At 39.2% G+C, this 72,089-nt stretch overlaps 1 protein-coding gene and 2 pseudogenes across 1 annotated transcript; 2 read left to right on the forward strand and 1 right to left on the reverse strand.

Moving 5' to 3' along the window:
- Positions 1–485: 485 nt before the first annotated feature.
- Positions 486–1,217, reverse strand: LOC101715909 (serine/threonine/tyrosine-interacting protein pseudogene; annotated as a pseudogene).
- A 15,494-nt stretch (positions 1,218–16,711) lies between these two features.
- Positions 16,712–20,761, forward strand: LOC101697099 (DNA mismatch repair protein Msh6-like; annotated as a pseudogene).
- A 3,055-nt stretch (positions 20,762–23,816) lies between these two features.
- Positions 23,817–26,202, forward strand: LOC101697470 (molybdopterin synthase catalytic subunit). The gene is made up of 2 exons (XM_004848167.4): positions 23,817–24,783; positions 25,822–26,202. The coding sequence occupies exons 1-2, from the start codon at positions 24,262–24,264 to the stop codon at positions 25,888–25,890; spliced, it is 591 nt and encodes a 196-aa protein (XP_004848224.2). The 5' UTR covers positions 23,817–24,261; the 3' UTR covers positions 25,891–26,202.
- The last annotated feature ends 45,887 nt before the right edge of the window (positions 26,203–72,089 follow it).

Here is a 72,089-nt window from a genome sequence, read left to right on the forward strand (position 1 = left end):
TAATACCTCTTTATGAGTCCAAAATTCTTAGTTTATAATGAAACTGTAAAGTTAAAAAAAAAAAAAAGTAACCATCAGTGCCATCTATTGTGGAAGTTCATCCTCTTAAAATGTTGCTAGGGGCCGGGGATTTAGTTCAGTGGCACTGCGCCTCCCTTGCAAGCGGAAGGTCCTAAATTCAATCCCCCCCGCAAAAATTGCTTAACAAGTTGCAAAGAAATATGTCTGGAAGCAACATGTAACTGAAAGAAAACTACTTGTGTTTTTACCACTTTACATTATTGTCATCTTTAGTATTTTCTTTCAAATAGAAATTCATACCTTCTATAATTTAGTCTTGAGTCAGCCATTCTGTGAAGTTGTCACTTGCATGTTTCCAGAATCATCCCAGAATGAACAGATAGGGAGCTTTTTAAAAATCTTTTTTGATACTGGAAATCGAACTCAGGATCTTAAGCTTGCCAGGCAGGCACAGTGCCACTGACCTACATCCTTGGCCCCGATAAGGACCTTTCTATTTGGAGTGGCAACATCATCTATATTGTTAATTTTGCTAGGTAGATGGCTTCATATTCCTGAAGTTGATGGACAAATCCAGCATTAGGATTAATACAAAATCTTTCTTGCACATAAGCAAATGCATCTCTGTACTTCATCCCAAAGGTTTCCATAATGTATGCAGTAACAAAGGCAGCATTTCTGGAGATCCCTGCATTTCCATGGACAAGACTTTTCCTCCAGGTTGTAAGCTCCCATCAATAAATTCCTTATCATAGGGAAAAAACGTATTATACTTTCCACTGGATTATCTGCAATATCCAAGACTAAATATCTGCTGAAAATTTGGTTTCATAAAGTTTGTTTCAATATTTTGTCACATGCAAACTATATGAGTTATTCCATGTTCCTGTAGTATAGGTAGCTTGCTTTTTATAGCAGAAGACTATGGGGCTAAGAACAATCCAAGTAGAATTTCCTGCATCTCTTGTCTCATAGGGTAGGTCAAGTTTCTTTAAAAACTTTCCTCACCCTTTTCCTCATCATTGGAATTGGCCAAAGTCATTCTTCTGAGCACGGCCTGGTACTCTCTTCTTTTTTTTGGAAGCTTGTGGAAGTATGCCATATTTTCTTAAAATATTTTGAAGTCAAGCTTCCTAAAGTCCTATATATACTTTTGCTCCAGCTCAATCTTGCCTTTCTTTGACAATGACAGGCATGGTCTCCAGGTCCTCTTCCCTTCCATTCCACCAAATGGCTTCTTCACAGTGATCAAAATCAATAGGTGCCAGGGATTTAGCTCAGTGGTGCCGTCTGCCTCAAGCAAGCAGCGCAGGGACCCGAGTTTGATCCCTGGTACCAAAAAAAAAAAAATCAGTAGGAGTACAATTGTTTCATTCCTTCCTCTATCTTCTAGGACATAAAGTTATTGGGAAGGTGAGTAAAAGACTGTTTTTAGCTGAATGAAGCAGCCAGAATGTTATCCTCACTAATCATGTGTGTTGTGCCAGCTTTGTGGCCTTCTGCTATGTGGTTCATCTCTGCTTCCCCCAAAACATCACTTCCCTCCTCTCTCTTTTCATCTTCATCCAAGTGTTCAGGGATTCCTCTGAATCTGCTGTTATCCCAGCCCAAGGTGCTGCCCTGCAGTGCTGCTCCCAGTAGGTCTTTTGTGCACAATCTCAAGGTCACTATGTTGCTTATGTTCCGAGCATGCTGTCTGGACATCTGCTGCTTAGGTTTTGTTTCTGATGTCCTTCCTGATTGTTTTCTCATTGAATCTCTCAGAACTTCCTTCACTGTTGAAATTCTTCCCAGGCTGTCCTTAATGTCACGCATGGGCACCAATCTCAGCTTTATCTAGGTGTTTTTTCTCCTCTCCCATCTGTTTTCCCTTTACAGTCCTTTTGGCCAGATGAGTTGATCTCTAACTAAACACATTCCTTTCAGTCTTTGTAAATACTCTCCATCTTTAGTCAAATATCCTTCATTCTTATATTTGAAGCTATGGCCCTGAAATAAAAATCCGCACTCAGCATGTGCCCATTCATTTTCTGTGTCATATTTTTACTCCCAACATTTGTGCTCCTAAGTCTTTTGTTTCATGTCCCCAATTTTCCAGCATCTCAAGATGCTTCCATACTCTGTTTGATGGGTTTCCATTTCCTTGGAACTTAGCCAGAGATGTCTTGAGGAGCTTCAGGTAGGTTTTGCAATATGCTAAGTTCATATCCCACGAAAATAACACCTCTCCTTACAGGGCTAGGTTCCGTTCATTCGCGGCCACTATTATATTCTTTACAAAGGAGTCCCTGAGTTCCAGCATGCAACATTTCCTCCAGAGTTTCAACATTTCCTGTATCTTCTTCCTCTGTGGGAAAGGAATATTAGAGAGATGCAGTATAGTAGAAGGGAGGCTTGCTCTGATTCTTATTGCTGGGTACCAAATAAGGACAAGTAACTCGGGTTTATCTTCTTTATCCTTTGAGTGGGGATGCAGTACTGACCTTGCAAGATTGTGATGTTTCACAAGATACGTGCAAAATCACTTTGTACACCAAGAATAATGCAAACATAGGTTTTAAGAATAATTATTGGATATTTAGTTTTCCTCAAACCTACAGAGCACACACAGCGTGCATGAGAAATTGCTCAGCATTTTCCCAAACCTGTATGAACACATATATTCGGCATGTCCATGTGCAGAGCATCAGAGTGGGCATTGTGACAGTCTACACACTGCCTCATTCTTTGGATTTTAACACTATTGTTCCTAAGCATTTTCTGATATCCCAGAGGTCATCTCAGGCATGTGCAAGGATCTGCTTATTTTCTAGAACCCCGGGAAGTTCACAGTTTGGACATGTAGCTCAGGCAGGATGCACCATAAGCTAACTTCATCCATGACCTTGCCACAGCACCCCCTTCTTGGCTCCAACCTTAATGAGGTGATACGGTTTCTATAATTAGGTTTACAGGATGATGATAACAACTAACCATGACATTAGCAACTGTAATTCTCATGTATTGAGTACCGGCTATGTGTGGCATACTCTGCTAGACTCTTTACAAACATCAGTTTTCAACTATTTAAAAAAAATTATTGCCCTTCTAACAGGCTTATCTTTAGACATATTTTCTTAATCAACCCTGCCAGGAGATTTAAATAGTACAGATAATACAATGTATTTTTTTTTTATATCTGAGCTTTACATACAGAAAAAGATAATTTGGAAGGGTTGTTTGAATATTGAACCCAGGGCAGCCCTCATGCTAAGTATGTGTACTGCTACTGAATTGCATGACACCCCCACAAACAACCAACCAATTTTTACCTCTTTGGAGGCAACATTATCATATATATATATATATAGAGAGAGAGAGAGAGAGAGAGAGAGAGAGAGAGAGAGAAATATATATCTTCTTTCAGCCATTTCCCAAGTAATTGCTAAGCTGTTCAATCTCTGATCCTACTGCACAACTGTTGACCCCAGGGAAAGGAACCTCAGCTCAGAGGCAAGAGCGCACACTCTGTTTGAGGAAAGGCTGCCCTTTCTGTACACAGCCCAGTCCCTAGGTCAAACCTGAACAGACCCGGCTTGATGAAGTGCTGTAGCTTCTCCCTGAGCACACTGCAGTCTTTGTGGCTTCCTCTCCCAGGCGTTTGACTAAGATGCTGAACATTCCTTGTGAGAAACCTGAGGAGGATACTAAAAAGACAGCCACAGTTTTCCTATTGCCTGCTGCCAAGTTTCTTGGGGGGCCAGCTGTTGGGGTATAATTTTATAGACTTTTTTAACACACTGAAATCTTTGAGGTTGCAAATGGTTCCTTAGTTTTCTGTAGTGTCCTAGGGCTAGAAAATGTGACAATGAAGAGAGGTAGGTGGAGGGGTGGGTGAAAGAGGGAGAGAGGAGGGAGAGAAGGGTGAAGGGATGGAGGTGGGAGAAGACAGGAAGAAAAGGGAAGGGAAGGACACACAGTGGAAGGGCAGAAAGCCTAGGAATCTGACATCTGCCTCAGTTGCTTTGTGACCTTTGGCAATTTACTTAAATATTCTAGGCAGTTTTCTCATCCAAGGAAAGGAAAGTAAAGAGAAGTAAGTAAAGAGGGATAATAACACTTGTTTTTCAGGATCCACGTGAGATTTGTAGATTTTAATGTCTGACATATAAAAGATGCTCAATTGTGGAAGCATTATGATTATCATATACACATAGTAGAAATAACAGAGATTTGAATAAAATAAATTTGGCAGTCAAGTTTTTGTAACTGAAAGCGCTTATGCAGTTTGTACCAATGCATATGGACAGAGCCAGAGGGCATTCTGGAGCCTCAGTTTCAAAGGCTGAGAGGAGAAGGTCCTGTGGAGTTTTTGAAGGGCCCAATAAGGAGAAAATCTTTCCCCGTTCAATTTCTGAATCCATTGAGAAATGAGACAAAGAGTTGCAGATGGAGGCCAATGTATGGCACTCACTGCTGATCTCCATTACTTTGGAGAGCATAGCTTCCCTCTCTGAGGAAATCCTCCACTCCAGAACTTGAGCAGCTTACCCTTCAGCTTTGGGCAATATCAGAACAAAACAAGGGTCTCCTCTGGAGAAAGATGCTCCTCCTGTGGATAGTTCCAAAGAAAAAGAATAACAAGGGTGTGTATGCCACAATTTCCTTCCACACCTGCCAACCAGGTAAGTCAGTTCACCTTCCTGGAGGGAGAATGAGGGAAGGAGCAGCAGAAGCCAGGTGTATAGGCTACCCATGCCCCTCTACATGAACAAGAGGAATCAAGAGTGGGTTGGGGGCCCACCCTCCAACAGGCTCTAAGTATGAAAGCAGAGCTGCAGGAGTGAGACTGCAGAACTGACCCTGGAATGTGATGAAGGGACATGGTGGTGTGTAGGGAAATCTTTAACAAACAGTTCTCTGGGGAAAAAGTCACTTTCTACACCTTATGCTACAAAGGATGTGTAGCACAATTTATATATAATGACAAAATATATACAATTAAATTCCAGATGGCCAATTAATTCTCACAGAATGCTCTAATTTTTGCTGAACCCTTTTCTCCATACAACCAATGGTTGCAATTCAACTATAGTTTAAAAAATGGAGTAGTTTTCAGCACAAAGATAACAATAGGTGCAAATGTCCTAAGAACATTGATAATAGTGAAATGTAGCAAGATAAATTAAGAAGTTTTGAGTGTTTATGACCTTTGTTTTTAATGTAAATTAACGGTACGTTTATATAACTTAAAATTTACTATGAAATTTTGTCAGTTGGCTCTTACTCCAGCACACCACTGGAGTATCGTACTCTATCCCCCTGGGTGCGGCAGTGGGGAGGAATTTTACAGCAAGAGGCTCGGCATCCAGCAGGGGGCAGTGTGGTTCCAGGTGGTTTCTTATTCAGGGAGCTGAACCTCAGCCTGTGGTTACTAGAACAAGGAAAGGAAAGCAGCCATCTCTGAAGACCGGAGGCCAAAAGTCAGAGCTCCTCCCTGGATGTGAACCAGGGGAAAAGTCAGGAAACCAAAACGGAAGTCCTGAGGTGCTACTGGAGAGGGGGCCAGTGACGCCTCCTGCTCCTCGCACCCATCTGGCTATAGGACAGGCCAGTAAGGTCCACTCAACCCCTTCTCTGGTGGGACAAAGACTCACTCAGGGAAGATGCTGAACTTGGGCTCAGAATTTGTGTGGGACAGAGTTTATCTACCTGATAGGATGCACATAGCCTGTAACTGAGAGGCCCGGGAGAGGGGAACCGACACTAACAGTGAAGCAGAAATTTCAAGTCAACTAAGCAATTCAGAGCCTTGGCGGGCACAAGCAGAATCACAATCATCCAGTTTCTACACTACTCTTTCTTGAACACAGGGTAGAAGTGTTTTAAACAGGAGCAAGTACATAGCACTGTAAACCTCAATAGATAAGTACTTTATATCCATTTTGTATGTTTACAGTCACTTTTAGGAAGGGCCACTTAAGGCTTAAATGCCTCCTTTAGGTATTTACAAATGTTCTGTCTTGATGACTTATTTTTCCCTCCCTAAGGCACTACAGTGAATCGAGTTACCTCAATGGAGCCAAATTGGTACCCAGGACAATCACATTTTCTTATCAATTTAGGCAAAATTGTCCTTAAATTTTTTCTAAATTATCCAAATCATTTATATAAAACAAGTTTTTTTTTTTCTTTAAACTCATCTGTTAAGAGATTCACATTTCTTTCTTGTTTATGAAGGTCTATATTTGTATTAAAACATAAAAGCTCAGAATATCCAATGGATTGTGTTTATTTTCTTTCTGTATCTAGGCATGAAATTATCAGGTGCCCTGGCTATGGGATAAAAGTTGCTTCATAATTAATGTATAGGCCTCAGGTTAATAAAAGATCAACAACTTTTAAGTTGAGACAACTGATGACTAAGTCTTGTATTGTTATCTTTAGCGTTGTTAAACTTAGAGATATGTTAGAAATAAGGGGAAAACAAGTTTTGAGAGATTAATGTCAAGCATGTTAGTTCAAGTTTCTAAATTATCACAGAAATTATATCTAATTAAATAGTAATCTATGTTTCATGTAGAGTAAGAAAAAAGATATCTAAAATAAATTGATAAATGGGGTCACAGTATATATCCTATTTTGTAACTTTAAAAGGCTTTTTATGATGGATAAATTTCAACATGTATATAAGTAGTCAGTAGCATATAATGAACCCTCATACTTGGTCATTCTTGTTTTATATCTAGCCTTAGCTTAGCTGGAAGTGGTAGTGCATGCCTCTTATCTCAGCTGCTTGGAAGACTAAGGCAAAATGATTGTGAGTTCCAGGCTAGCCTGGGCAGTGGAGCAAGACCTTGTCTCAAAACAAAAACAAACAAGCAAAAAAAACATGTATAGCTTTATATCTATTATCAGGAAGCCCTTCATCTCTAAATATAGAAAGTTAAAAATAACATACCATTATCACCTTTTAAAATAATAATTAAAATTTCACAGTATCATTTTTAATAGCTGGTCAGTGTTCACATATCCTTATTATTCTCATGTGTGTGCATATTTAGACTTATAAGGGCAATGTAATATATTGCAATGGTTAACATTTCTCTTAAATCTCTTTGAGTCTATAGATTTTTTTGCCATTTCTTTGTTCACTGTTCATTGTTAAAGATGTACTTTTTAAACTTCATGTATCACACGCATGTCCCCATTAGTCTTCAAGGTTTCATAAAAATCCAATTATACGGATATTTTACATTTAGTTCCACAGTCTCTTGCTGGATAATTAATTGTTCCCAGTATTTTCCTAGTATTCAGTCTGCTGTGATAAACACCCTATTTCATATATTTTTGAAACTTGCTTCTTTCATTAAGAAAAATGAATAGATTCAGAATTGCTGGTTGAATTTTTTTCCACTGGCTTCCTTTTCTTTTAAAGGAGGTATGGATTTACTTTTAAAGTTGATTTAAATATACTCCAAGTTGAGGATATCTATAGTAAACACTGGAACCATTTCTTACTTTATAGAATTCAGTAAAGAGTGCCGCATAACAGAAAGGTCAAGGAAAGATTTATGGCAAGAGGACTACTGCAGGTGTTCACAGCTGTAAAACAGGTTAAACTGGAAAGTGTCCTCAGGTTTCATCCCCCTGGCTTGATGAGTCACTTTAGTTTGAGCTAAAAATGAAAACCTCTCTTACATGTTAATGGAACCCCTAAACATATAAATGGAATGCCTTGGGAAATGTATTCATTCCTTCTTTGATGGGTGTGCTCAAACTGTTAAGCTACCAAAATTCTACATCTCCGGGACAGCAGAAGAGGGGTTGTTACTGACACAGAAGATTCCATGACTTCCTTTGAAAGCCCCAATGGAAACTAAAATGGGGCTGAGTGAATGGAAAGGTCCTGGGGGTACATATAAAGCAAGATTGGCCATAAAATGATAGTTATGAAAATGAGGTGTTGGATACATGGTGGCCAATTTCCCTGTTCGTTCTAATTTTGAATGTGTTTGAAAATTAGTGTCCATAATAAAAATGGGAAAGTCTTTCAGAACAATATGGCCAACCTATAGCCACATGCCCCGGCTAGCTCTTTGTGGCTCCAAGGACAGGTCTTGGAGCAAGCAGAGATGAATGAGATATCACAATATATTCATTTATTAATTTATGCTATGATGGTATTTAAAAAGTAATGAGAAGTCCTTGGAGAGATTTCAAATGAAATTCCATGGGAGCTTTGGCCACTGCTGACTTTCATTTAATGCAATAAATGAACCATATAGGAATATTTTAGAAGAGAAATTATTGCAGCCTTTTGTCATGATGCTGGAGGATTCTTCCTTATACCCTTTGTCAAGGGACCACTCCTGTTTTGAAGGCTTAAACAAATAAAAAGATAATCATTAAGAAAACTTTACAATCAGGAAATTCTACCTTCTGTATAACCTGATATATAAAAGTATTAAACATACCTATGGCATGGCAGGGGGTATCACAATCCCACTTGAAACTATACTACAAAGCTACTGTGATAAAACAGCATGGTACTGGCAAAGAAACAGACCCAAGGATCAGTGGAACAGATTAGAAGATGCAGAAACAACTCCAGACATACTCAGCCACCTCATCTTTGACAAAGGAGCCAATTACCCTCACTGGAGGAAAGATAGCCTATTTAATAAATGGTGTTGGAAAAATTGGATTTCAACCTGCCAAAGATTAAAACTAGACCCATATCCATCACCATGCACTAAACTAAGATTGAAGTGGATTAAAGGTCTAAATTTTAAAACAGAAACATTAAACTTTCTGGAAGATAAGTTAGGTAGAACTCTTGAAGACATTGGCATAGGAAAAGACTATAAACAAAACCTCAGTAGCCCAGGAACTAACACAAAGAACAACTGGGATCTCATCTTATTAAAAAGTTTCTGCACTGCAAGAGAAACCACCAACAGAGCTAAGAGACAACCTACAATGTGGGAAAAAATTTTCAGCAGCTGTACCTCAGACAAAGGACTACTATCTAGAATATATAAAGAATTGAAAAAAATCAGATCCCCCAAATTCAAAGAGTGGGCATCTGAAATGAACAGACATTTCTCAGACAAAGAAGTAAAAACACCAAATAAACATATGAAAAAATGTTCAATATCACTGGTCATTTGAGAGATGCAGATGAAAACAACACTGAGATTCTACCTCACCCCAGAAAGAATGGCTGCTATCAAAGAATCAACCAATAACTAATGCTGGCAGAGTTGTGGGGAGAAAGGAACCTTTCTCCATTGTTGGTGGGAGTGTAGACTGGTGCAACAACTGTGAAAATCAATATGGAGATGCCTCAAAGAACTAGGCTTAGAGGTCCCATTTGACCCAGGTATTCCCCTGCTGGGTATCTTCCCCAAAGAATTAAAAGAATCATACCACAGCAATATATGTGCACCCATGTTTATAGCGGCACAATTTGTAATAGCTAAAGCTTGAAAGCAGCCCAAGTGCCCATCAACAGGAAACTGGATGAAGAAGATGTGTTTTTTTTTTATAAAATGGAGTACTACTCAGCCATAAAGAATGAGAAACTAGAGACATTTATAGCTAAATGGATGCATACTGAGGCTATACTCTTAAGTGAAATAAATAGGACACTCATGTGTAAATACCGAATAGTTTCTCTGGTATGAGAAACTGAAAGTGTAAATAAGGATTAAAATGATTAAAACGAATAATTGATAATTTGAAATAGGAAGAAAAGGTCCAAAGAGGTAGGGGAAGTGGGAGAGGAAGGGAAAAATTATAAAAAAAGGAAAAAATGGAAACAAAGTCTTTGTAAATAGGGAAGGGAGCACAGGGAATGGGAAAAAAATAAGAACCGAGATACATCAGGTACAGGTACAAGCACCCAATGATAAATGTAAACATATTGTAAACCTAAAATGTACCAATAAAAGAATTTAAGCAAAAAAAACCCAACCTATGATATAACAGACTGGGATTTATGAGATAACTCCAACACTGTCTTTTTCTTTTTAAATGTCTTTAGAATTTCAGGGTTCCCTGAGGACTTCAAAGAAGTTATATATAGTAAGTCATCCCCCAGGTTGTCTTTTTAAAATCAGGCATCTAAAATTTTAATTGTAGAATTAAACCTGTTCCTTAGTGGGATGTATTTTGATATTAAAAAGTGCTTACATTTGTTATGCAGATAGTTGATTTCTCAGATACCTCCTCATGATAGGCTCTAGACTGGGTGTTGACAATGCAAAACCAAGTCACCTACATGTAGAGAAGGGGGGAAAATGCCATTTTATAAGTCAGGAACCACTATCAAGCAGATAGCTCATTTTCTTGTGTCCTGACACTCTTGACAATAAAACTAGAAAACTAAAAAACTCTTAATAGGTATAAATCAGATCTTGATTTTAAAAGGTCTCATCTCATAAAATAATAAAGATGTTATCCCTTCAAGGCAATCATCACTGCGTGTATAAGGAAACAAATGAAGAATGAAGCTTGTGAACTCAAGGTTACATTGAAATCATAGCTTTTATCACATAAAGTGGTAAAAGATAAAATTCAACCTCATGATTATTTTTGTAAAATAAGAGAACATTTTATATTCTCTATGAAAAATGTATTATATTCTGTCTGCCATCAACTTCTGGCTGTTTCTTACTAATACCAAAGTGTAATATCCTTTAATTTAGAATTTATCTAGAATTCAGTTCTAATAGGATGGTAAACTGAGGCGAACTTGTTTCAGCTCATGAGGCCCAATCCCTATATCTCTTCCCAACTCCATGACCTGTGACATTGTATAGGCACCTCGAAATCAAACATGCAATTTACTGCACAGATACTGGCAACTACTTCATCAAAACTTTTTTAAAAAAAAACATGTTCAGCAGCCAGTTTGCCAGTGCAATGCCATTTATACCATGGATGCTACATAATCGAGGGTTAATGCTTGTACTTTCTACCTACTTTTAAGTGACCACAAAGAGTTATTACACTTTGCTAAGCCACTGATAAAGTTCAACATTCTCAATAAGGTGCTGCAGTCTTTTCTTATTTCTTGTTTTTTGAAGTGCTAGGGATCCAACCCAAGGCCTTGTGCATGCTCATGCTCTGCCATGGAGCTATGGTGCCAGCTCCCTTTTTCACTTCATTTTGTGTCCTTTTACTCACTCAAAATCTTCAGCCACACAGACATTCTTGGATTCCCTGGGAAAAGTCTTGCTTCTTCCCAGCCCTTGGCCCTTTTCAGCTCTTCTGTGCCCCAATCTACCTTCTTCAAGTTAACACCTACTTATCCTTTGGCTCATAGCTGAATTTCCATTTTTTCGGGGGAGTAGTCCTTAATTCTGAGTCCTGGTTAGATATCAGAGTTAAAAGCTTTCCTGGTACTTTAACCTTTAGCTTTTTTTTCCTTTTAAATTATTTATACTTGGATTTCTCATATAAGAGAAACCATGTGATATTTAACCTTTTGTGTCTGATTTGTTTCACTTAGCATTATGGTCTCAAGATGCATCCATTTTTCTGCAAATGACTCAAATTTATTGTTTATGGCTGAGTAGTACATATATATTTATGTATGTATATATATATAAATTTTTTTTTTCTCTATCCATTCATCTGTCGATGGACATATAGGCCATTTCCAAGATTTAGCTATTGTGAGTTGTGCTGCTAGAGACATGGGTGTGCAATGTGTCATTGTAATATGATGTGTTTAACTCCCTGGGGAAGATCCTTATAAGATATAGTTTAAAGTTATAGCTTTAAGCCTTGGCTGTGTAAAACTGATTGCAGTTTGTAACTCTATGCATACTTGTGCTTGTTTGAAACAGGGATACCTCTTTCATTAGGCAGTGATTCCCATGGAAGGTGAGGCTGTGCCTGTTTGTGCTCCATGAGTTTTCTTGGTGAGTAGTAGACATTGGGCCTCTAAAATATGTTCTGTATTTAGAAAATAGTTCAAAGATTCAAAGAAGTGTACGAAATGTTATAACAAATCCCACTTCCACTAGCTTTACCAAATCTTAACACTCTGCCAGAATCATTTCAAAAAATTTTCATAAAAACATTGGTATGGTACCTGAAAGTTTTATAAAATCCTCTCAATTACACAGCCCTCCTTTTCTCTCTGGAAAAAAAAACCCATCACAAAAGTGTTGTGTATCCCTTCTCTATATGAAAAAGCCATAATTTCCATGGGTAGATTCCTCTAAATGCATATTCAGAGAAGATATTACTCAGCCTTGAAAATAGAATACACAGAGTTTGGCTAAAACTCTTTGATGCGTTGCTCAACCAGAGAACTTTTTAAAATAAAGTTTCTGGAAGTGAGCAAGAGACCTATACTCATGAGACTTTTTGAAAGGCATCCTCCTTAGAAAAAGAATCAATGCTCTGTTTGATTCAGAAGTTCCAGTATGTAATGTGAGTCAATCATTTTATACTCTTAAAAATCTTTCATAGTTTGTTTAAAGTGGTTTGTGTTCTGGTATTAGGCTGAATATTAGAGTGTCAAGCTCCATTGAGAACATGACAAAGAGGGCATATTGAGTGCTGGTGTAAGTGGACAGCCGGGGTAGAATCTTCACTCACTCTATGATACAGAGCCCTGTGGCCCTCAGCAGCATGGGCACCTATGGGACCTTTTGAAAAGGATAAATCCTTGGGCTCCACCAGACACCTACTGCATCAGAGTCTTTGAGGATGGGGCTCAGCAATCTGTGTTTAGTAGGCTCTGCAGGTGATTTGGGGGCACATTTGAGAACAACTGATTTAGCACAAGGTGCAGGTGGATGGAGATGAATAATTTGCCTGAAAAATGCTAAGTTATACTGTAGCATTTTTAAGTATTTTAAAATCTTGCTCTGAATTGTGCCACCTAAAATAAAAAGTCACTAGTAACTAACTGCTCTGCAGTTCTAGTTCCTGTTTTTTAAAAAAGATTTTTCTTTTGCTTAGGAAAGTGTGCTACCTTGTCTGCTATGAATGTGAAACCAAATTGTTAAAGCCTTCTCATTCTCATCATGTTCTCAAGCTAACTTGACCATTCTTTCTTTGTGTCTCACTGTACCAGTGGTTTTTCCTTCATGGAACCTGGTACACTTGGAAGGGATTATCATTTTTTTGGTGTAGACTTGATCCTGGTTGCTTGTTTTGATCATATATTGAGACAGGGTCTTGTTATGTAGCACAGGCTGGTCTTGAACTCATTATGTAGCTCAGGCTGGCTTCAAACTTACAATCATCCTGCCTCAGCCTCCTGAGTGCTGGGATTACAAGGATGCATCACCACACCAGGCTGATCTGATATTTTTTTGTGATGCCCAATAGAAATACAATGAAAGGCACATTGTGATTTTAAGTGTTCTAGTATACACCTTTAAAAAGTAAAAAAGAACAGGCAAAATTAATTCTAGTAATATATTTCATTTAAAACATTATGGTCTAAAGGTACATCCATTTACCTACAAATGACTAATTTGTCCTTCTTTATGCAGGGTAGTACTCCACTGTATGTAAATATCACACTTTCTTTATCCATTCATATGTTGATGGACATATAGACTGCTTCCAAAGTTTAGCTATTATAAATTGTGCTCCTATAAACATGGATATGCATGCATCACTATAATATGATGTCTTTAATTTTGGGGAAAATACCTAGAAAGGGATAGGTGGGTCAAATAAAATTTCTGGTTTTAGCTTTTTGAGGAATCTCCATACTGATTGCCCTAGTGGTTGTATTAGTTTACATTCTCACCAACAACATAGAAGGCTTCTCCCCCATCCCTTGTGCCCCTATAGCCTCATCAACATTTGTTGTTATTTGATTTCTTAATGATAGGCATTCTTTCTGGGGTAAGATGGAATTTCAGTGTTGTTTCAATTTGCATTTTTCTAATGCCCAGCAATATTGAACATAAAAATAGGTGAGATATTTTACAGCCCTTTCCTTTCATTTATAAATACTAATTCTTTTGTTTGTTTGTTTGTTTTTGTTTTTTTGGCACCAGGAATCAAACTCGGGTCCTTGTGGTTGCGCAGCAGGCAGCAAAATCACTGAGCTAAATCCCCAGCCCTATAAGTACTAATTCTTTGGAATCCACTGTGCATTTTATACTTACATTACATCACAATTTAGATTAACCAAATTTCTATGGCTGGAAGGCCATATGTAGCTGGTGGCTTCTGTATTTGATAGTATTGTAGTAAGATGAATAACTAGTATAGCAAATAAGTACCAAAAATTAGCAACCACCTTTCAGCTGATGGCAATGGCTCTAGACTTTAGGCATTCCTAAGAGGAAATAGTAGTTTCTCAATATTTGACTGGGAAGTCAAGTTAGTATCATGATGGCATCATATTTATCTTAAGTATGCTAAGGCATCAGCAATTTGGTGTTTGAGTCATTCTCTCTTTCCTTGTGCCATGTGTATGAAAGAGAAGAGCTGAAAGGCAAGAAAACAATGACAAAACAATTAGAAATAAATTTGAGATACTCCTCACGTAAAGGAGTGACTGCTGATTAAACAGAAGTAAATATTATAAACAAGAATAGTGTTATGGTTTGTATCTTGAATGTATCCCAAAAGCTATGTGCTAAAGTTTGATCACCAGCCTTCAGGTGCTATTGGAAGTTGCTGGAACCTTTAGGAGGTGAGGCAGAGTAGAAGGAAGCTAGATCATTGTAGGGGATATGAGGACCCCAGACTCTTCCTCTCTACTTTCTGGAAACGATGAGGTAAACCACTTTGCTTTACCATGTGCTCCTCCAAATCATGTTCTGCTTTGGCACAGAGCCAAGCAACCATGACTGAAACCTGTGAAACTGGGAGCCAAAATAAATCCTCCTTTTCAATTGATTTTCTGTTATTTTGTCACAGCATTGAAAAGCTACCAAGATAATGATAATAAGGGTAGTTCATGCCAGACATCTTACTCCTTGCCTTGCTATATCTTTGCCACAACTCTGGAATATAGTTACGATTATTACTTTTGTTTTACAGATACAGAAACTGAGTTTTAAGAGGTAGAAGAAGGTTTAGCTATAAAACCAGGCTATAAAAGTGACTAGGCTAGATGATGCAAAGAAGAATAACATAATGTTAATCAGAATCAATGAAAAATCAGAATATAGCAAAAAGGACATAAGAAAACTGTTCACAGAAGTAATAGCAGAAAACATCTCAAGCATGGAAAAAGAATTTGACATACAGATAAGCATAGAGAACTTCAATTAGCCATGATCAGAAAAAACCTACACCAAGGCATGTTATAGTCAAGATTCCAGAAATTCAACACAAGAACAGAATATTAAAAGCTGTTAGAGAAAAGAAACAAATCACCTATAAAGAAAAATCAATCAGAATCACAGCAGACTTCTCAACACAAATTTTTAATTCAAGGACAGCTTGAAGTCCAGTATTTTGAGCCCTAAAAGAAAACAACCTGCAACCCTGATTGATGTACTCCATAAAATCATCTTCCAAAAGTGATGGAGACATAAGATACTTCTATGATAAAGAACATCTGAAGAAATCCATAACCACCAAATCAGCACTTCAAAAAGTTCTGAGGGATATTCTAGAAAAAGACAAGACAGCAATTCCATGAATCCCAATAGAATGAATCTACCAGGCAAAGCAAGCAATTAAACAAAGGGCAAAGAAAAGGAACCAACAACAGGAAAGTAATATGACAAAGATAAGTCAATACGCATCAGTTATAACCATCAACATAAATAGTCTTAATTCATCAATCAAACAGATTGGTAGAATGGATCAAGAAGCAAGAACCAACAATATGCTATATACAAGAAATACATTTAACTAAAAAACAAAAATGCATCGACTGAAAGTTGAAGGATGGAAAACAATACTCGATGTGACGGGAACCCAGAAAAAAGCCGGGATAGCTATTGTATTTGCAAACAAAGTGGATTTCAAACCAAAAGCTATCAGAAGTGATGAAGAAGGTCACTATATACTTGTTAAGAGAACAATACAAGAGGAAGAGATAACAATCACAAATATATGTGCACCAAATACCAGTGCACCCAACTATATAAAACGAACATTAATGGGTACGAAAAAATCAGATAAGCACTAATACAATGGTAATAGGAGAGTTCAATACACCACTGTCACCAATAGATAGATCAAATAGAGAAAAAAATCAACAAAGAAATATCAGAGCTGAATCAAATCTTTGAACAAATGGACTTAGTAGATGTCTACAGAGTGTTCCACCCCACAACAACAGAATAAAAATTCTTCTAACCTGCACATGGGACTTTCTTCAAAATAGACCATGTACTGCTCATAGAAAATGCCTAAGTAAATGCAGAGGAATTAAAATTATTTCATGCATATTATTAGATCATAGTACAATGAAATTGGAAATCAATGACAAAAGAAATCACAAAAACTGCATAAACTCATGGAAATTAAATAACAGTTTTCTGGACAACCAGTGGGTCACAGATGAAATTAAAGAAGAAAATAAGCAGTTTCTACAATTAAACTATAAAGCCAATATGATGTACTGGGACTTATGGAATGCAATGAAAGCCCTACAAGGGAAATTTATAGCAGTGAACCCCCACATTGAAGATAAAACAGAGTAGTTTCCTGTTAGCAGGAGATGCCCACGTGATTAAATGTTTGGGTTTTGCCCACTGTTGCTATGTCATGACAGAGCACTCTGTACAGCTTCTTCTCCAAGTCTCAGGCCGTTGAATAAAGCCAACAAGGGCCAGGCCAAGGTCTTGCACGAAGGCAGCGGCAACGAAGCCTGTGGGCCTCCCCTGCTCCTGGCAGGGATGCGGACCAGAGCGATGCTGGGCCTGGGCCCCAGCCTTTGGAGGTCTCTGTGTCACTGCCTGAGGCCAAGAACCTGAACAGAGGGCTGCTGCGGTTGGCAGAGCCTGTGACCCCCACAAGTTCTTGTAATTTCTCACCAGGAGACTTGGTCGGGGCCAAGATGGAGGGCTACCCCTGGTGGCCTTGCCTGGTTTACAACCAACCACCCCTTTGATGGAACATGCTTCTGTGAGAAAGGGAAGTCAGTCCGGGTTCGTGTACAGCTTTTTGATGACAGCCCAACAGGGGGTTGGGTTAGCAAAAGGCTATTACAACCATCCACAGGTTCAAAATGTAAGGACGCTCAGGAGGGAGGTCATTTTTATAAAACCTGATATACTCAGAGCAATCCAACCATGCAGATGAAGCCTTAAATAAAGACAAGACTAAGAGACTTGAATAGGCAGTGTGTGATGAGCCCTCAGAGTCAGAAGAGGAAGAGATGGAGGCAGGTGCAACTTACGCGTCAGAGAAGAGTGAAGAAGATAATGAAATTGAGAGTAAAGAGGAAGTGCAGCCTAAGGTACAAGGATCCAGGTGAAGTAGCCGTCAGATAAAAAAAAAAAGAAGGGTCATATCAGACTCAGAGTGACATTGGTGGCTCTGATGTAGAATTCAAGCCAGATGGTAAGGAGGAGGGAAGCAGTGATGCAATAAGCAGTGGAGTAGAGGATAGTGAGAGTGAAGGTTTGGATAGCCCTGTCAAAGTTGTTCCAAAGCGGAAGCAAATGGGGATCAGAAAGACTGGTTTTAAAAAGAATAATTCAAAGAAGGAAACATCCTCAACCACCAAATGAGGAACTGGCATTTTATCAGAAACCAAGAATACTGTGAGTGCTTTCTCTGCCCCTCAGAATTCTGGAGCCTAAGCCCAAGGCAGTGGAGGAGGTAATGACAGTAGTGGCTCCATCGTCTGGTATCATGAAAGTTTAGAAAGGCTTAAGAAGGAAAAAAGAAGAGATGAGCACAAGAGGTACCCCGCTCACCCTGATTTTGATGCATCCACACTTAATGTCCTGAAGATTTCCTTAATTCCTATACTCCTGGATGAGGAAGTGGTGGCAGATTAAGTCTCAGAACTTTGATTTTGTCATCTTTTATAAGGTGTGGAAATTTTATGAACTGTACTACATGGATGCTCTTATTGGAGTCAATGAACTGGGGCTGGTATTTATGAAAGGCAACTGGGCCCATTCTGGTTTTCCCGAAATAGCATTTGGCCGATACTCAGATGCCCTGGTGCAGAAGGGTTATAAAGTAGCTCGAGTAGAATAGACTGAAACTCCAGAAATGATGGAGGTGTGGTGCAGAAAGATGGCCCATATATCTAAGTACGATAAAGTGGTGAGGAGGGAGATTTGTAGGATCATTACCAAGGGTACACAGACCTACAGTGTACTTGAAGGTGACCCTTCTGAGAACTATAGTAAACATCAAAGAAAAAGAGGAAGATTCTTCTGGCCACACTCGACTATATGGTGTGTGCTTTGTTGATACTTCACTAGGAAAGTTTTTCATAGGTCAGTTTTCAGATGATCGCCATTGTTCCAGATTTAGGACAATTGTGGCACACTGTCCTCCAGTACAAGTCTTGTTTGAGAAAGGAAATCTCTCAGTGGAAACTAAGACAATTCTGAAAGGAACATTATCCTCTTCTCATCAGGAAGGTCTGATACTAGGCTCCCAATTTGGGGATGAAACCAAGACTTTGAGAACTCTTCTTGAGGAAGGATATTTTACTGAAAAGCTAAATGAGGACACTGGGGTGATGTTACCCAGGGTCATTAAAGATATGACCTCAGATTCCACTGGGTTGACACCAGGACAGAAGAGTGAACTGGGTCTTGCTGCTCTAGGTGGTTGTGTCTTCTACCTCAAAAAATGCCTTATTGATCAAGAGCTTTTATCAATGGCTAATTTTGAAGAATATATACCCTTGGATACTGATATGGTCAGTACAAGACCTGGTGCTATTTTTACTAAAGCCAATCAATGAATGGTGCTAGATGCAGTGACCTTAAACAATTTGGAGATTTTCCTGAATGGGACAAATGGTTCCACTGAAGGGACCCTGTTAGAGAGGATTGATATTTGCCATACTCCCTTTGGTAAGCAGTTCCTAAAACAATGGCTTTGTGCCCCATTCTGTAGCCCGTTTGCTATCAGTGATGGCCTAGATGTAGTAAAAGACCTCTTGGATGTGCCTGACAAAATCTCTGAAGTTGCAGACCTTCTAAAAAAGCTTCCAGATCTTGAGAGGCTACTGAGTAAAATTCATAATGTTGGATGTCCCCTAAAAAGAAAGAACCACTCTGATAGTAGGGCTATCATATATGAGGAAACTACATACAGCAAAAAAAGATTATTGATTTTCTTTCTGCTCTAGAAGGATTCAAAATAATGTGTAGAATTATAGAGATTAAGGAAGAAGTTGTTGATGAGTTTAAGTCTAAAATCCTTAAGCAAGTCGTTACTCTTCAGACCAAAAATCTTGAAAAACACTTTCCTGATTTGACTGCAGAACTGAACTGATGGGATACAGCCTTTGACCATGACAAGGCTTGAAGGATGGGACTAATTACTGCCAAAGCAGGATTTGACTCAGATTATGACCAGGGTCTTGCTGACATAAGAGAAAATGAACAGAGCCTCCTAGAATATTTAGACAAACAGCGTGGTCAAATTGTCTGTAGGACTATAGTATACTGGGGGATTGGTAGAAACCATTACCAGCTAGAAATTCCAGGGAGTTTTACTACCCGTAATTTGACAGAAGAATATGAATTGAAATCTACCAAAAAGGGCTGGAAATGATATTAGACCAAAACTATTGAGAAGAAGTTGGCCAATCTGATCAACACTGAGGAATGTAGAAATGTATCTTTGAAAGAGTGCATGTGACGACTGTTCTACAACTTTGATAAAAATTACAAGGTCTGGCAGTGTGCTGTCAATTGCATCTCAGTGTTGGATGTCTTATTGTGCCTTGCTAACTCTAGTCAAGGGGGTGATGGTCCTATGTGTTGGCCAGTAATTCTGTTACCAGGAGAAGAGCTTAAAGGATCACAACATCCCTGCATTATGAAGACTTTTTTGGAGATGATATTATTCCTAATGATGATGATATTATTCTAATAGGCTATGAGGAGCAACAAGAGGAAAATAGCAAAGCCTATTGTGTACTTGTTACTGGACCAAATATGAGGGGCAAGTCTACACTCATAAGATAGGCTGGACTATTAGCTGTAATGGACCAGATGGGTCGTTACATACCTGCTGAAGCATGTAGGCTCACACCAGTTGATAGAGTGTTTCCTAGACTTGGTGCCTGAGATAGAATAATGTCTGGTGAAAGAACATTTTTTTTGTTGAATTGAGCAGAAATGTCCGCATACTTAGGCATGCACCAGCACATTCTCTGGTGCTTGTGGATGAATTAGGAAGAGGTACTGCAACATTTGATGGGACAGCAATAGCAGATGCAGTTGTTAAAGAACTTGCTGAGACCATACGATATAGTACATTGTTTTCTACCCACTACCATTCATTAGTAGAGGATTCTAAAAATGTTGCTATGCACCTAGGACATAGGGCATGCATGGTAGAAAATGAATGTGAAGACCCAAGTCAGGAGTCTATTACTTTCCTTTATAAACTCATTAAAGAAGACTGTCTTAAGAGCTATGGTTTTAATGCAGCAAGGCTAGCTAATCTCCCAGAAGAAGTTATTCAAAAGGGACGTAGAGAAGCAAGGGAATTTGAGAAGATGAATCAGTCACTATGACTATTTCTAGAAGTCTGCTTGGCTAGTGAAATATTGTCTACTGATGCTGAAGCTCTCCATAAGTTGCTGGCTCTGATTACGGAATTATAGACTACATTGGAAGCTTTGCACTGATTTTTGACAAAGGTGGTAACTTCAAACAACATTATGATCTAATAAACTTTATTTTTTAAAAATGGAAAAAAAGAGTGAGCTCAAATAAATAACCTAATGTTGAATCTCAAGCTTCTAGAAAAAGAAGAGCATGTTAAACCCAAACCATGTACAAGGGAGGAAATTATAAAGCTCAGAGCAAAAATAATGCAATTGAGTCTAAGAAAACAATACAAAGAATCAATGAACCAAAGAGTTGATTCTTTGAAAGAGTAAATAAAATAGAGAAACCCTTAGCCAACCAACCTATCAAAAAAAGGAAAGAAAAGACTCAAATCCATGCAATTAGGAATAAAAAGGGTGAGATCACAAAGGTTTCTGCAGAAATCTAGAAGGTCATTAAGAAATACCTATTTTGAGAAACTGCACTCTAATAAGATGGAAAATGCAGAAGAAATGGACAGATTTCTAGACACATATGATTTACCAAAGCTGGATCAAGATGATATAAAAATTCCAAATAACTCAGTATCAGCCAATGAAATTGAAAAAGTAATTTAAAAACTACCAACAAAGAAAACCCCAGGTCCTGACAGATTCACTGCTGAATTCTGCTAGAACTTTAAAGAAGATCTAGTGCCACTACTCCTCAAACTCTTTAATGAAATTGAAAGGAAAGCAATACTCCCAAATTCATTCCTGAAAGCAAGCATTATCCTAATACCAAAACCAGAGAAGCATCCAACCGAAAAAGAGAATTACAGGCCAATCTCCTTAATAGATAGATGCAAAAATCCTCAATAAGATACTGGCAAACAGAATACAGCAAATCATCAAGATTATACATGATGACCAGGTAGGATTTATCCCAGGGATGGTTCAACATATGCAAATCAAGAGATGTAATATACTACATTAACAGAACCAAGGACAAAAACCACATGACCATCTCAATAGATGCAGAAAAATCATTTAATCAAGGAAAAAACCCATTCATGATAAAAAACCCTACAGAAAATTGGACTAGAAGGGTTTTTTTAAAATCTCAATCTGATAAAACCCATCTATGACAAACCAACAGCCAACAATATGCTAAATGGTCAAAAACTGACAGCTTTCACCCTAAGATCAGGAACAAGACAATAATGCCCATTATCACCACTCCTATTCAATATACTGCCAGAAGCATTAGCCAGAGCAATTAGACAAGAGAAAGAAATAAAAAGAATAAGGATAGGAAAAGAAGTAAAATTATTATTCTTTGCTGATGACATGACACTCTACATAGAAGACCCCAAAAACTTCACCAAAAGACTCCTAGATTTAATAACCAAATCCAGTAGCATAGCAGGATACAAAGTCAACACTCCAAAATCAGTAGCCTTCCCACACATAAATAACAAACTCACTGAGGGAGAAATTAGGGAACAGTACTTTTCACAGTAGCATCAAGAAAAATGAAATACTTTTGAGTCAATCTAACAAAGAAAATAAAAGACTTTTACATTGATAACTACAATACTCTAAAAAAAAAAGAGATCAAAGAGCATATTAAAAATGGAAAGATATCCTTTGTTCTTGGATAGCCAGAATCAATATAGTGAAAATGGCCATGCTTTTAAAACTGTTATACAGATTTAATAGAATCCCAGTCAAAATACCAATAGTGTAGAGGGAACAATCCTAAAATTCCTCTGAAATCAGAAGATATCTAGAATAGCAAAAGCAATTCTGGGCAACAAAAGCAAGGCAGGGAGCATCATAATCCCTTACATGAAATTATACTGCAAAGCTACTGTGATAAAAACTGCATGGTACTGGCTAACCAAACCAAACAAACAACCAAAAACTGACCCAAGGATCACAGAAGATGCAGAGACAATTCTAAAGACACTCAACCACCTTATCTTTGAAAAAGGGGCCAAATACCTTCATTGGAAGAAAGATAGCCTCTTTAACAAGTAGTGCTGGGAAAACTGACTTTATACATGCTGAAGATTAAACTTAGACCCATATCTCTTACCATGCACTAAACTAAAATAGAAATGAAAGATCTAAATATTAAAACAGAAACAATCCGCTAAAAGATAATATAGGTAGAACTCTTAAAGACATAGGTGTAGGCAAAGACTTTATGAACAAAACCATGAATGCATGGGAAATATTACAAAGAATCAAGAACTGGGATTTCATCATATTAAAAAGCTTTTGCACAACAAAAGAAACCACTAACAGAGTGAAGAGACAATTCACAGAATGGGAAAACATTTTTACCAGCTATTCCTCAGACAAAGGACTAATATCTAGAATATATAAAGAACTCAAAAAAACAGACCTCCCAAATTTAAAGCTGCAATCCAAAAAAAGGGCATCTGAAATGAATAGACATTTTGCAGATGAAGAAGTACAAACAACAAATAAATATATGCAAAAATATTCAACATCACTGGTTATTCAAGAGGTGTAGATTAAAACAACACTGAGATTCCATCTTATTCCAGAAAGAATGGCTGTCATCAAGAAGTCAGCTAATAACAAATGCTAGCAAGGCTGTAAGAAAAAAGAAACTCTTCTTCACTGCTAGTGAGAGTGTAAATTGGTACAACCAATATGGAAATCAGTATGGAATTTCCTCAAAAAACTGAAACTAGAGATTCCATTTGACCCAGCTATTCCCCTTCGTGGTATTTTCCTGAAAGAGTTAAAAACATCATACCAAAGCCATGTATGCATACCCATGTTTATAGCAGCACAATTTCTAATAGCTAAGTCTTGGAAATGGCCCAGATGCCCATCAATAGATGAATGGATAACGAAAATGTAATTTTTTTATACACAGTGTACTACTACTCTGCTATAAAGGATCAACTAGAGACATTTTTAGGTAAAAATGCACCTTAAGACCATATTTTTAAATGAAATACATTGAACACACATGTTTAGATATCACATTGTTTCTCTTGTGTGAGAAACCAAAAGTGAAAATAAGGACTAACATGGATGATAGATATTGGGAAGTAGAAAGAAAATTTTCGAATGAGAAGGGGAAGGAACAAAGGAGGGGGAGTGAGGGAGGAAGGGAGAAAATAGGGATTAAAAATAAAAAAGATGGAAAGAAAAAAATAGAAACAAAGTTTTGTAAAGGAAGAGGGAAAGATGGACTGAAGAGAACACAGGGGAATGGGGGGAAAAGAAGATATTTTATGTACAGGTACAAATTCCATATTTTGAATGTGGTCATTATGTATGTCAAAAGTGTTCCAACAGGACTCCGCCTCTGTTGTAGTTCGGCCTTGGGGTCGCGGGCGGCGTGGTACCCAGCTGCCAGGTTGAAGTACTGTATTTTGCAAAAAGTGCTGAAATAGCGGGAGTTCGTTCAGAGACCATTTCTGTGGCACAGGAAATAAAAGCGTTGCAGCTTTGGAAAGAGATAGAAACTTGACATCCTGGATTGGCTGATATTAAAAATCAGGTGGTATTTGCTGTTCGTCAAGAGTATGTCGAGCTGGGAGATCGGCTCCTCCAGCTGCAACCAGGAGACGAAATTGCCATTATCCCCCCAATTAGTGGAGGATAATGCTTTTCAGCCGTGTAGGAAAAATATGGATGAAGCTGAAGAGAAATCTAAAGACATAATAAAATGCACTGCCGAGAAACTTTTAGTAGATGAAGTCTCACAGTTGGTGATTTCTCCAGTGTGTGGTGCAGTGTCCTTATTTGTAGGGACTACAAGAAATAACTCTGAAGGGAAAAAAGTCATTAGTTTAGAATATGAAGCATATATACCAATGGCGGAAAATGAAATCAGAAAAATTTGTAGTGACATTAGGCAGAAACGGCCGGTAAAACACATAGCAGTGTTCCATAGACTTGGCTTGGTTCCAGTGTCAGAAGCAAGCATAATTATTGCTGTGTCCTCAGCCCACAGGGCTGCGTCTCTAGCAGATGTGAGTTATGCCATTGACACTCTAAAAGCCAAAGTGCCCATATGGAAAAAGGGAAGCGGGAGAGGTGCAGGTGTTCAGAGATGTGCGTCCCTAGCGTCAAGAGAGAACAGAGCCAGGATCTCATGCAATGGAGCAAACAAGGGACCAGTGACTTATTCTCATTAGGTGCAGATGGCAGGCCTGGCAGGCCTCAAAAATGCTAAGTGGTTGTTTTGAGAAAAGGCAGCAAACTCCAGAGAACTCAAAAGCAATCAGAGAAATTTAACAAAGGGATTGAACTTGTTACAAAAATATCAAAAAGAAAGCCTGGAATTAAAAAAGAACAGTTATATTTAGATTCCTCTCCCTATAGAAGTGGAATCTGGCTAGCATAGGAAGAGAAAGCGATATGTTCTTCTTTTCCCTCTTTTCTGCAATTCTCTAAATTCTAGTTCTTCACAGCTACTTTGCCAGCTGTGCTTGGAGATCATCTGAGATAGAGGGATGGTGTGGGCAGGTAAACCGGAACATGCCTCGGGGAGCAGCTCACAGCAGAGTGCAGCCAGGCGTGTTCAAGAACACCTGTGGGTGGTCACTTAATTTCACTGCTAATGAAAATATCCTGACTGCCTTTGGAAAAGCATATTTAGTACTGTCAAAGTAGAACCAAAGGTATGTTTGGAAAGAAGAGTATGTTTAGTGACTTTTTATCTACCTCTGTATTACTTAATCCTGCTGTCTCTTGTTCTGGCCCAAATGAAGTTCTTTTTTTCTTTTTCTGTAGTTGTTCCTTGTCTTATAATAAATAGCATCTGGTCATTTCCTCAATTGAAGTTGGAGTCCTTATGTGTAGAGAACATATGTATTCATTTTTTTGCTCTCAGTACCTATTACAGTTGTTGGTACTGACTGGATTATTGAAATGAGTGGACTGAAATAGATGTAAAATTAATTTTCTGATTTATTCAGTGTATTTTCATTTATTAAAATTGTCTCTCTTGGGCTGGGGATTTAGCTCAGTGGTTTCGCTGCCTGCCCTGCAAGAGCAAGGTCCGGAGTTCGATCCCCGGTACCAAAAAAAAAAAAAAAAATTGTCTCTCTTGAATACCTGTTATTGGTTCTGTTTTTTAGGAAATATATGAAGAATCATCATCATCATGGAAAAGAAACAAAGAATGTTTTTGGGCAACCAGTGATTAATCACATATTTTAGAGCATTAAATCTTAAATTTAGCAAATTTTCATTCTTGATAATCTTTTGATTTTTCTTCTACAGAAAAGATAGTTTCCTGAAGCACAGTCTCTTAGGTTTTACCAATGGATCAAGTAGAAGAAAAAAGAAGGAAAAATAAATGGTTTGGGGGATCTAAGAACTAGAGATGGGGAAGAAATGAGATCATTTAACTGTGAGGAAAGATGTCTGTGGTAGACATACCCTTCCATGATTAATTTCTAATTATGACTCAATTCATATTAAAGTGAGGCCCCTCCTCACTAACTTTAATTGTTTCAGGGAGACCTCTTTGTCTGCTATTCCCAGTGCATTGATAGGGTTATCATCAGGGACGCATTGTAGAAATGTTGGGAGAACTGGAAAGTCACCGTCAGACCGCTATTGTGTTTGTTATACATTTTCAGAACTTACATATTAAAAAAACCTAACTCCATGATTTAGTGATAAACCTAAAATATGGAGACTTCTAATATTTTAGTCCATGATTGTACCATCATACTTGTTGTATTTTATTAGTTATTATCAGTAGACAAGTCAGCATAAAATCATTAAGAAACTAACAACAACATGGTTTGTGCTAAAATGTTACTTAATGTTTAAAATTTAACATGACTGTTAAAGGAAATTATATTAGGGAAATTAATATTAGAGAAATTACATGATTTCTAAAGTATTTGAGGGTATTTTTCTGGATACTAATGCAACCTTATCATTAGTGACGTCATTAAAAACTTTTCTGTAAGATTTTTATACTAAATGATACAGTTCTTGTTTGGTCAGCCTATATACTCCCTTGATAGATTTGATTATATAAGTCTCATACAAAGAACAAGTTATCAGCCTATTGAGGTATATTTGACAAATAAAAATTAAATATATTTAAAGAGGTAAAAAAAAAAAGTGTTCCAACAAAATTAATTTTTAAAAAAGTAACTAGGAAGGAAGAGTAGGTATCTTTGGATAACACACTTCAGAACAGACTAGCTTGACCCTGAGATGCAGCTCTTTCTCTTGGAAGGCAGAGAACTCTCTTTCTTCTCCGTTAGGTTCCCTTTATTCTCTTTCCTGTACAAACAAGATGCATTTCCCAGGTGGTCCTCACCTCCACTTGTTTCTTTTAAGAAATCATTGAGCCCTATAACGCCTAATAATATCTCAGGTCACAGCTCTGGGAGATTCATCTTGAATCCTTTTTTTCTGAGCTTCAGACCTCCAGTGATGTTTCCACTTAGATTTCTCACTCACCTCTCAAGCTCTGCTTATTCAAAATGAAGTTCACCATTATGCTCTAAAATCAAGATTTCCTCCAGTACTCTAAATATGTCAATGATTTCATAATCATTGGCCAGTCCATAAAGTTCCAGATCCCAAAGACTTTTCAACCACATTTTAATCTCCTATCCCTTTAGCCAATCCACTGCTAAAAGTATCTTTCCAGAATGTTTACTCAACCATCCCTTCTACATTCTCAAACCTCCTGACCCATTTAGTCCATTGATCTCCTTAATTTCCTTCTTCAGCTTTCATTCTATGGTAGATCAATTCACTTATTCTCATTAGACCCCAAAGTCCCTTGCTGCTCCATTTTCTGTCATTCCTATTTGCCTAACTTGAACCCAACCATTTTTTCTGTCTTGTACGGGGAGGCTGAGCAGTACTGGAAAAATTGCTCATAGGGAAGATAAAATAGGACTCTTTGTTCCAGATAACCAAGGCCTGAAGACCAAGGATGCCAACTACTGTGACATTCCAGGGCAACACATTAGTCCACCTATCAGTGACATCTAAAGATGTGATGTAAACAGTTTTTGTGTTTCTTCACTCTAGCCATGAATTCTTTTGTCAGACTCTCTTAGGGGAGCTTCAAGGAGAGCTTGATAGTTATCTTTTGAAGCTTGGAGGGGGCGCAGGCAGGCATCTGTCTCATTCCTGGAGGAAAGTCTGAGTGAGTGGTTGTTGAAGTAGACCATGTCAGCCCAGCAGAGAGCTGCGGTCAGGAGGGACCTATGCTTGCCCTATACTAGGCCAAAGCTGCACTTTTTCAGAGGCTAAATATAAAACCCACTGGAGCAATGTGAGTCTGTGCTGTTTTCAAAGGAAACTTTACCCAGAAGACTTCCTATAAAGAGTGAAGTGTTGACAAAAGGTGTTGAAGGCATCAGTGGATAGAGAAACAGAGGAGGAGCTGATTAAAGAGAGGCACTGCCAGGAGCAAAGGAATGGCATTTGGAATGGTCCAGCAGTGGAGCGTCTGTAGAAGGTGGAGACTTTGAGTGAGAGAACATAGTCAGCCTTTACCCTCAAAGGGCAGCTGTAACAGCCTATCCCTGTGTCAGTCAAGTATGACTTTCCCTGCCCTTTCTTTCCTACAGCTTCTGGTTCCATCCTGGAGGACGAGTTAGGTGCTAGAGGGTCAGAGTTGGGGTCAGGGAAGGGGCACTAATGGGGAGATTGAGATGAACATCTCATCCTTCAATGTAGCCCCATCAGCCTAAAGAATACCCATGCTTGCAATGAAGTCTGGAGTTTTAACATAATAGTTCTGGGCATATTAATTTATAAATCTGTATCAGTGTTTGCTAGAGGAATAGATTTAATATGAAATATATATGTATGATGTATAAAGGATTCACAATGTAGGCGGACAATGACTGCCTGCAGAGTCAAGTATGGAAGAATGCATAAAGGCCATCTGCAGGCTGGAGAGCTGGAGGATCCAGTCAAAAGCCAAATGCCTGGAGTGCACTGCAGGGTCCTGTGTGAACCCCTATCAGGGAGCTGAAGTGTCTGAACGGGAAAAGGTGTTGGCGAAGATGAGCTCCTCCGAGGAAGCAGAAACAAGACTTGTTTCTTCTTTCCCTTTTCTTCCATCCAGGCTACAAGTCTGCTGGTTGGTGCCACTCACACCCAGGATGAGTCTTTGCTCTTTTGTAAGACAGTCATCCAGATACACCTGGAACTGTGCTAAATGAGTCAGGTAGGCATTTCTTATTCAAGCTGACATCACAGTTAACTATCAGAAGGCTGTAGTATGGGGCTCAAGTGACCAGAGACATTTTAGAGTCTGAGATGATCAGAGAGTCAGAAGACCTTTCAAGTATTTAAAGGGGAGGAAAGGGCTAAAAGAGGATTCAAATGGCAGGTTGAGGGAATGTATCTTAGAGGTATAGTGTTTGTTTAACACGCCTGAGGTCCTGGCTTCAGTCTCCAGCACTGTAAAAACAAAACAAGACAAAAAACCCAAAAGGTCAGTTGGAGATAAAGAATAAGTTGTTCTCTCTTTGCTCCCTAAGAGTCCAATTTGTTCAATGGGATCACTCAATTAATATTACTGTCTACATAGATCATCCCAATCCAGTCTGGGCCTCAACCTTTAAGTCATGACAACCACATCTCCTTTTCTTCTCATGGACATGCTTTGCTATTCTCTGCAAAATCTACTTGATCCTTGAACTTCACTCTGCTACCTGACTCTCAGATCAACTTGCCTCAGTCTTCATAGAGAAAGTCAAATCCATCAGACAGGAAGAAATACTCCATTTCTTCTGTATTGCCAAATGGAGCTTAGAACTGTATTTAGAGAATTAATTGTAAATTAATACATATGTTGAAAGTATATAATGGATGGTTCCACTATTAAAAAATAGTGTTTTCTCCTAAGCAGGTGGACTCTTTCCTCTGCAATCTTATTTTCAATGTTAGTTTGCTTATCATTTCATTTTCATATAATGTAAAAATAAACTTTTAGCTTGATTTGAATTTTAGGAAGTTATTCTATTTGTACTAAAAAATCTATTAGCAGATCCAAAGTCAAATTTTAATTTATATGTATTGCATTCTATACAATATGTCTACAAGATTACCATTTATATAGTATTTCACAATATTTGAAGTGGGGCATTTCGTGTCTCTGCCATTACCCTCAGAGAGCCTTTCTAGTCTCAATTCTCTTATTCCATCTAATTACAACTTCATTTTAAAAGCAGTCGGGAGCATATATACCCTGAGCATTTAAAAATGCTACATTTAATGTATCTAATGAGTTTTTAATTCCAGTATAACTAACAAAAATAATTGAAAAACGGAATTGCTAATGGAAGTATGCTTCTCTATGAAAGCAATTTACATTTCCATAAAAACTCTAAGATCATTACAGAAAATTTGAAAAATCACAGGAAAGTATAAAGAATAAAATAAAAATCAGATATAATCATACCACTGTTTCTAATCCATTCTTGAGATTTTCCAGTCTTTCCATTTTTCAGTCGGTAAAATAATGCACATACTTTATAAAACCTTGCTATTTTCCTCACTGAACATCTAATTGAAGCCATGGTTTTTTCCTTTGCCATATAATAATCTCCACCTTATGTAGTTTGGATGACTGAATTCTATTCTAGTCTAATGTGTCATAATTCACTGTATTATAATGTATATTGTATATAATGCTATAGTGAAAACAGACTCATTCTATTATGATTTAGCAATTCTCAGTATGCATATATTTAGAAATATAAAAATTTGGTATATAGTTTCTGGCATGTATTCAGGTTTGGTATTTTAATCCCACCATCAATAATCCTAATTTAGTTTTGCCAAATTGCATTTACTTCATAGTCTGTACACAATTACAGTCCTATTTTAAATTTGGCAAAAATAAAAAGGCACAACATTCTTTAGGGTTCTGAAGTTGCAGTCTCTTCCCATGGACTTTTGTTTCGGCTTTCATTTACTTCTATATCGTTTTTTAGACAACTATTTACTCCTCCCTCTGTTTTCCTTCAATATGAAATTTGTTTTCATTGGATCTCTTCCTTCGAAATGCTCATGACAGAAAAATCAGATAATGCACAGAAGGCTTACATTTGTCTGTGTATTAAGAGTGGAACTATCTATCATCATATTGAAGTATAAAGTCAGAATGCCAGGTTTTAAATTTATCCAATGAAATTGTCAGGTGATCTGAAGTTTGCCAAGCCTGTATGACTAACACTTTCTCTTACTGAAGATAGATCTTCAAGGAAAGGCAAACCATAGCATAAATTTGCTCAATAAGAATGAAATCAGAGCAAGAGGTTTGGGATTAGACCTTTGAAGTACTCAGTGGTACTGGCTAAGGCAGCCCAATATGTGCATCATTATAATTAAGGCTTGGGGTGGGGTTAGGGTTAGGCTAAGAAATCCTTCAAGGAAATGAGTGCCATCTTGATACTCCCAATGTGAGACAGCCAGCTGGCCTTCTTGATAAATCTCCATGGTGTGCTTTTCTTTTCAAAATTCTGCATTGGCAACTTGCTTCTTTTTTCACTCTCCTTTCTGGTTGTTCATGATTTCTGCTGTTCCGGTCCTCCTCCAAAGTCTGACTATTCTTTCTTTGTCTTTCTGTTCTGATTCTTAGTTCTTGCATCACTGAAGCAGCAGGGTTTTTTTTTCTTAAATTCTTTTATTGGTACATTTTAGGTATACAATATGTTTACATTTATCATTGGGTGCTTGTCCCTGTACATGATGTATCTTGGTTCTTATTTTTTCCCCATTACCTGTGCGCCCTTCTCTATTTACAAAGACTTTGTTTCCATTTCCTCCTTTTCTTATAATTTTTCCTTTCCCTTCTTTCCTTTCCCCTTCCCTCCCATTTCCCCTACCCCTTTGGACCTTTTATTCCTATTTGAAATTATCAATTATTTGTTTTAATCATTTTAATCCTTATTTACACTTTCAGTTTCTCACACTAGAGAAACTATTCACTATTTACACATGTGTGTCCTATTTATTTCACTTATGAGTATGGCCTCAATGTGCATCCATTTAGCTATAAATGTCTCTCGTTTCTCATTCTTTATGGGTGAGTAGTACTCCATTTTGTAAAAAAAACCACATCTTCTTTATCCAGTTTTGAGTTGATGGCCACTTGGGCTATTTTGAAGCTTTAGCTATTACAAACTGTGCCATGAGGAAGCAGGTTTATATGGCTTCTTTCCTGGGCTTTGGGGTAGTCACTGCTGTAGCAGCTCACTGATGGCATCTGGATGACTGGCTGAATGACACTTCCTGCCTCCCTAGTGGTTGGTTCGGACTATATGATGGCTTTTGTTCTTTAATTTATGAACAGAAGTAATGTCTGCCACTTCTAGCCTAGAACATTTAATTGCCATTACAAGACAGTCTTTTATTCTGTTACAGAGAGCAGTGTTCCATGTGGGTGGTTGCTCATGAACCCAAATTGGAGAGTGAGATGATGAGGAGATAATTCCGGGTTAACCTTTTTTTTTTTTTTGGTACTGGGAATTGAACTCAGGTCCTTGCGCTTGCGCAGCAGGTGGCAAAACCACTGAGTTAAATCCCCGGCCCCAATTCCTGGTTAACTTTTGACATAATGAATGAGAAATCAACCTTTGATGTGTTAAGTCACTGAGATTTGGAGAATCTTTGTTATTACAAAATAGTCTAGCTCTAACCTTATCAAAATAGGTTTTTATTTTTAACTTGCTTTATCTTTTGATGGATTTGGTTTTATATTTGTTCTCTAATCAAATGAATTCCAATCTACTAGACTAAGCCAGATTGGTCTCCTGAGCTCAGGTCTCAGTTTACTAATTACCTTGTCACATCTTCAGTGTTCATAAGAACCTCAGTCTGATTGTTTTACAAGGTATCGCAAATTGACCATATCCCCAAACGTAGATCATCCCTCCGTTGATTACTTCTTCTTTTCTATGGCCATTCAGTTAATGGCACTATTTTCCCTGATTACCTTAGCATTTTAACTTTGGAAATGTACAAATGTCCTCTTGGGCCAGTTTTACTGGTATGAAGGTTCTGAAAGCAGAAATCCCAAATCCAAACATAAAGTCTAGGAACCAGAGGCAGGATGGAGTTGTAGCCACTGGAGTCCCTCAGAACCTTCTCTCTTAAATTCTTCTTGACATATAAGAGTTAAATTCTCAATTTTCCTTTTTAGATCATGTGAATTGGCTTTACTTTTCCATTGGTTTGCTGAAAGCAAAAATGATCATCTTCCCCATCGAGCACTTAAAAAGATTCCACTCCTCATTAAAAGGTCGTTTGTAGCAAAGGATGACAGTCTGTGTCAAGCTTTCAGTCTGCTTCGGGCTCCATGAACCATGGTGGGCCTTTCTGTGTCTCACCTTCTTGTCTCCAATACATAGTTGCTGAAGAGTTGGCACTCGGCCCCTAAATGCAGCCAAGAAAGGAAAATCAACACTGATGCTGCAATGGTGAGGTAACATCAAATCTATGCTCCCTGAACCCAGTGACTCCACCTCCGTTTCATTATTTGTTTCTGCAGTTTTATGGCAATTGCAGACCTGGAAAGCTGCCACTCCAAATGTCACTAGGCCATTTATTTAATCATCAAACCAAGTTCATGATCCAATTGCTCCTCCAATCACTAGCACAAAAAGGAGAGAATGATGAAATCAGTCTTTGGTCATAGTGCAGGAATCAGGAACATATTTGAGATTGGCTGCTATTGCTGCCATTTCAGTTATAATCAAGAGAAAATAGATAATTGAGAGTAAAGCACTATCTAAAGAACAGTGGGCCTGGGGGCACAGTCTGTGGTGACCTTTTCTTTAACTAAGGCAGTTTCTTAATATTTTTTAAGGCCATTTCTTGGGTCACACAAAGGCTAGATGAGCATGCTATCTTTAAAGAGGCAAACATCAATATTATGCAAACAAATACTCAGACCTAAGCATTTGGAGTTACACGGAGGTGGAATTAAATGAGAATAAGTCAGGATCAAGTTGATACTGAGAGGCCAATATCATTCTTATCCCCGATTCTTTGTGACTAGTTTTCTTTCTCCTGTCTGCCGTTTTAAGCAGGAATGGCAATATTTCTGGGAGTTGGCAGTAAGAAGAGGAAGTTGGGTTTATTATGTGATTTTTCCATTTAAGTCTCCTGGTTTAAATGTGGTTCCTCACTCAGTCCTCAGCTGTGTCAAGCCCAGAATTCCTTATGTTAACCTCTCTAGGGTAAACCCCCGAGGTGTTCAGCTGGGGTAGGGAGAAGTGGCTGCCTGGCCACAAAGGAATGGTGAAGTGACCTAGTTTATTCACTTCTTTCAAAGACTTACAAACAGTTGTCCAGTGTTCACTCCAGCCTTCAGAAGCAGTTGACACTCACAGGTCCTGTTGCTTCTGGGGAGTCTGGGGCATAAATTGATTTGCTTCTGGCTGATTTTTTCCCCCCTACATGCCTACCACCTGTATGCTTGGTGTCTATTTCCAAAAGTTTGTGGCTGTCAGTCATATGATATCATCTCCTTCCTTCCTCTCTCTCTCTATGTTTTATTTTTATTTTTAAAAATTTTACTGTCCTTTTAGAGGGGTCTGGGAAAAGAAAAACAAGTTTTTGTGTTCAATCTTTCATGTTTACCAGATGTCTATTCACTCATTTTTTCTGCCAAATTTTATTATGTCTTTCAGAGCACTATTGAATGTGTCCTGAATCTAGTAGGTATGCAATACAAATCAAAGTGATAATAGTCATACAGTGGCTTCCCTGACTCATGTGGGGGTAGGGAGGCAGGCAAACAAATTATATGCCAGAAGATTTCTGAAAGCAAAAGACTCTATCACCTTTTTTCCTCCCTGCATTTGTTATCTATTGAGCACCAATACTCATATTTAGGTACAGGGATGTGGATAAAATGATCAAAAATTTCAGAGCCATGTTGAGCAAAATAAGCCAGACTCAGACAAATATTACATGTTCTCTCTAATACGTGGAATCTAAAAAAGATACGAAAAAAGTAGAAACGTCACCAGGTAGCATCGGTCTTTGCTTTCGTAGAAGTGGAAAGTAAAACTAAATTTACAAAACAAATTTGCAGAAAATAAAAGCTAATTGGCAAGTTGGAGGGAAGATAAGGCTGGCTGCTGGCTTAGGTAGCTGGAAGCAGCATACTCTGATGCTGGGGATAGACTGGTCCACTCACAGCGGTGGGAGGCCAGCTTTGAAGGGTTAGATGGTGGGCTGGGGTCCGGTTGATTGCTGTCTCAGTCCCGGTGTCATGGGTCTAGGAGCCTTCTGGCTGAGGGAAGGACTTCCCAGGAAAGGACTGTCTGTCTGTGGTGGTCTCAGTTGCATGGGGCTTCACTTTCCTGGAATTTGTGTGATTACAGGTTTAAGACAATGGCTGGAGGCTTCTGGGTGTAGCTGAACATCCCTGTATACCTCTTACATTGGTGTCCTAAGTCTTGAAGAGGGTTGAGATCATTTTCAACCCTGTCCCACCAGGTCCTAGACAGACACCATACCCTTAGGCAGAGAAGAGATTTGGGTCAAGATTTTCAGGTAACAAAGGATATAAAATAAAGGTCAGCTTTGTTTGGCTTTTAGTTACCTACTGGGCATTTGTAGGCCCGAGTGAAGAATCACCATTCATAGCAAAAATGTCTTTTAAGTCCCTGGCAATGTCACGACTGTGTTGGAAGGAAGAATATTATAAGACAGATGAAGGGAATAAAGGCACGGGGAGGGGGTGTGTTGCTGGGTAATGAGGGGATGGACATGAGCCGAGTGTATTGCACACATCATCCCCCATGCCCTGTGTGAAATTAGGGGGAAGGGCAGAACGAGCGGATGACAGGGATATGAAAATGATCACAGTATGCTATGTGCAAATCTGCCAGATGAAGCCCACTAATCTGTATAACCATTAAAAGAGTGGAAAAAATGTAGGGCCTCTCCTGGTGAATTTCCTTTGTGTTTCTTTGTCTGATACATGGTAGTTCTATTAGTAATGTTGAGTTGACCTTTTGCTATAGGCTGACAGAGAGAAGGAACTGTCTTTTTATGGTGAGAAAACAGCTGTGCCATCATTGCGTTTGCCAGGAGAGAGAGGAAAAATTGTCGGGGGTTCCTGTTTGTCAATGGCATGAACAGTGAGATGTTAGGGTGACACAAATTACACCAGAGGCGCAGGACGCTACTGTCACTTTCTGAGATTTGGCTTGGCTTTATCCACAAATGCTCCAATGGAGGGCCTGAAATTCTACTTTGATCAGTCAAAGCATAGCCTTTTACACAGCACATTTCATGATGCCAACAGATAGTTTCCAGGGAGGAATTGGGAATTAAGTTGAGCTCTGGTTGCAGATGATTCTTTTTCATGCCTAGCTACCCAAACAAAGAGAGTGAGCCAGAAGCCAAATCTGCAAGTGAACACACACAATGGACTGGATGCATGGGAACGTACAGGGCTCTGCCCGGTTAAGCTGCTGCCAGAGTGCCAGGGGCAGTTCCTCTAAGCCTCCCTGCCTTGTATTTTGGCAGTTCTGTCTTCCCCACCCCTTCCTTATCCCCTTCTCCACATCCTCAAAATCATGTGCACTGTTGTTTGGATGGAGCTCAATTCACACAGATTGGCAGTGATGTAATTGGCGTTTTACTTACCTCTGCCTCTTTTCTCTGTCTGTTTGATCATTCCAATAATGACAGCTTATTTTCTTTCCCTTTGCCGTCAGAAAACAAAGAGAAACTCTTGAAAGACTTGCAGAGTTACAGTTGAATTTTCTGATGTACTGATATCGGAAATAAAATTCATATTTTAAGATATTTTCCCACTTGTGTTTCCCTCCTCTTCCCTCCTCAGCCAAGCAGCCAACGCTGAAGGGAAACATTAACACTGAGAATTGATTTTCCCCTCTGAAGGTGTTGTGACTACCCAGGCAACATCCTCAAGAGCTGACGTGTCAAAATGTTGATGTTCTCATTTCAGACCTTTAAGTCATTGTCATAATTGGTGCCTCAATTTGCGAGACTCTGTTTGTTTATGTGCATTTCCTCTCAAGTGATATTTCTTAGACTAATATTCACGAGGGTTTGGGGTTCCTGGAGTGAAAAGTGTTACATAAACTGAAATGATTACCCCCTGGCAAAAGGTAATCTCCCTGGCACACGCCACCTGGTTGTGCAGCTCACATTTGCACAGTGCTTTGCTGTTAGGAAAGAGTTTTTCATGGATATTATTTCACGTAATCCCCCTGATAACTCTTTGAGGAGCACATATGGGAAGCTGGGGCTCATCTCGGCCTGTCACCAGACATGTGTGTGTCTGTAAGGGTGGGCGATTGATTTCTACTGTGTGACTGTAAAGAAAATATTCCAGATAAATCAATCTCTGAGAAGACTCAGATATATAGAAGCATAAAGAAGCAAAGAATATGTAGAGAAATTCTATACTTTTTTCATGTCTCCTAAGGAGGAAAACAGGACAGATAATTATAGGATCTCTTTGGTAGGTTGGGAGAGAGGGGAAATCAGTGAAGACTGTGAAATTAATAAAGTTATTTATCACAACTATAAACATTTTAGGTAAAGATACATACAATTAGGTGATATCTGTAATATGAGTTGAGTATACCGTATGATTTACCATAGATTAGGATTTGACTTAAGCCAGTGGGAAAAAATAAAAATAGGTGTTTACCGGGACATACAGAACCTCTGAATTGAGCTTTTATGGGAACATTTCAAGGCAGTAAACATCTCTTCTGGAAGAACAACCTTCTGGAAGGGAAGATCAAGCAATACTGTAATAGTTGTGGGTGGGATTTGATTTCTTCAGAGGTCTTGCCTAGATGTCCAGTTCTTGAAAGAATGCCTTATGTGCAAACTGTTAATAAACACAGCTGTAGAGGGCCACACAACACTGTGGGAAGAGCATGGTTTGGGGAAGAGCACAGACGCGGACAAAGCGAACAGAGCTGACCGGTTAGATCTTCTGTACACTAGTTAGGTAATCCTGGGCAAACCTTCATTTCTGTGAGCCTCAGTTTCCCTACATGACTAAGGATTAAAAATGCTCCCTTACTAACAGTTGTGAGGTTTACATTGGATAAACTGTCCAGTATGTCTGGCATGTAGAAGCAGTCCACACGTGGTGGCCATTTGTGTTATGGCTAATGTCACTGCTCTTGCCCATGGAATCTGAGCACCTGGGCTCAGAGCTCAGTTCATTTCTTTTTTTCTTCCTTGAAACTCCAAGTTCAGAGGCCCTCCAAAAGGCTCTAATTTGACTGTAGTTGGTCTTGATTCATCATAGCCCTGTTCCCAACTCACATCCCAGTAGATAAATTGGCTCAACTGGATGAGTTTTAAAAAGGCCTTTATAAAATTACTCTTTTGGCTGACCACACAGCAGCTGACAACTGGTCTAGAATCTGGTATAAATGATTGATTGTAAGTAGGAATCCACATTTCATTTCCTATGCAACAAAAGAAAATGTTATAGCTTTATCTATTACACATATAAATCTGTTCTGGAATCCTATTTAAGAGTGTGAGGTAATGAATACATTTCCTGGAATTGAAAGTGAGGATTATACGAGCTCTGCATTTCCCTTTTTTGCTTTTACACTTCTCACTACATTCATCTCAATCTCCAGAGATGTTATCTGATCATCCTTCCTTTACACATAAGTAATCTCACACTAATAGAAGCAGGACAAAGTAGCCCAGGAAAAATGGGAAATTTATTGACTCATATGACTTGGAAATTCAGCACTATAGCTGGCTTCATGAAGATACCAGGTTATCAACCCCAATGGAAAAGAAATACTGTTTTCTGATTACTCTGCTGAGAAAGTCCTAGGAAGGATTTTCATGGGCTCTACTTTTATCAGGTGCTCATCTTTGAGCCATTTGTCACGACCGGAGGGACTTGGCATGTTGTGATTGGTCAGCTGGGGTCATATGACTATTCTTGAATTGAGAGGAGGATGACATCATTATTCACAGCTCTCTCAGGACCACATAAGCTGGAGACCAGTGCAGGGAAGACAAATAGCATATATGTATTATTTCTACCCTGTGTTGTATCTTTTCTAATGAGAAATATAATTGTGACTAAACTGATTCTCCCTGGCTCTAATTCAATCCATTTCCTCTTGTGCCAGCTGGTCAGTATCTTTTCATGATGAAATTTCACTTTTTTCTTTCTTTCTTTCTTTCTTTCTTTCTTTCTTTCTTTCTTTCTTTCTTTCTTTCTTTCTTTCTTTCTTTCTTTCCCATTTCTGGTTCAGGATTCCAAGAAAGTAAATCTTATTTTTTCACCTTTGTTATGCCAAAATGATTGGTAAAACATGTACCACACAGGCATTTAGATGTTTATGTTTGTAAATGTAGAAGTTAATCAATTCTCAAACATTTGTTATGCAAGGATAGAACTCATCTTGGAATCACAGCCAGACGTTAGGAAGTAGAGAAAAGAACATTATTGCGCCTTATTGATTTTGAAAAAATATATTAAAATGAAGTTTTTAAAAACAATCTTATGCAATTCTCACTTCACCCAGTAATATGAGACTGTGAAAATGACCACAAAAGCTGAAACTGTGCAAAGTGATATTAATAACCCATGGGAAAAGCTATGGTCATTTTGTGACTATTAAAATTTTTTTTGGTACCAGGGATTGAACTCAGGACCTTGCTCTTGCAAGGCAGGCCACAACACCACTGAGCTAAATCCCCAGCCCAGCTATTGAAAATTTTTGTTGAAACTTCAAAAACTTTCTTCCTCTCCATTAAAAATATGTAGGGCAATACAAATAGTAATAGCAATATTTCTTTAGTAGTCTGTAATTTAAAATATTAGAGATATTGAGTATTGAAGTTTTTTTTTCTTTGTAAAATCTTATCAAATGTAGATTGAACACTGCTTTCTTCTCATCATAAAACTTATGCTATGGAGTGAGAATCTTTTTCCGTGCTTTGTTGCACCATCATAGCCTAAGTTTGGATAGCTGCTATGTTAGCCAGTGTTCCACTACTGTCATAAAAATGCCTGAGATAATCTACTTATAATGATGAAAGATTTATTTTGGCTCACAGTTTCAGAGATTTCAGCCCATAGTTAGTCGGCTCCATTGCTTTTGGGACTGTTGTAAGTCAGAACATCATAGCAGGAGTTCATGGCAGAAGAAGCTGTTCACATCATGATGGCTGAGAAGCTAAAGGAAAGACAGAAAGTGGCGGGGGCCACACAGCCCCTTCAAGGGCATTCCCCTAGTAATCCAACTTCCTTCCACTAGACCCTGTCTCCTAAGTGTTCTATCACCTCACAGCATTTTTGGCAGCACATTCAGCTACATTAAGTGCTGCAGGCACTTAAAATGTGGGCCTTTGAGGGTTATTGATGATCCCAACCATAGCTGCTAACATTTTATTCTTTGTGCTTTTAAAGTCATGAAATATCTCTGAGAGTTCCAGTAATATGAAGTTTTTGTTGGCTGGTGTCATTTCCTCTGCATTATCTTCAACCTGTTTGGTACAGTTTAGATCTATAATGTCCCCAAGAGCCTCGTGTGTACACGGGGGGCGGGGGAGGTCATTGGGTCATGGAGGTGCTATGCTCATCTACGTGAGCACAGTAGCTGAAGAGCTGTGAGGAGGAGGATCCCTGGAGAAATGGCCTGGAAAGTTATCTCTTCCTTCTTGGCTCCTCACTTTTCTGTCTGCTTCCTGGCCACCAAAGACTTTTCCTTTGCTTCTGCCATGCTGTTCCTGCCGTGGTGCCAAATGACCATGGACTGAAACCATGAGACAAAACAATCCCCTCCTTCTTTAAGCTATGAGTGTTGAGTATTGTGTCCCAGTGATGGGAATGTGACTAAGACACTGTTCATCACAATTACTTTCTTATTAGTGCCAATAATTCTCCTTCCTTTACCTTCCTTAAGCTTCCCTAGCTGCACATGGAGGCAGTTTCCACATTCTTTTGTGTGTGTGTGTGTGTGTGTGTGTGTGTGTGTTATCAGGGATTGAACTCAGGACCTTGTGGTTGTGATGCAGGCTCAGTGTCGCTGACCTAAATCCCCGACCCAGTGTCCACATTCTTACAGTCAACTGTATTATCACTCCATTTATATTTGATTCAAATTTCACTTCCACAGTTACTACTTCTTGTTTGTTTGCTGCATTTCATGTTGCCAATTTCATCTTTTGCTTACCTATTTTTGTAAAAACTCAGGCAGGGTTATCACTGGGAGATGGGATAACACAACTACTTGCTTTGCTGTCAATGAACTGAGTAACAGCTGTGCTGTGAACAAGTCTGGATGGACTGTGAAGGAAGTGATGTGACTAGTTATTGGTCATGTATGCATCTGTTATTTACATAGTGGTTTCTGCACTAAGAGCAAGCAATGAAGTTTTACAGTTAATGCGCCATGGTAACTGAAACTTGAACTGCGTTGCTGGAGGACTGATGTTTTTTAAACCATGGCAACCAAAGTTTGTGGATAAACCAACTATGCAAAACAAGTCTGCCTGTATATGGTTTCTCATAGAAAATTTAGAAAAGACAAATGTGGAAAAGTAGGGACAACATAATAATTTATGTGAGGATTGAAGACTTTCAAGCCTAAGAAGAGAATGGCTATGGCAACAGTGACCATTTGTTTCAGACAAATCCAGAAATATAGTGCTAATTTTCCTGCTCGGCCAAAAGATTCAGGACCAAAAAAGAAAGAGCCAATTAAAGGTTTAGAAGTCAGAATGGAAGGCTGCAGGTGGGCCCTTCCTCAGTTAGAGATGTGGTCAAAACAAAGAAAACCCCTCAGTAAAAAGTTATGAGCTTTTCAAGGAACCCCTCTACATATAAGAATGATTATTTTTACCTGATCAAGGCCCTTCTTGCAGATTTTTTAAATTCCCAGTTCAATTTGTTGAGGAAAATGGTACTGTAGCATTTCTGAGCCTGGACCTGCCATGATTCTGAAGCTTCCTATTCAGGGTCTGGCACTACCTACTCCTTCCCTGGTCCTTGGTTTTGGAATCAAGTAGCTCCTGTCATGGGTTTTATGCACACTGAATGGCTTATCCTAGGGCCTCAACCTAGTTTCCAGGGGTTTTCTGCCCCAGTAAACACAGAAGGAACAGGGACTGTTCATCATCACAGATCTCCTTTTAGCTCTTAGAAAACCACATTTTTCTCTAACATTTTATTGCATTTATAATTTAATTTAATGTAGAGGCTAGCTTCTACACATTTAGGACCCTGTTTCATTTAACACTTCTTGAGGGAATTTACGATGTTCTATCCTTTTTGTGGTTTACATTCAATGGACTCGGTTTCTTTTTTGATTTGATAAACCTAGTTAGAATAAATACATCCATTCCAGGAACTCTAATGCTCCATCAGAGAAGTTTCCTTTTTTTTTCCCCATTAAGTTTATTGGTACATTTTTGGTATAAAATACAGTTACATTCATCATTGGGATCTTGTACCATTAAAGGAGTCTCTTGGTTCTTTTCTTTTTCCCCTTCCCTTGCCCTCCCTTCACCCGCTCCACCCTTCCCTATTTGCAAAGACCTTGTTTCCATTTTTTTTCCTCTAGAGAAGTTTCAATCCCTTTCTTTTTTATTTGGAAAAGTATGTGAGGATTCTAAGGACTATGATAGTTGAAGGAAAGCCTGGTCCTGCATCATGACATTATGAAGTTAGGAGTTGGTCAAGCCAATGATTCTAGAGATAGCAGCTAACCAGTAATGGATTAGGTAGGGTAGAGAAGTAGCAATAAGTAGTAGAGATTGATAATATACTACTGTACAGGACACCTTGCATATCTCACCTCACAGTTTCTTGTCCCATCACTTATTCTAGCCACAGCTGTGAAAACTAGCTTTGTGCAGGTGTACTGTCATAGTGTCCCACTTTAGCAATACCGTGCTCTTATCTCTGGTATGGTGGCTACTTGGCTGTCATGCAGGATGTGAAAGGGTTGAGGAAATTGAAGCCCAGGGGGCACCTGGCCACTGAGAGGCTGGGAGCTGGTAGATAAGTGCTCTCTCCTTTCGTTACTTGAGCATATAATACTGAGGCCTAGTCCATGTTGCATCATCATGGAAGAAAGGACCAAGTGAAAAGATCTGACAGTGTGGGAACCCACTCGCACATCATTCTCTGACCAAGATAGTAACCAGAATTAATACACATCCTGGGAGGAGTTGCCAAGCCTAGTATCATGGTTAAAAATTTAAAAGATGCGGGAATGATGGTTCTCTTCATATTCCCATGGGATTTACCTTTATGGTTCCTGTAAATCCATGGGATCATGGCAGATGATGGCTCCAATCACAGCTGCTGTGGTAAAATGTGAAGTTTTTCCTAGGAAGGTCCATGTAAACTCTGTACCAAGTTATGTAGTTATTAATATGGTAAGTGTCTTCTTTCGAAAACCCATTTCTCAGGAGACTCAAAAGTAAGTTTACATTTATATGGGAAGCATCAGAGTACACATTCACTACCATGAACAGACATATCTTTCTTGTTGCTGCCATAATGTAATCTGTAAAGAACTTGATTATCATAACATTTCACAATCATCATGCTGATTTTCTACACTGGCGACATCAGACTAATTGGACCTGGTGAGCAGGAAGTATCAAGTAGCGCGAAGATTCTAATAAAACACAGCCAGGGCTGGGGATTTAGCTCGGTAGTTCCGGAGCCTGCCTCTCAAGCGCAAGGTCCTGAGTTCGATCCCTGGTACCATAAAAAAAAAAGATCTGTCTTTGAGAAGCTAATAGAAACTTTGGGCCGGGGATTTAGCTCAGTGGTTTCACCACCTGCTGCGCAAGTGCAAGGACCCAAGTTTGATCCCCGGTACCAAAACCCCCCCCCGCAAAACACAGCCATATCAGAGAGTAGGGTAAGCCCTACAAACATTAAGGAGCTTACCATATCAGTGAATTTTTTAGGATGTTTCAGTGGTTTCAGGACTTATCAATGGTTTGGGACTTACCAGGACATCCCCACTGAGAGTGAATCTACTTCTACCACGAAGAAAGAATCACAGTGCTTGGTGAGCCATTTTGGATTTGGAGGCTAGCACTTGGGAACACTGTTACATATAAGTGGAAACCCGAGCAGGAGAGACCTTTGCAGCCTGCCCAGGCTAGATAGAAACCAGCAACAGATCTCATGATGTTAGAATTTATAGTGGATAAAAATAGCATGTAGATTTTCTGGAAAACTAAAAGGACAGTCATAGTACACATCAGTAGGGTTCTGGGCCAAGGATATGCCTTCTATAACAGAAAAATATTTTACATGTAAGAGCACTTCCTGGCATGTGCTGGGTCCAAAAATGAATGAGTACCTCACCACAAGAATTATGTAATACATACTGACTGTCATGGTCTTTTAAGTATCACATCCTCAAAACCACATTGTCAGAAATGGGAAATAGGAAGAAAAGGGGCAAAGAGGAAGGGGAAGTGGGAGTGGTAGGGCAAAGGAAAGAAGGGAATGGAATTAATATAAGAAAATGAAAAAATGGAGACAAAGTCTTTGTAAATAGGGAGGGATGGAGGGGTTGAAGGGAGGGCAGGGGAATGGGGGAAAAATAAGAACCAAGAGAGATTATGTAAAGGTGAAAATTTCCAATGAGGAATGTCATTATAGTGTATACCTAAAATGTACCAATAAAATTAATTTAAAAAAAACAAACCACATTATCAGGAGGAAAATAGCACTTGGGCATGGCACCAAAGGACAGTGTCCCTAAAAGATAGGGGCAGTGGGAAAGTGGACAAAGCTGTGAACAGTGCAGCTGGTAGTTACTTTATATAAAGGGTGAAATGGCCTGAAATGGAAATATACATACATAGAAGATCACTTTTCCTATGAATGGCAATCACCCCTTGTCTTAGGCCATTTCAGTGTTTGTGCAACTGGCTCATGGTGGTCATGTTACAAGGTCATGGCACACTGGTACAATGGCATATGTTCTCTTTCATTACAGCTAAGGGAACCCAATCTGCCAACAACAGAGATTGATTGCAACCCTTTATATGGCATCAACACTTGAGGAGAACAATCAGGCATCTGATGGAAGTTGTAGCAATAGGGACTATAAATTTTCCCATGAAGCTTTCTGTATTAAGTCTTTCGTTGAGATGGTGTGGTCAGCTTCCCACCACACAGAAGGCTTTCTAATAGATAGGACTTAATAGGACGTGAGTGGATCTGAGTTGTGTATAGATGCCCTGTGTCAGATGACTTGTGTGCACTTCTGCACAGCCTCACATCTTCCCACTCCACATTTTACTTCAGCCACTATGGTGGCAATGAGCTTTGCACAAATACATTCTGACAGTGTTCCACTTCACTCACATCATGTTTTTCTGCCCTGGGACTTCTCTAATGCTACACCAGGAGATGGTGTGATGAGTGGAAATCCACTCATGCATGTGCAACCTGGAAGGCCAGGGGAGTTAAAACTCAACAGAACATTCCTTTCCTAATGGGGGATGAGTGCTGGTGGATAAATGAAACATATTCTATACAGCTCCTCAGAAGGCTGCTGTGTGGTCAAGCTCTTGTCACACAGCAGTGACTAACTTGATCATGTACTTTTTTTTTTTTTTGAGACAAGGTCTTGTTATGTTGTCCAAACTGACCTTGAACTCACTATATAGCCCAGGATGGCCTCTAACTTGTGGTGATCAGCCTACCTCACCCTCCCAAGTATTGGGATTACAGGCATGTGTAATCCCGTGCCTAGCTGTTAACATACTCTTATACTGCTGATTCCATCTGCTCTCCTTTCCTGGGTGTCTTGGTTATTTTTCTCTTGCTGCTGAGACCAAATATATGACACTCAAAGTTAAAGGGGAAAGGGTTTATTTGGCTTACAGTTCATAGAGGTTTCAATCCATAATCAGCCCCAGGGCAGGGTGGTGTGGCAGACAGGCCTACCAGAAGAGAAACAGCTCATGGCGGTCAGAAGGTAGCAAAAACAACAAGAGTTTAACAGTGTCTTCCTGCCCACCCCCCATCTTGTGCATACTACTTAGGGTGGGTAGCACTCACGCCCTTAATCCTAGTGCTCTTGGGCCTAGCATTGCACATGAATCAATCATATACTCTAGATTTAGCCACCTGCCAAATAGCCCCACCTCATTCTCATGAGGCTTTGGAGGGACATCTAAATACAAGCCATAACACTGGGTCATTTTCGAAATAAACTACTTGCATGTGAACCTGTGTCTTAGGTTCCTCCCATCTTCATTTCTCTCAGACTCTCTTCCATTAACTTCCTTTCAAATAGTCCTGCAATGCAGATAACCCTTCCTAAGTGGTTATTTCATTACAGTCTGTCCTTTTGTTTGACCCATTAGAAAGGTCTGAAACTCAGCAGTGTGTATATTTTAGACTCAGATGGATTTCTTCCATCTTTTCTTGCACAATATTATCCTGGGAGTGCTTATTGCATACCTATTTTTGAGAGATAATCCAGAATCATCTCAATTCTAATGAGATTTCCCCAATTTAATCTAAGTTTTCTGGAGCTTTACTTGCACAAAGGGACAATGAGGGTAATGACCAAAAACTTTTTGGCTGTTGACCTAAACTGCATGGTTTCACAAAGACTGACCTCACATTCCCTTTCTTTGGTTTTCACAGTTGATGTCCACCACCTGCAAAGGCTCTCAGTGGTCATCACTCAGAACAGTCATCAATGCCAGGGCTTGAGATGACATTGCTGGTGTCTGTGCCAAATACGCGCTTTCTAGGTGGTGCCCAAGAAGCTGACCCTACTCTCCTCTCAAGTGGCTCTGCACACCCTTTAACTTTCTCTGTGTTGGATCTGTACAACAATGAAGAGAAGATTCCTTTCCCTGTTTGGGTTACACTTAACCTCTCAGGTTCAGTGCACTGTGAGCAACATCCTAATATATCTCCTTTTCATTCTGCCTGCAGTCCAGAGAGATCAGACCCAGTTTTTGCCGTGGGGCCAAGGAATAATAGACAAGGTCGATCCTCCCATCTTCATCTCCCTCAGACTCTCCTCCATTAACTTTCTTTCAGATAGCTCTCTAATACAGATAGCCCTTCCTCTGTGGTTATTCTAGTAGGGCCTAAGCCTTTGCCTGACCCATGAAGGTCTGAAACTCAGCACTGGGTATATTTTAGGCTGAAATGGATTCCTTCCAAAATATTATCCTGACAGTGTTTATCACATACCTAAAACACCAATGTTTAAATAGACTGGAATGTCAATAAAATCCTCCTTGTTATACACTGTGGTTTATATACTGTGACCTATGGATTTCCAGGCATCACTAGTGTCTGACTACCAAATAAGGTTGTATTTTCTTTTATGATTTAAAGTAAAATAACCCTGCGTCCTAATGCCTTCTTCTGCTGCTTTTTCTCACCAGTTGAATCCTGGGAGTCAAGGGAACACTCGCATGTTTCATGTAACTGTTCTGTTCATCATGATTAGCAGACATTCACTCCTTAAGTGATCAGCTTTTCTGGCATTCTTTGTTCTCCCCACAGATCTGCAAGTGGAGAAGAGGCTGTGAACTGATCTTGATCCATTTGCTAATCACAGCTCCTAGATTTTTTTTCTTAAGCTAACACTAGCCTCCCCAAAGAGTCTGAGGTGGATGACAGTCTGCTACTGCTGCATAACCTTGCTACCAGATATAATGAAAGCAAATCTCAACCCAAATTCAGCCTCACATGCAGGCATTTGCTAACACACAATCACTAGCAAGCAAGTACAAAAGAGCTCACACTTGTCTGTTCGGGAAGCTTGATGAAGTCAAAGCCTCTGTCTGGCCTTTTGGATGCTCCACTGAGCATCTTGCATGAACTTCCATTCACTGGGGACAAAAGCCAAGACAGCAGGGACAAGAATCTGTCACTCTTGCAGTTGACATTAGATGAGAAGGCTATTCCACACCCATGGCTGCACACAGATAGCTGCTTGTAGAGCCACTTTGCAATCGAGTCATCCAGCATTGTAGGTGACCAGGTTCTTTGGATTCTAATACTCGAGTGGTGTGAGGCAGGAGATATTTTAGCCAGTCTACACATCAAGAATACCTTTTTTTTTAGGGATGGTGGTGGTGGGGATCGAGCCCAGGGCTTTGCATATGCTAGGCAAGCACTGTACCACCGAATTTACACCCCAGCCCAAGAATACTTTTACTTTCACCAGTAAAAACCATTTCTAATATTTGTTATGCTGATCAACACATCACTTTCCAAAACTAGAAATCTATTTTTGATATTTAGTGTGAAAATTGTAAAAGCTTCAACTATTATTTGAGAGACTGACAACAGAAGTGCTGGTGGATGAACTGTGGATGAGAGTGAGTTAAAGCTGAAACTTTAACTGCAACTCATCAGCACATACATAGTGTCTACTGTCTGCATTGAAGTGTTTTATGGTACTGCAGCACCTCATGGGTCCTCAGGCCTCAACTCACAAGGCCCTCGATCTCCTGGACTCCAAAGATGGGAGCAGGTTCTGCTGCTCACTCTAAGGCTTGCTCATTTCCTACCATTCTCCTCATAGGATGTGGTTGACCACCTGACCCAGATAAAGCAATTACAGTAGTTCAGTGTTTTTCAAACTACAGACTGTGAGCTGCTAACAGATCATAATATCAATTTAATGGGACATGGCCAATATTAAAAACAGTGAAATAGAATAGATAGACATATCACAGAGCATATATGCAATAAAAATAAGGATAAACATTGCTTCATGAAACTTATTTATGTTATATATTTGTGGCATGTGTTTACTGGAATAATATGTGAAATTTAAAATATCTTTTAAAATGTCCTTTTAAAATTTTGCAACCTTAGATAGATCGACTAGACAAAAAACAAGCAACGAAATACTAGAACTCAATCAAACTCTTTAACAAATGAACTTAACAGATGTTTACAGAGTGTTCCACCCCACAAAATCAGAATACACATTCTTTTCAGCTGCACGCGGGTCATTCTCCAAAATAGACCACATACTCGCTAATAGAACATGTGTAAGGAAGTGCAAAGGAATTGAAGTTATCCCCTGTATATTATCAGACCGTAGTGCAATGAAATTGGAGATCAATAGCTAAAGAAACCTTAAAAATTTCATAAACACATGGAAATTGAACAACACACTTCTGAATAAGCAATGAGTCACAGAGGAAATTAAAGAAGATATCAGACAGTTCCTTCAATTAAATGACAATGACAATACACCATATCAGAATCTATGGGACACAATGAAAGCAGTCTTTTGAGGGAAATTAATAGCAGTGAATACACATATTAGGAAAACAGAGCGAACTCAGTTAAACAACGTGATGCTGAACCTCAAGCTTCCAGAAAAAGAAGAGCAGGACAAGCCCAAAGCCCATAGAAAGGAGGAAATTAGAAAGACCATGGGAGAAATCAATGCAATGGAGACTAAGAGAACAATACAAAAAATCAATGAAGCCAAGAGTTGGTTCTTGGAAAGAATCAACAAAATTGACAAACACTTAGCCAACCTTATCAGAAAAAGGAAAGAAAGCCCTAAGTCCATGCAATTAGGAATGAAAAGGGTGAAATTACAATGGACCCAGCAGAAATTCAGAGGATCATCAATACCTACTTTGAAAACCTATATGCCAATAAGATGGAAAACACAGAAGAAATGGACAGATTCCTAGATATATATGAATTACCAAAGTTGAACGAAGATGACCTAAAAATTCTAAATGACCCAATATCAATCAATGAAATTGAAAATGTAATTAAAAACTTACCAGCTAAGAAAAGCCCGGGTCCTGATTGCTTCACTGCTGAATTCTACAAGACATTTAGAGAGGAACTGCTGCCGCTACTGTTTAAACTCTTCAATGAAATTGAAAGGGAAGCAATACTCCTGAATTTATTCTTGGAAGCAAGCATCACCTTGATACCCAAAGCAGAGAAAGACCCAACTGAAAAAGAGAATTATAGGCCAACTCACTAATGAACATAGATGCAAAAATCCTTAATAAGATACTGGCAAACAGAATGCAGAAGATCATAAAGAAGATCATACAACCTGATCAAGTGAGATTCATCCCAGGGATGTAAGGATGGTTCAACATATGCAAATCAATAAATGTAATACTCTATATCAATAGAACCAAGGATAAAAACCATATGATCATTCCAATAAATGCAGAAAAAGCATTTGACAAAATCCAACATGCATTTATAATAAAAACCCTACAAAAAATTGGAATAGATGGTCTCTACCTCAATCTGATAAAAGCCATCTATGAAAAACCAACAGCCAATATCCTACTAAATGGTCAAAAACTGAAATCCTTCACACTAAAATCAGGAACAAGACAAGGATATCCACTGTCACCATTCTTGTTCAATATAGTTCTGGAAACATTAGCCACGGCAGTTAGACAAGAGAAAGAAATAAAAGGAATAAAGATAGGTAATGAAGAAGTCAAAATGTCATTATTTGCAGATGACATGATACTCTATATAGAAGACCCCAAGAACTCCACCAAAAGTCTTCTAGACTTAAAACCAAATTCAGTGAAGTAGCTGGTTACAAGGTCAACACACAAAAATCAATAGCTTTCCTCTACACAAATGACAGACTCACTGAGAGAGAAATAGGGCAAATAATTCCTTTCACAATAGCATCCAAAAAACTGAAATACCTAGGAATTATCCTAATGAAAGAAATCAAAGACCTCTTCTCTGAAAACTATGGCACTCTGAAAAGAGAGATTGAAGATGATATCAGAAAATGGACAGACATCCCCTGCTCCTGGGTAGGAAGGATTAATAGAGTGAAAATGGCCATACTTCCAAAACTGCTATATAGATTCAATGCAATTCCAATTGAGATCCCAGCAGCATACTTCATAGACCTTGAGAAAACAATCCATAAATGCATTTGGAACAAGAAGAGACCCAGAATAGCAAAAGAAATTCTAGGTAACAGAGACATGGCAGGGGGTATCACAATCCCCAACCTGCAACTCTACTACAAAGCTACTGTGATAAAAACAGCATGGTACTGGCAAAGAAACAGACCTGAGGACCAGTGGAAGAGATTAGAAGATGCAGAAACAACGCTAGACACACTCAGCCACCTCATCTTTGATAAAGGAGCCAAACACCCTCACTGGAGGAAAGATAGCCTCTTTAATAAACGGTGCTGGAAAAATTGGGCTTCAACTCGCCAAAGATTAAAACAAGACCTATATCTCTCACCATGCACTAAACTAAAATCAAAATGGATTAAAGATCTAAATATTCAAATAGAAACTCTGAACCAGTTGGAACAGAGGTTAGGTAGAACCCTTGAAGACACTGGTGTAGGAAAAGATTTTATGAACAAAACCTCAGTTGTCCGTGAACTAGCACAAACAATCAACAAGTGGGATCTCTTCTTATTAAAAGGCTTCTGCACAGCAAGAGAAACCACCAGCAGTGTGAAGAGACAACCCACAATGTGGGAAAAAATCTTCACCTGCTCTTCCTCAGACAAAGGTCTACTATCTCGAATCTATAAAGAACTTCAAAAGATCAGACCTCCCAAATTTAAAGACCCAATCCAAAAATGGGCATCTGAAATGAACAGACATTTCTCAGACAAAGAAGTAGAAATAGCAAAGAAATATATGAAAAAAGGTTCAACGTCACTGGTCATTTGAGAGATGCAAATGAAAACAATGCTGAGATTTCACTTCACTCCAGAAAGAATGGCTGCTATCATGAAATCCACCAATAACAAATGCTGGCGGGGCTGTGGGGAAAGAGGAACCCTGCTCCACTGCTGGTGGGAGTGTAGACTGGTGCAAGTACTGTGGAAATCAGTATGGAGATACCTCAAAGAACTAGGACTGGAAGTCCCATTTGACCCCGCTATTCCCCTGCTGGAGATCTTCCCCAAAGAATTAAAGGAATCATATCACAGTGATATATGTGTGCCCATGTTCATAGCAGCACAGTTTGTAATAGCTAAAACTTGGAAACAGCCCAAATGCCCATCAACTGGAGACTGGATAAAGAAAATGTGTTTTTTTTAATAAAATGGAGTACTACTCAGCCATAAAAAATGAGAAATTAGAGACATTTATAGCTAAATGGATGCACATTGGAGTGATACTCTTAAGTGAAATAAACAGGACACACATGTGTAAATACCAAATAGTTTCTCTAGTGTGAGAAACTGAAAGTGTAAATAAGGACTTAAAGGTATAAGAGATAATGTGAAATAGGAAGAAAAGGGGCAAAGGGGAAGGAAGTGGGAGGGCTAGGGGAAAGGAAAGAAGGGAATGGAATTAATAGGAGAAGATGAAAAAATGGAAACAAAGTCTTTGTAAATAGGGAGGGGTGGAGGGGTTGAAGGGAGGGCAGGGGAAGGGGGAAAAAATAAGAACCAAGAGAGTATGTGAAGGTGCAAATTTCCAATGTTGAATATCATTATATTGTACACCTAGAATGTACCAATAAAATAAAATTTAAAAAAAAGTTTTGTAACCATTTTAGCCAGGCATGGTAGTGCATGCCTATAATCCCAACCCTGTGGGAGGCTGAGGCAAGGAGATTGTAAATTTGAGTCCAATCTGGTCAATTTAGTGACCCTGTCTCAAAATAAAGAATGGAAAGGGCTGGGGATGTATCTCAGTGTGAAGGTCTGGGATTTAATTCCTCCTACCACAAAAATTAATTTAAAAATTACAAAATATAACTGACACAGAGTAACTCTACATAAATGATAATTTAGCGTGCTAATTCAATACATGTATACATATGTACAGGATAATTACCATTTTCCTCTTCTTAAACATTCATTATTGCTTTGCGTTGGGAGTCTTTGCGCCCCTTTCCTCTAGCTCTTCCATAGTTTTAAACTATAGTCACCCTAGTGTGCTATTGTGCATGAGAAATTATTCCTCTCACCTAACTTTAGTTTGGCTCTCATTATCCAGTTTCCCTTTATCTTCTCTCCTTCCTACACTACCTAGACCCTCATATCACTATTTTACTCAGGGCTAGGGATTTAGCTGAGTGGTTCCATTGCCTGCCTTGCAAGTGCAAGGTCCTGAGTTCCATCCCCAGGCCTCCCCCCCCAAAAAAACAAAAAACTATTTTACTACTATGGGATTAACTTTTTTAGCTTCCATATGAGTGAGAATGTGCAGTATTTATCTTTGTATGCTTGGCTTATTTTGCTTACATGATGCCCTCTAGTTATGGCCGTCTTGCCACAAATGACAGAATTCCATACTTTGTAAAGTCCGTATGCTATTCCAGTGTGCAGATGTACCACATTTTCTTTATCAGTTCATCCATTAATAGACACCATAGGTCGTTCCATGTCTTGGCTATTATCACTAGTGCTGCAATAAACACGAGAGGGCAGCTATCCCTTTGATATGCTACATAGCCAGTATCGGATAGCTGGATCATATGGTAGCTCTTTTAGTTTTTCGAGGAAACGCTATATTATTTTCCATAATGGTTGTACATATAGACATTCCCACCAATAGTACTGTTATTTTTTGCCTTTTTAGTAATAACTATTGTAATTGGGATGAGGTGATTTCTTATAAGTTTTTAGATTTGCATTTCCCTGATGATTAGTGATGTTGAACATTTTTCTCATGTACCATTGGCCATTTGTGTATCTTCTTTTGAGAAATGTCTATTTAGATGACTTGTGTTAAAATGTCTTTTTATAACTGCATATCAAAAAAATTGAAAACACTCAAATAGTTAAAGTATTTTTCAGAGTGTTGGTGTTACTTAATCTTTAAATACCAGTGAAATACCAGTGGTCCTGCTCTAGAGTCACATATAGGCCAAACATTTATTTCTGTCTTCAAGGGCATGATTCTGGCTAAAGATACCCAGTTACATCACTGGGCAGAATTCTTGGGATCTTAATCTGCAACATCAGCACTCAGGTTTATGGAGCCTTTACTGCTATCGCCAAGGGCATGGGTGGGTACTTGCTTTATATTTATGTAACTACAGGACCATCCTGGTAATTTTCCAAACAAAAGGAATCATTCCCAAGATTCTGTGAGCTTTCTCAAGCCCCTCCCCCCGCAAACTAAAAACTGCCAGGAAGTTTGCAATGGCAATTCCAGCAAAGAAAAAAGAATCCTATTTTGCCCAGGGCCCAGGATCATGCCTCAAAAACAAAATGCCTCAAAAATGTCTCCTGTATTCTGAACACATACCTTGAATCAAATGTTTTATTTTGTATTAAATAAATTAGAGAGCATGGTTGAAGCTGTTCTGATGATTTCATCATTTTCTTCTTTTCTTACAAATGGTGCCTTCTGCAAAGGGAACAATCTGTAATATGTAATTGAATTTTGTCAAGTGTTTTTAAGACTCTCCTATTGAAAGGCAGCACTACCCCAGGAGCAGTTTTTAACTTCTAATAGTATTTTTATTAGTTGAGTCATCAATGTTCCAAGATCCAGTACAAGAATTGATACTGGAGTGTGCAGGAATGAATATATGTACATGACTCTTGAACTAAAACTCAAATCCAGTTTTTACTTAGTAATATGAATAATAATCTGTGGTATTGATTGTTAATACTTATTAAATACATTAAATTATAAATATATTAAACATGTAAATATATAAGGTGTGATATTAATGGATAACACTAAATAGATATATATAAATATATGCATATACAATATATAGTGTCTACATACATTTATATATACATATAAATATATGCATCTAAGAAAACAGTTGATGAATATCATGTGTTAAGAGTGATGAATGAATAGACAGCTTGTGCCCTCAGAGGGACATTCCAGTGGAAAGACACGGGACTGGTTTATCTGGGAGGAAAACATCCTTAACTATGAACGGAAACTGTTGAAAAGAAGGAGCACACCAGGGATGACACATAGTCAGATCATGGAATCTGTGATGCCTGGGGCAGAAGTCTAGGAGTAAAGAGCTCTGGAGGTGTGGGATTTGGGTTACACAAATACCCCAAGAGGAATCCTGTGAACACATAGGAAGTGACTCAGAGCGTCATGGAGATGACTCATGTGAAGTTGTGGTACCAGGACCAGGGAAAGGGTTCCAACATGCTAATGAAACACTTAATGCTTAGGACCACCAGCAGATAGTGGGGGCTCTTATTTAATTTGTCAGCAAAGCATGAAAAATGATCTATTGCAAAAACCTTGTTATCTGTTCCAGCAGGCATAACAGTCCAATTCTTTCAAAAGACTTCACAACCGATACCTTTTTTTTCAGAATCAGGAAAATACAATTTCCATTTTTTGTTGTGTGTCCTTATAAAAATAAAGAAAACGATGTTCCAAAATTAAGCACATTGTGGTTTTGTCAACATATAGCGTGTGGCCTATGATGCAGTATAGAGCAAATCTGGCAAGTCTGTCCTCAGATACATGTGGTGCACTTGTGCTGGATGTTGAAGTGGGTGAAGAGGGCAGAGGGCACAGGAAGTACCATCAGAAAACCTCCCCATACAAGGAAGGTGTTTTAGTCAACTTTCTGTGGTTGGGATAGAATACCTGACACACATAACTTAAAGGAGAAAAGGCTTAGTTTGGCTCATAGTTTCAGAGGGGCCAGTCTGAGGTTGGCTGGCTCCAGTGTAGAAGCATTATGGTGGAAGAGCATGGGGACAGCCAGGAAGCAGAGAGACAAAGAAAGGTACCAGGAAAAGACACATTCTTTGAAGTGATGCCCCCAATGACCTACTTCCTCCAAATATGCCTCAATTCCTAGTAGCGCATTCAGCTATGAACTGATCAATGGACTAATCTGTAAATGTGGTTAGTACTCTCACAATCTAGTCATTTCTCTAGGTGTTTCTTACTCCAATCAAATTGACAGTCAAAATTAATGGTCACAGGCAGTTACCATACAGAAGCTGAGGGCAGCCTTAAGCATTGACAAGTTGGCTTTTACATTTTCTACCTGGGTCTTATTTTCATTTGCTGGAAATCTAGGGCAGGAATGCTTGGAAGTTAATTATTTAAATTGGTTGGATTTTATTGGCCCCAAATCTTTGAATGAATTCTCAGATCTTTGCCAGATCTATGGAAGATTCATGAAGATAAAAGATACATGCTTTAGGTGTGGATTCCAATCATGGCTCTGCTGCTTATAAGGAATGAGACTTTAGGACAGTTAAGCAACTGCTATGTGCCTTAGTTTTCTCAGTTGTGAAATGAGGATAATGACAGTACCTAGCTCATTAGTTTTGTATATTAAATTACTCATGATGACATACGAACACCTCATTAGTTATTATTATGCTGAAGAGAGGCAGCATAGTATAGTGGTTCAAACAAAGATTTGGAGCCAGACCAGGCCTCAATACTGGCAGTGGGATCTTAGGCAAATTCCTTCCATTTCTCTTTGTCGCATTTTCCTCATACATTAAATAGGGATAACAAGATCACCACCTGCCTCACAAGTGAGAGGGCCCGAGTTCAATCCCTGGTACCAAAAAAAAAGAAAAGAAAAGAAAAGAAAAGAAAAAAAATGGGATAACAAGTGCCTTGCCTTCATGGGACTTAAACAGAATGAAACAAGTTAGTATCTGTGACTGTGCCAGCCGTCACTAGTCGAACAGTACCTGAGAGGAGGGGAGAGGATGAAAGAAAAACAAAACCTCTGAGGAAAAGAAAAAGGAGAGAGGCGGAGGAGAGACCCCTCTTCCCACTTTATTGCCCTTTATATACCTTTTCCACAACCCCCAACCCCTCCTCTGTACATAATTCGGCCACTAATTATTTTCCAGGGAAAAGGTCAAATGTATCTTTACAACTCCGGGAATAACATTCCCTTGCATTACAGGCATTCGAACTCTTTCTATTTAACCACTCTCGTTACAAGTAACCATCCTTGTTTTTGTGCCAGCTGCATATCCAGGATTCATTATGTTCTCAAGAGACTCAGAGGTCTCTGAAGGTTATTTCAACCTTTCGCTCTCCACAAATATCTTTAAAATTCTTTGAGTAGTGCCTGTCATATAGTATGTTATTATTGGGCTTGTGCTTATTTTGAAGGTTTAAATTATTATTATTATTATTTTGGTACCAGGGATCAAACTCAGAACCTTGTGCTTGCGAGGTAGGTGTGGTGCCACTGAGCTAAATCCCTGGACCTTGATGGTTTAAATTTAAAAAAAAATATTTATCACTGTGCCTGGCCCAGACTAGGTACACATTAAGAGGATATTGAATACATGAGTGGATGACTGAATGTGGTTTAATTCAAGGGACAGTCATATATATCATATTGGCTATACATTACATTTCATATTTGCCAAATATACTTGGACTTTTCTGCATCTAATATGGCTTTAGATGAAGCATAGAGACATGGATACTGGCCCAGCTCTTTCTGTTCTGGCTTATGGTGCTGACAATTAGTGGGAGAGTCTAAGGGACACACGGCCATTGTGGTCTCCGGAAGTAACTCTTCATTTCTCCACCATGACACTAAGGAGTCAGGATGAATTGCAAAAGTTTGGAAGTACAGGAAGGAAACACAAATTATAGACACAAGTCTCACTTACTCTCCATCCCTTTCTATGTGAACACTTCTAGTGGAGAGAAACACAGCTGTCATTTGAATGCTTGGTCAGGGATGCTGGGGAAGTGAGTGGAACCCAAGAGCAGGAAAGCTCCGTGTACAGCCCAGAGATGGAGCACTCTGCTGCCTGGGTGGCAGTGGCTGTTCCACCCCTTCATAAACATCAAGACACAAAATAATGGAATGTTTAGTCTCAGTGATACATTAAGGAAATCAATTAGGCCCACATGCAACTTTCTAAGATTTTAATTACAGTACTTAGGGTACCACACTAGAGCAGTTTGTCAGGAACATAATTTGTTAATGAATAACAACCAACACAGTGAATTAGCTGGGATTGTAATTAGCTCTTGCTAGCCATCCATTGGAACCCTGATCAAAAGCCAGTCAGAGAAAGAGGAGGAAATCAGCTGTAAATGATAACCTTGACAGCTCAACTGGGGCCACCTCCTGGATGCCAGTGTGCCCCAGGGGCCTAGTGAAGACCATATGTATGAACCAAGTCAAGTGCGGTCTGCAGAGGAGCAACATCGGCCTCACCTAGGAGTGTATTTGAAATGTGAAATCTCTGGCTCCACCCCAGACCTTGCTAAATCAGAATCTTCATTTTAAGACACTCGTGATTCATAAGCACATTAAAGTTTGAGAAGCTGGCGGTGGTTTAAAATCAAACAGATCTTATTGTAAGTCCTGATCTCACTCACTCACAAGACATGTCTTTGGGTGATTTCTGAGTTGCTTTGAGCCTCAGGATCCTCTGTGAATTGGACCTATTGATAACTACACTGCAGGGTCATTGTCATGATGAGCAATAGCACTTGCTTTTCCCTCCACAGAATAAGAACAAACACTTGGGAAAGCACAAGGTGTAGGTAGTTCTGTGTCTTTCCATGGGATGGTTGATCCTGAAGATAGCTGTAAGCTTGTTTTCCAAGACGGATTCGTAACAGAATCTTGACAGAGATCTACAGTTGAAGATCAAGTTTTTGTGGAACAATCCTTGGCAACTATATACAATGGATGTATGCTTAGTAAAGTATGAAAATACAAAAATACGTATGTTGAAGCAAATTTGTCATGAAAAAATTTCCCTCTATTTCACTAACTTAAAAAGTGTTAGGTGTATCCTTACTATGTTAGTTACTTTTCTTGTTGCTGAGACAAAATACCTGACACCCAAAGTTAAACGAGGGAAGATTTATTGTAGTTCACAGTTTGTAGAGGTTTCAGTTCATAGTTGGCTGGCTCCAAGGCAGCCTCCAACCCAGAAGAGAAACAGTTCATGGCAGACAGAGGACAGCAAGCAGCAAGCAGCAAAGTAGTAAAGCAGCAAGTGATGGCAGTGAAAACAGCAGCCCTCTTTCTGTCCCTTGTTCTACCCAGTTACTTGCCCTTAGGGCAGGTAGGTGCAATCCAACCACTGCACCATGAATCAATTCCATCATCACATCCTTAATCCTTCCTAGCATCACACATTCTAGATTCAGCTACCTCCAAAGTCTCCACTCATGACCCCATGAGGCTTTGAGGGGACATCTGGGCACAAACTATAACACTTACCTAAGTCATTTATCAGTCTACCTGCTCAAACGTGGGGATTACTGCTGTGTCATGTTTCTTACAGAAGATGGCAATATTTTATAGCACATTGTGGATAAACTTAATTGGTCCTGGGGGTCATCTATGTGGGAAAAGATGAAAAAAATGAGTACTTTTTTATACCATGTAGTTATAAGGAAAATAAAAAGTTGAGAAAGACATTAAACGTAGTATAAAGCATGTAAATAAGTGGTGTTAATTTTTTTAGTGGTGTCAATTTTTTAAAATGAGAAAGCAGTCCTTTTAGAAATATAACTTTCTATATCAAATTTGATGCTTGAAATTGCTACATCAATTCCAAATCAATTGGCTATTCACCACTAGTGAGAAACTTTGCATGAGAATAGTTTCTCTAGTGTGAGAAACTGAAAGTGTAAATAAGGAGAAACTATAAAAGTATTTAAACTCTTCCAAAATTCAGAATATTTGAAATTATATTTAGATCTATAAATTATGTCATAGGTATAAAGTATAATTATAAATTATATTTAGGATAGCCAATCCTTTTATTGACAAATTTATTCTTGACATTTCTTGTCATAATGTAAATATTTAAAAAATGTAATTAACTTGTTTACATTTGATACTTCAAAATAAAAATGTGACTCTAATTTGTAGAATTCTCATATATCATGGAGCAGCCACTCTGCAGATAGCTTAGATGCCACTGAAAGGATGGATCAATTAAAAATGGGAAGAAATCTCAAATACATGGGCAGACTGCCACCAGGACCTTGACTTCCTGCAGTACTTTCTTCTCTCAACAGATAGGTGGCACCTTGAACTATGTGCACTCTGTTCCCTGGGAACTCTTGAAGTTCCATGGGCCACCTGTCCATGATGACCAATTCAGGTGCCATGTTTAGCTGTTTGAGACAAAAGACTCCTCCTTGGCTCTGCTTAGCAGGATGAGGCTGAGCTATCAGAGCTCAGGAGTATTTCCAAGGCTCTGCCTGTGGGCACTTTGGGATATATAGATTGATTCCTCTCATCTTAGGCTTCTTTCTGAGAAGCCACAAACAAGCCTGCTCATGGCCAGAGGTGACAAATCAGGGCCTCCAATAGCCTCAGAAGTTTAGGGGTTAAGGTCTGGTGGCACATCTGTACCTTATTCATGTCCCATACCTTGGCTAGTAGAGAAACTTTGGATTACTTAGTGGCAGGAAGAAAGCCATCCCCTTTCTCTTGTACTTCTTGAATCTATGAAAGGTGGGCTTGTCAGGACCTTCCTCTTTTTTTCTTGTTTCAATGATTGGTTAAAGACTGGGGCTCTTCTTGACTGTGATGAAGACTCCAGCTGTCTTTCAAATGACAACTTGATCTTGTCCATTGCTCTCATCCTACACTAAGGTGTCTAGATTACTCAGTACTTGATCTAGGGTTGAATACGATCTTTTTAATGGAATGCTCTACTTCCTCTGGTATTTGTTGGGTTGTCTTCAGATTGGCTTTTCCTTGCTCTGCAACAATAACATCTCACCCTTTACTTTGGGGAACAGAAGAATAGATTCAATGAGTAGGAAACAAGAGGCTTTTACTTGTTCTTTTATTCCATTACAAGGGCTTTGCATTGGACCACCAAGCACTTACTGAACTGTTAATAAATTCTGAAGCTTATTTTCCTTTTGGCCACTGTAAATTACACAGGATGTTACACTGGAGATTTCAGTTGATGAAACAATAGGCATTCTAAAGGATATTCTAGGTCATATGAATAAATTACAATATGGTTATGTTGAAAGCTTCAGCTTGTCAAACCCCCAGTTATATCAAGAATACAATAAGGTCAAGAGAGTGAGATTTAGATGAAACCTATAGGGATTTCTTTGGAGAGCATTGTAGTTGTGCTGTGAATTCCTTCCCCATCCAATGATGAAGACTGAGAGGAGAGCTTCTCTTTCTCCTTGTCAATGAGATCATGTGGAGAGCAGTTAGTGGGACACACAAGCCTATTGTCTGAGCCCCCAATCCTACCCTACTAACCTTCATAACGGGATGAGACTTGTTTCTGCTTGGGCATTGGCTTTCACTCTTAGACTTTGTCTGGACAAAGACAAAATAGTATGTCTGGCAAAACTAGGTAAGTAGTCATCTTGTATCTTATCTGTCTTAGTCACTTTCCTCATTCCTGAGACACAGTGTTTAACACCCAAATTAAAAGTGGAGAGATTTATTTTGGCTCAGCTTTTAGAGGATTCAGTCCATAGTCAGCTGGCTCTGAGGCAGGAAGGGCTTGGTGGAAGGGTCCGGTGGTCTGGTGAAGGAAAGCTGCTCCTGTCAGGTAGCCAGGAAGCAGAGAGAGAAGGGAGGAGCCGGGGAGAGAGATATACCTTTCCAGTTCATGCCCCCAGGGACTCACCTCCAACCAGGTCCACTTCCTAAAAGCAAGTCAGCCAGAGCACTTCCATGACCCAATCACCCTCCAGAACACATTCTCGATCTAATCCATAACACCACCCAATAGAGTTATTGTGAGGGGAGAAGAAGACTCAACAGATGAGAAGTCAAACTTACACTTCTGGATTCTAAGCATCAAAGGAAAAATAATGCTAGACCAGTGGGCTTTTATCTGGGTCAAGGGTATGGCCTGTGGGAGCCCATCAGTGAACTGCTCCAGAAAGCAACTTGAACATCTTTCTATGTCTTAGGCCCAACTTGCTAATGATGGACCCAGTCAGGTAAGACATTTTCCATTACTCTTCTTTCTTCCTTATCGCCCATATTTGCCTATCCCTACCCTACTCCAACCATGAGATGATCAGTTAACCAATGGAGGCATAGATGGGTGGAGGAAGTACCACACTCCTTCCTTCCTCCAGCCCCCAGTGAGCCCCTCGCTGGAAAGGAGGGCAAAAATCTTCATTTCACATGACTTTGCATTTTCAAATATTATTTCACAAAGTAGGGCTCCCCAATCACTGAATTTGTACTGTGTTTGCACCTTTCAGCGGTCATTAGATTTTTGACAAAAAAATTGATCATGGGATTTCCTGAGTTTTCATCATGGAATACATTTTGAAGTTTTCCTTTAAAACTGGTTGCTAAAGGAATTTTTCTATAGGTCTGTGAATGTCCTAAGAGCAAGGATTGTCTTGTTCATTGTTAAATCCATAACATCAAGCTCTGTATTGAGAAGTAACAGGTGCCAATAAATCAGTTTCCTTCCCCTTCACTGCATAATCTGCAGCCTTCCCTGGGCCTGCTTCCAGCTGCTCCTCTTCAGTCTTATCAGGAGAACTCTTGAGTAGATCGATTGCCTCTTTTTTTTTTTTTTCCCTGCAAGTCTCCTAAGTTTGTCTCTCCAGTTCTCAAAACACTTTGATTTTTAAAAATTGTGCTGAAAAGGGAAGAAAATGATTTTCCAAGGTCAGATGGGTCAACTGGGAAAGAAATAGATGACTTCTAATACATTATATGAAACTTTGTCCATAAAAAACCATCCTATTTCTGATATTTCCTACTCATTCAATGACACTGTTTTCCTTGGAAGAATAGAATGCTTATTATTCAGGCTCTGGGTAGAAGAGCAAAATGGCCTGGATCTAGAGATAAGGAGTGATTTACTTCTGGCCAGCTGCTGCCATTGTGATCTAACAAATATAGGTTGAAATGAAAACATCAGAGCCCTATGGTTACCTCTGATCAAAACAGAACTATTTGTTTTGAACTGTAGGTTTTCTTTTCTTTAATACCTTTAAAAAAACATTGTGTATTTTTCATCTCACTGTATGCTTTCCCTCTCCTTCCTAGACAGTTCTCTACCTCAGCAGAGAACAGTCTCCTACCTCATTCCTTTGACCCTGGGTTCTCCCTCCAACCTTCCCAATCCATCCTCTCTGCTGCACATGTCCTAATGCTCTTGGAATCCATGTCAAGAGACCCTATGGCTCACTAAGTAAGGGTCAAATAGGTGAACATGGCCTAGAGGCTCTCTACATCTATTCTTCCCTATTGTGCCCCTCCGCTTCAGCTGATTTTACCAATAGCTGGTTTGCAAACTCAACCAACCCTAACCTTATCTAGAGCATTCTGTTTCTTCCCTTGGAATGCATCTTCCTTCCAGTTCTGTAAATTTTCATCTCTTCATCCTTCAAATCCCAGAATGAGCATCATGGTTTCTTTGAAGATTTCCCCTAGTCTCTCCAGCTGACAGTGGGGTGTCACTCCTCACAGGGTTGTTCAAAGCACTAAAGAAGATTCTGCACAGAAGCAGAGAGCAGAATGGCCGATTCTGGGATTGGAGGGAAGGGGAAATGTGAGCTGCTGCTCATAATAGGTATAAACTTTCAGTATGCTCAATGAGTACATTCTACAGATGTACTGTACAACATTGTATTTACAGTCAACAATATTGTATGTGCATTTAAAATTTGTGAAGGGTGTAGGTCTTCTGTTAAGTGTTCTCACTACAATAAAACAAATACACAAACAAAAGATTATGTATGTCAATGTGCCAGGTGAAATGCCTAGCACATGCTAGACACACAACTTTTCCTTCTATGTTTTTATATTCTTTGAACACTAGGAGAATTCACCCATTCTCTTCTAGAGCAGGCAAATTATTCCCACTTGTCTTGTATCATAGTTGTGAGCTTATCCAAACCACAATGAGAAAAAAATATAGATTTCAATGTTTGACATCTGGGTTTTGAGACCTATCCCCAATATTCAGTATCTATGTGATCTCTTAAGTAGATTCCTCAACTTTTCTTCATTTTCTTTTAAAAAAACCCCTTTTTTTTAGTACCGGGGATTGAACTTGGGACCTTGTACTTTCGAGGCAGGCACCGGAACGACTGAGCTAAATCCCCAGCAAACTTATTTTTTTAAAGAGCTGATTTATGTTCACATTAGTATTGAGAGGAAATATAGAGATTTTCTATATACCTTCTACCCCTACATAGGCATAGCCTTTCCCTTATCAATATATCCCACCACAGTGAGACATTTATTACAATTGATGAACTTACATTGACACATCCTTATCACCCAAAGTCCAGAATTTACATTAAGGTTCACTGCTGGTGTTGTACATTTTATCCATTTAAACAAATGTATAATGACTTGTATCTGTAGGTATCATACAAAATACAGATGGTTCTTCTTTATAATGGGATTAGGTCCTAATAATAACAACTATCTCTCTGGTTCAGTGGGGGGATAATATAATAGTACATCTGAAACTTTCCAGAATGGTGCCAGATACCTGATACTGGCTTATAACCATACAGTAAAATCAAGTTCAACTCCAAATACCAGGACAACTAGAAATTTATAGCCAAAAAGCAACGTGAAAGTGTTGGTGGATGAAAGAATCCTAACAGAAGGGGAGATGTTAAGGGTAGGAGAATTCTTGCTAACCTGACTCTGTTGGGAAAAAAACCATCTACTTACTCCTCATTCTCCCCCTGCAATCAACACAGAAGATCCCTGTGGTACCCAGATGTGAGTGGATTCTCCCCACCAACAGATAGTCAATCAGTTCTGCAGCGGACACAAGCTGGGTGCCCTCTAATTTGACTCAGCTTTAGTATTATCTAGCTTGAGATATTGTTAGAGTCTACAGACTGAGGGCTCAGTCTCCTGGGCTGCTTCTTTAATGCTTCCTTCAGATGCCAGTGGCAAGTCCCAGTTTCACAAGTTTCACCTGTGCTTATCACCCATCAGGTATAAATTGGGTTCCCATAACCCTTTCCCCAAGTTTGATGGATTTGCCCAAGCAGCTGACAGAACTCAGGGAAACATGGTTAGTGGTCTATTACAAAGGACACAGATGAAGGGCTGTACAGGATCGGTATGGAAAAAGAGGTGGAGCTTTCAGGGTATCTCCAGCACACCACCCTCTAGGAACCACGCATTCCAGCTATCTGGAATCTCTCCAGAACCCTTCCCGGTAGGGTTTTTATTTTGGACCTTCACTTTGTAGATGTGATTGATTAAAATGTAGATCTTTGCTAATCTACTTAACCTTCAGCCCCTCAGCCCCCCATGAAGGTTAAGGCTGAGGATGAAACTCCTAAACCTCTGATCTTGCCTTGCTATCTCTGTCCTGAATCTACCTTGGGGCTGTCGGCCTGGAATGAGTTCATTAGCATACCAAAAGATATCATTTGGAGGATTCCAAAGATTTTAGGAGTTGTTAAGGAACAAAGACCAAATATACATTTCACAAGGTCATACTGACCTAACAGCATTCTTGCTGAAGACCGGCCAAAAACTCGAGCATCAAAGGCTGGGGATGAAGGACATGCTCGGGTAGCAAGGTTGATCGGCCTGAAAGGGCAGGTGATTCTCATTAAGTCAGTATAGCAGGATTCTTGCTGGAACCAGGCTAAATAGACCAGAGACAGGAGGAAGGCCATGGTTGAGGCCTACTGAGAAGAGTGCTTAGAGGAGCCTAACTAAAGTTTTGCCAAGGGGAGTCTTTGCCCCCTTTCTCTTATCTCACAGGAAATAAAATCTCCAAAGAAGGCGCTGTGAGGGGGGGCAGTTTGGCATAATCCTACTGGGAAATGTTGATGGCTAGGCTGATTTGATAGCACAGTGTCATAAAGACTCTTTCTCTTGGTCTCCATTTATTAGAGGGATATAACACCAGTTTCCTCACAATTACCTTCGGGGGTGTATTATTTTCCTGTGGCTGCTGTAATAAATTTGGTGGCCTAAAATAATAGAAATGTACCCTGTCATAGTCACATGGGCCAGAAGTCTGTAATATATGTTGCTGGTTGAAATTAAGGGATCAGCAGGGCCATGCTCCTTCTGGAGGCTCTTGGGGAGAAACTATTTCTTGCTTCTTCCAGCTTCTGGCTTTCTGGCCACAGCACTTTGATGTCTGTTCCCATTTTCACATGGTCTTCTCCTGCTCTGTCTCTAATCTTCCTCTGCCTCCCTCTTAGAAGAATACACATGATTGTATTCAGGACTCACCTAGATAATTCATTATAATCTGCCTTTCTCAAAACTTTTAACCTAATCACATTCGCAGAGATACTTTTTCCAAGTAAAGTAATATTTTCAGGTACCAAAATAAGGACCTCTTGCCTTTGGGTGCCTATTATTCAGCCTGCAACAATCAGCCAAATGGAGTGCAAGAGCCTGGATTTATAAGGGGCTTGGAAGTACTTCAAGGTCTTCATTGAATTCAGAGGTATTAAAGATTTTTTTGCCATAAAATGATCCTTGTGGTTATTTCAAAGTTTGATTATTCTAAAATTTTGTTGATTGAAGATTGCTGGTGTGTGTAATGATTGAGAACCTTCACTAGGCCTGTTAGGTCTTTTCACTAGGATGTCTAAAAAATACCAAATTTAACAGAATTATTGTTTTCTTCCCCTATTGTTCTGCAGGTCAGTAAATAGCAACACCATCTATCTAACAGTTCAGGCCAAAAGCCTGGAGTGCCCTATTTCTCTCTTACCCTCTAAATCCAGCTGTGATAACATAACCACCAAAACCATACAGTTTATCTTCCTCTTATATTTTCCTACCTAGCAGTCAAGAATTTGTAATTACTTATTTGTTTTTGGATTATATATTGAGTGTATGTGTGCTTGCTGTATTAAAAGTTCTGTGAAAGAGAAAGTTTCTGTGGTCCACTCATCTCCATAGTGAACACTTAGCATATAGTTGATGCTGAAGATATAGTCAATCAATGGATGAATGACCCTGATACTTTGAATAAAATTGTAAAAAATAATTCAAGGATTCCCATTAAGTATAATTGACATTATAAGGACACCTCTCCCAGGACAAATCAACCTGCTGCATAGTTTGCAGAGACATTTCAGCTGGGTGTTAATTCCAGGTCCCCAACCATTCTGCTATTTTCTTCCAAAGCAATAATTTAAATCAGACTCCCAGGGCAGGAGGTCCTCAAAATTACAGATAATGGAAATACTTTTTATTTGCTCACTTAACAAATATTCTTTGCTATTTATAGAAGAGAACTGCTAGTCATTTCTGTCTTCAACAGAATATATTAAACTTTATTGAATATGTTTAAGAATATTCTTTAATATAATTGTTTGAGGGGCCACCCTGGGTATGAAGCTTTGCACGTGGTTAGCACGCACTCTACCACTGAGCTACACTCCCAACACTTCTTTCTTTTTTTTCGGTACCGGGGATCGAGCTCGGGTCCCTGCGCTTGCGGAGCGGGCGGCAGAACCACTGAGCTAAATCCCTGGCCCGCTCCCAACACTTCTCTAAGATAAATTTTAAGCAAATGGGTAAAGTTGTTATAATTTGGGACTAGGTCATTTAACAAGTAATTTTAATTTGGTGGATAGATTAATGAGCAAATAGTTTACATTAGGTAATTGACCTTTTCTTTTCTTTTTTTAAATTCCTTTGGGTATCGAGTTGCACCTGCCTCTTGATGGGCAAGGCTTTTGAATGTTTTTGCTTCTGAGAAGGAGTGGTCCCAGATGGCTTGAATGGGGCTTAGGCAAGTCACCCTGATGGATTCTCATCTCAGGGTTAAGAACTGACTCGATGTAGTTTGATTATACGCCAGTCTTAGGCTCTTTCTGTAGAAATGATAACAGTTGGCACCTCGATCAAAAGACTAGTTGAACAAAGTTAGGTTTATGGTGAGGTAGACAGATGAGCCTCAAGATTCCTGCCCCCTGGTGGATGAGTTTGGTATAATCACCTCCCCTTGGGTAAATTGAAACTTGGGGGATCTATGACTATGTCGGAATATCACTCACATGATTAGGTTTTGAATCAATCAAATGGCAGGTTGTTTTGTGTGGCTTGACTTAATCAGATGAGCCCTTAAAAGAAAGTGAAACAACGGAGAGATTATCCTGCCTGCTGAAGAATAAAGCAAACAAGTTGTCAATTGCTTTTGCAGAGAACTCACATGACCAAGACCAGAGGGCAACCTCTAGGAGCAGAAAGCAACCCCTGGCCAGCAGCCCTAAGAAATAGGATCACCGTGTTTCAAGCACAAGGCGCTGAATCCTGTCAACTACCTGAATGAGAGAGGAAAGGACCCAAAGCTCAGATGAGACCATAGCCTCAGTCGGCACCCTGATCTCAGCCTTGTGAAATCCTGAGAAGAGGGTCCAGCTAGCTATGCCCAGAGTCTTGACCCATGGAAAATGTGAAATAATAAATCTGTAGTTTTAAGCATCTAAATTTGTGGCAATTTATGTAGTAACAAACACAGTAATGGAAAACAGATCAATTGGTTCATTGCAATGAGAGAAACAAAATGAAGAAACTTGAGGAGTTTCAGTAAGGAGCTTATAGATTTTGAGCTCGTGGTAGGTGGTTCTAGGGAGAGTCCAAGGGAACACGGTTCTATTTTGGTGTGGGTGTTGTTTGAAAAGAGAGGCTGCTCTATGACTGAATAGATCTCATATAGGTTTCATCTAGGGACAGATGGTGCTCAAGCCAGAATAGATGTTAGCTGGTAGGGGGAACATTTGGCAGTTTTAATGGTTTGAACAGTGCTAGTGTCTTTGTGCTGAGACATGATTCCAGAGTGGTCTCATTTTTGCCTTATTCCATAACAGCAGGAGAGGCCTTGTATATGTATGTTCACCTGGGCCAGCCTCATGCTCACAGCCATCAGGGCTGCTCTGGTGTAGGGTTGGTGACAGTGAAATACTGCTACACCCTCCCTAGTAGGTTTTAAAGTAAGTCTAGGAAAAAATTGTGGAACGTGTATATTTACTAACTAAATAGTTGTTAGCAAGTCATGACAGAAATGACCTGGTGTGAAAGGTTGAGGAAGTCTGATCTGAGGTGCTCAACTGACAGTTTATATCTCAGGATTATTTGGAGGTAAAGACCTAGGCTCCTGTCATCCATAGAGCTAGCATTAAGCAGCCAACACTGTTGAGAATTTGTAGTTGAACATGAAACCAGTTCGAGACTTTGCTTTGAGCAATGTATCCTTAATGAAATAGCTGGTGTAGTATTCCTAATATAATATTCTTCATATTGTACTATGCAAAGGAAGGAAGTGTTTCTAAAATGTAGTTAGCCAATACATATATGTTATTTAACCTTAATTTCACTGTGATGAGCCTGTTTAATGTAAAGCCATTTTCTGATTTCCAGTAAAGTCATTTACAAAGCATTTTGTTTTGATTGAGATGGGGAAACAGAAGATGGTGCCGTACCTCCATCTTGAAGAATGAGTATCTAGATTAGAATGTCATCTGACCACCTCTGATCTGTACATACTTAAAAATACTAGGTTACACTTGATCCAGTGTATCTCCTCGTGCCTACTAGAGCTACCTGGAGGAGTTTTTAACACCAATGTTGTTGTTATGCCTTCAGACCAAATAGATCAGAATCTCTGAAAGAGGGATCCAGGCCTCTATATTTTTATGGCTCTATAGGTTAATTTAGTATATAGCCTATGTCAGGAATCATTGGCTTAATCCAAGATGTATTAGCATCGCATAGTCCGTGCTGAGGTATTTTAAAGTAAATTATAAATATCTTAGCACTTGGCTGTTCTTTAGAATTACCTGGGAAACAATTTTTAAAAATGTTTAGATCCAGGGGCTGGGGATTTAGCTCAGTGGTTCTGGCACCTGCCTTGCAAGCACAACGGACCCGAGTTCAATCCCCAGTACCCACAAAAACAAACAAAAAAAGAAAAAATGCTTAGATCCAACCCAAAGATTAAATCAGAATCAGTGCCTGAGCAGTGGGATCTTAAATATTTCTAGATGATTCTAGTATGCAACTGTAGAAAAGGACCACTGATAGATGATATCATTGCAGGCAGTTGGGATATAGAAGCCTAGATTCTAGAAGGAGAACAGCTCTCATGGCTCTGTCGCTTGGTGATGTGAGGGGCTTCTCCTTCTGCAGTGAGTGACAGGGGCTGGCTCTGCTCCCTGGAGGTTCTCAGACCCTGAGCACCAGGATTATGTGACCATCTCCTGATGCCAACTCCACTTCTCTCCAATCCCAGTTCTTATTCTTTCGTCCTAGACTTCCTCTAAAGTCATGAGCCCACATCTGCTCCTTCTCTCTCCCACCCTACCCTGCAGAAGTCCTTGGTATACTCCTTGTGGGAAGGTGTGAGGGTTTATTTTATGTGTCACCTTCATGGGGGCAGATGGATGGCTAGATGGTTAGTAAAAGGTTGTTTCTGGGTGCACCTGTGAGGACACTTCCAGGAGAGATTACTATTTGAATCACTAGACTGAGTGAAGAAGATCACCTTCACCCATGTGGGTAGATATCATCCAATTCGCTGAGAGGCCAAAGAGAAGAAAAAGGCAGAGACAGCTTGATTTCTCACTGTCTTCTTCAGGTGAGATATCTGTCTTCTGTCTTTGGACCCTCACATCTGGTTCTCAGGCTTTTGAACTTCAAGCCCCTTGTAACAACAAAATAACAAATAAGAGGCCCAAACATAATAAAAAAAACCCAAAGAGTCACAAAGGCCAGTGGAACTGTTTTCTAAGTCCAGTAAAGTAGGACCCTCTGTGATTGGGTTTCTTCAACTTGAAAGTTTCTTAGATACAAAAGTGCCATAAGGTTCGGATGATAATTTAGAAGCTTCTAGGCATTTCTAGCATTTTGGTGCTGGACTGTCCTGAGCACTGTAGGACATGTAGCCAGGAACTAGGCTATGAGTCCTGCTGACTGTCCCCCTAACCCTCTAGTCTTGTGGTAACCCCCAAATACCCTATCTCCAAATCTCTATAATCCTCTGATAAGTGTAGTTGTGACAGATCAAATGGAACTTTTGACCTGAAATTCTGTTCCAAAGGTGTTAGGTTGCTTGGTTTTGGCACCTAAGATTTTCCAAAACAATCTGTTAACACAAGACAGGATATTTTTTGAATAGTTTGTATTTCACCAAAAAAGCCTTATTTCTAATATCCCTTATGCTAATGAACTAGCTCAATCTGCAGTTTTGGATGGTGGTATTTAAAGCAAGCACTTGTCCTGGTGCTTGTAGCAAGCTCCTGAGTTGGAGTACAGGCTCCTGATTAGGGTCTTTCAAATGCTAACCAGTTACTTCTGGAATGTGGATTCCTAATTAGCATGCTTTGCATATTAATTAACTCTTTCTATGTTATAGATTATTTTAATTTACACCTCATATCTCACTGTCTCTGCTGATGTATGTTCATGTAAATTATAGATGAAGTACTATACCTAGGAATGGAAATCTTGTATACTGCATATGTGGAAACGAGCACATGTCTGGTGGACGATCCAGAGGAATGTGTAAGAAGGTCCTAGAAAGTTCTTTGCCTTTGACCTAGAGCAGTGATGGTGAACCTTGTAGAGATGAGTGCCCAAACTGCAACTCCACACCCACTTATTTATCACAAAGTGCCAACACTGCAATTAAACCTGAATACTGAGGCTTTAGTTTAGGAAAAAACAAATCCAACTCATATGTTAACATCTTTTGTCTTAAAAGAAAAACAAATAACACAGTTGGCACCACTGACCTAGAGATACATTTATTAACTGTCCCAGTTTGCTACAACTGAGGAGTTTCTCAAGACATGAGGTTATGAATGAAACTCCAAAAGTGTAAGCAGTTTACAGAATTAGTAATAGGGAGTTTGTTGAATAAATTTTGGTATATCCATCGGTTAGAATATTAGAGTTCTAGGAATCTCACATTTTCTCTATTAGTCTGCTAGGAGTACCATAATAAAGTACCATAGACTCAGAGCGTTAAACATCAGAAATTAATTTTCTTGTCATTCTGGTAGCTGGAAGTTGCAGATCAAGGCATGGCATGTTTGGTCCTTGGTGAAGACTCTCTGTGTTGTTGGTGGCTGGCTTCTTGCTGTGGCCTCAAATGGAAGAACAACTAGTGTCTTATAGGACACTAGTACTGTGGAGTTAGGGCTTCACCTGTCTGACCTTATTTAATCTTAATTCTTCCTTCTTCACATCTGAAGTTAGAACTTCAACATATGAATTTTTGGGAGGAATCATTTTAGTTCACAGCTTTTTCCAATAGCACTTATAGAAAAGTGAAGATGTTCACGACGTTGTTAATTGAAGCCACAAAATGGCATGTATGGTATGATTCAAATTTTGTTTAAAAATCAAATAAGAAAATATATGGGTCCATAGGAAGACCAGAAGACTGTTATCTTAATCACTTTCTCATTGCTGGGACGAAATACCAAGCACCTGCAACTTAAACGAGGAGAGATT

Source organism: Heterocephalus glaber, unplaced genomic scaffold, assembly GCF_053883595.1.
Source record: "Heterocephalus glaber isolate CG9 unplaced genomic scaffold, H.glaber_assembly_v1.0 deba00001481, whole genome shotgun sequence".
NCBI lineage: Eukaryota > Metazoa > Chordata > Mammalia > Rodentia > Bathyergidae > Heterocephalus > Heterocephalus glaber.

What these genes read in the sequence shown, in the direction of transcription:
- LOC101697470 (XM_004848167.4), top strand. Translation starts at nt 24,262, where the DNA reads ATGTCGAGCTGGGAGATCGGCTCCTCCAGCTGCAACCAGGAGACGAAA. An exon ending in GAAGCGGGAGAGGTGCAGGT is followed by an intron (nt 24,784 to 25,821) that starts GTTCAGAGATGT and finishes TCTGTTTTTTAG; the next exon opens with GAAATATATGAAGAATCATC.